We start from the raw sequence: 72,089 nt of genomic DNA, 5'->3' as shown, positions 1-72,089 counted from the left end.
CTCACTAACATGATAAAACAGCAAAATCAGTCACTCAGTCACACAACTATCGCGGATTTATTCATTATCAATTCATATTTATTAATGTTAATCAAACTATTTGTTTGTCTTTTGTTTTGTGTTCTCAGATAACGGAACTTCAGGAAATGTTTCTCTCGTATACCTGGGGACTAACGTCAACTTTAGCGATCCAAACTCCACTGTCCCCATCAATTTACTTTCACCAACCACAAGCCCAACCACTATAGCGACAACAGTGACTACGATAGTGACAAACGCTACCTCCCCTTCGGTGGCTACCACAGCAGCTACCAATGCAACCAGTGCGGCAGCCAATGTTACCTCCCCTACCGTGGCTACCACAGCAGCTACCAATGGCGCCACAGTGGCAGCCAATGTTACCTCCCCTACTGTGGCAACCACAGCAGTAACCAATGCCACCACTGTGGCAGCCAATGTTACCTCCCCTACCGTGGCTACCACAGCAGCTACCAATGCCACCCACCGCGGCAGCCAATGTTACCTCCCCTACCGTGGCTACCACAGCAGCTACCAGTACCACCACTGTGGCAGCCAATGTTACCTCCCCTACTGTGGCTACCACAGCAGCTACCAATGCCACCACTGCGGCAGTCAATGTTACCTCCCCTACAGTGGCTACCACAGCAGTAACCAATGCCACCACTGTGGCAGCCAATGTTACCTCCCCTACCGTGGCTACCACAGCAGCTACCAATGGCACCACAGTGGCAGCCAATGTTACCTCCCCTACTGTGGCAACCACAGCAGTAACCAATGCCACCACTGTGGCAGCCAATGTTACCTCCCCTACCGTGGCTACCACAGCAGCTACCAATGCCACCACCGTGGCAGCCAATGTTACCTCCCCTACCGTGGCTACCACAGCAGCTACCAATACCACCACTGTGGCAGCCAATGTTACCTCCCCTACTGTGGCTACCACAGCAGCTACCAATGCCACCACTGCGGCAGCCAATGTTACCTCCCCTACAGTGGCTACCACAGCAGTAACCAATGCCACCACTGTGGCAGCCAATGTTACCTCCCCTACCGTGGCTACCACAGCAGTAACCAATGCCACTGCGGTGGCAGCCAATGTTACCTCCCCTACTGTATCGACCACAGCAGTAACCAATGCCACTACGGTGGCAGCCAATGTTACCTCCAGTACTGTATTGACCACAGCAGTAACCAATGCCACTGCGGTGGCAGCCAATGTTACCTCCAGTACTGTATTGACCACAGCAGTAACCAATGCCACTACGGTGGCAGCCAATGTTACCTCCAGTACTGTATTGACCACAGCAGTAACCAATGCCACCACGGTGCCAGCCAATGTTACCTCCCCTACCGTGTCTACCACAGCAGCTACCAATGCCACCAACAAAGTGTTGATAACACAAAGGACAACAGCAGTGGCAACTCCAGCTCCTGAGCTTTTCATCATAGGAGGACCGCTCTCTGTGAGTGACAGCAGAACAAAAAAGAAAATACACAGTAAATTTTGCTGAGTAAACATTTAACATTTGGTCCCGGTTTAAATAGAGTAAAATAAACTCTATTATAGAGTGAAATCACCTCTACCGTTGTCCCCGACTGAACGTTCCCCCCTAAAAATTTGGCCACCCTGCCTTCACTGCGTATGCGTCATTTCTGAGCTCAGCAGCTCTTGTGGGATGAACTGTCTTCACCCAAAGCGATCAAATGGATTAATGGGATTATTAGTAATGAGTGAGTGAATTTATTCAGCACAGAAAGGTCCAGAACAACAAAAACTTACAATGAAAGAGAGAAATAGTTCAACAATGCACCCATGTACCTGAAAGGGTGTCGGCAGAAGCAAAAGCTTGTAAACACCTCCCCCTTTAAGCAAAATCAAAAATTATACTCATGTATATAACATTATACATATATCCATCATAAGTACTACAAAGTATACATTGATACATGAATTTGAATTTCAAAAAATACACAAACATGCCAGCAGGAGTGCACAAAAGAATCAGAACACAATCAATCACAACACGACAGAATCAATAAACCGAGTTTAACATGCCATAGCAAGTAATCATATCATTTTTATAGAGCCTTTTAAAACTAGTCAAACTACTGATTGATTTTACATTATCCGGGCAGTTATTCAAAATATTTATACCTTTGGGGGAAATACAGTAGTTACAGTACAACCCCTGGCAAAAATTATGGAATCACCGGCCTCGGAGGATGTTCATTCAGTTGTTTAATTTTGTAGAAAAAAAGCAGATCACAGACATGACACAAAACTAAAGTCATTTCAAATGGCAACTTTCTGGCTTTAAGAAACACTATAAGAAATCAGGAAAAAAAAATTGTGACAGTCAGTAACAGTTACTTTTTTAGAACAAGTAGAGGGGAAAAAAATATGGAATCACTCAATTCTGAGGAAAAAATTATTGAATCATGAAAAACAAAAGAACGCTCCAACACATCACTAGTATTTTGTTGCACCACCTCTGGCTTTTATAACAGCTTGCAGTCTCTGAGGCATGGACTTAATGAGTGACAAACAGTACTCTTCATCAATCTGGCTCCAACTTTCTCTGATTGCTGTTGCCAGATCAGCTTTGCAGGTTGGAGCCTTGTCATGGACCATTTTTTCAACTTCCACCAAAGATTTTAATTGGATTGAGATCCGGACTATTTGCAGGCCATGACATTGACCCTATGTGTCTTTTTGCAAGGAATGTTTTCACAGTTTTTGCTCTATGGCAAGATGCATTATCATCTTGAAAAATGATTTCATCATCCCCAAACATCCTTTCAATTGATGGGATAAGAAAAGTGTCCAAAATATCAACGTAAACTTGTGCATTTATTGATGATGTAATGACAGCCATCTTCCCAGTGCCTTTACCTGACATGCAGCCCCATATCATCAATGACTGTGGAAATTTACATGTTCTCTTCAGGCAGTCATCTTTATAAATCTCATTGAAACGGCACCAAACAAAAGTTCCAGCATCATCACCTTGCCCAATTCGAGATTCATCACTGAATATAACTTTCATCCAGTCATCCACAGTCCACGATTGCTTTTCCTTAGCCCATTGTAACCTTGTTTTTTTTTCTGTTTAGGTGTTAATGATTTTGTTTAGCTTTTCTGTATGTAAATCCCATTTCCTTTAGGCGGTTTCTTACAGTTCGGTCACAGACATTGACTCCAGTTTCCTCCCATTCGTTCCTCATTTGTTTTGTTGTGCATTTTCGATTTTTGAGACATATTGCTTTAAGTTTTCTGTCTTGACGCTTTGATGTCTTCCTTGGTCTACCAGTATGTTTGCCTTTAACAACCTTCCCATGTTTGTATTTGGTCCAGAGTTTAGACACAGCTGACTGTGAACAACCAACATCTTTTGCAACACTGCCTGATGATTTACCCTCTTTTAAGAGTTTGATAATCCTCTCCTTTGTTTCAATTGACATCTCTCGTGTTGGAGCCATGATTCATGTCAGTCCACTTGGTGCAACAGCTCTCCAAGGTGTGATCACGCCTTTTTAGATGCAAACTAACGAGCAGATCTGATTTGATGCAGGTGTTAGTTTTGGGGAGGAAAATTTACAGGGTGATTCCATAATTTATTCCTCAGAATTGAGTGATTCCATATTTTTTTTCCCTCTGCTTGGTCTAAAAAAGTAGCCATTACTGACTGCCACAATTATTTTTCTTGATTTCTTATAGTGTTTCTTAAAGCCAGAAAGTTGCCATTTGAAATGACTTTAGTTTTGTGTCATGTCTGTGATCTGCTTTTTTCCTACAAAATTAAACAACTGAATGAACATTCTCCGAGGCCGGTGATTCCATAATTATTGGCAGGGGTTGTAGCTTGAGTCTTTGGTTTCTTAAATAATAATGTTCCTTGTAAATTGTAACTGAAGTCCCTCATTTCAAACAGGTCCTGGACGTGTTGTGGGAGCAGTCTAGTTTTCACTTTGAACATAATTTGTATTATAATGTAATCAATCAAGTCCAAAAATTTCAAAATATGCAACCAGACAAAGGATTTGTTGGCTCACAATAAGGGTTCTTACAAATAATTCTTATAGCTTTCTTTTAAAGTAAAAATATGGGTTTTGTGTTAGATTTGTAGGTTAACCATCGTAGGACAAGGTAAAACCTCTTAAATCATTCGAAAGTCAGTTTTAAGCAGAAACAAGGCCACTTTAAGCAAAAACGAGGCGATAATCTGTGACGCTCTGAAATGAGGTGAACTCAACAGCTAGCAGCTCGTGTAGCCGTGGCGCTGTGATCACTTCCTCTGTCTTTTATGATGAAATAATGCTGAAATTATGTGGAAATGATTGTTGTACAAAAGCTTCAGATATCTGTCGCTGAGATGGATGATGACTGGAGGCAGTTTGAAACGGAAACGAGGTGATAATCACTGAACCGCGGCTGATGAGGCATGTGCAGTGAAGGCAGGGCGGACCGATTTGAGGGGGGGGGCCGTTCGGTCTGGAACACCATCTTGTCAAATCAAGTGGTTCTACTCCATCAAGAGTTGATTTTACACTGTGTTGAGTTGATTTAGCCCAGTGGTAGAGTATATGTAACTCTGTGTGAACTAGAACTAAATGTTTTCCCAGCAGAGCAAATTTTACTCTGCAAAATTTACTGTGTATGAACTGAAAAGAACATATTCATGTCAGTGAATATATGGTGTCATACTGTGCTGCAAAAATGTTTGTGCCTCTTTGGAATTCATCCATTGTGTTTTGTAAAACATCAAAATTTACTAAACTAATTAATATGTCTTTATATTAATATTTTGAAAACAATGTCCTTTCAAATGACAGTGAAACCATCTCTACAACATTGATCCATTCTCTATACTCGTTCTCACACACACACACACACACACACACACACACACACACACACACACACACACACACACACACACACACACACACACACACACCCCTACGGTCAATTTAAAGTTTCCAATCCACCTAACCTGCATGTCTCTGGATGTGGGAGGAAGCCGGAACACCCGGAGGGAACCCACACAAACATGGAGAGAACATACAAACTCCACACATAAAGGTCACAGGTGGAAAGCGATCACATGACCTACTTGCTGTGAGGAAACAGTGCTAACCACTAATTCACTGTGCTGCCCATCTCTACAACATGAAAAAAACAAACAAACAAAAAACAAAAACAATTTGAGTCAAAACAACACAGTGCATAAGTATGTGCCGCAATCTGTAAAACACAATGATCACTTTTACAGCCAGTTTTCTTTCCATAGATCGGGGGCAGTGTTGCAACAATTACTATGAAAGTTACTTTATACAGTTACTGATTAGTAGCTTTATGCAGTTACTTTATTAACATCTGCCTACAACTTGCAACTAATGAATAATGTAACTAATAAGATAACTAGTCATCTAAGTTGGTTACTCTTAAGACTTAGTAGTCAGCAAAGAAACAAATCAGGAAAGTAATTAATAGTAACTTTTCTGAGTACTCAATCTTAAAATAACCAGATTATGTCTTGGACTGAAAATTACATTTATCTTAATGAAATGTAAACAGTTTGGTGCTGTGTGGTAAATCTGTCCGGCAGTTTACAAAAACGGAGTGACGATGCAAGAATGAGACGAGTGAGGGAAGCCACCAAGAGACCCATAAACAAAAACACCCCAGTCATTTTATTTTTTTTAAATGATGTAAAAACAAAAAAGTTGTTAAATGTGTCTGATGGGGGCACAAACGTTTCACTGCCCTGAACATAATGATGTCATCTTAACTGCCCCCTTTTTTTGTTGTTTTTTTGTTTGCAGACTCCAATTGATCGTACCGGGTGTGGCATCACTGATTTGTGCATATCTGAGGCCCCGAAATGTGATCCATCACAAAGCCCTTGTATCTTCTTGGCTGTTCGCTCAGCAGGCGGTGATCGGTTCAGATTTAAGTTTTCAGGATCCTCAAGTGGCTTCATTGCTATCATCATCAGCTCAGCTGACCCCACACTGGTACAGAAAATCAACTCTCTCACTGACAGTTGATCAACAAATGGACTTTAAGTGTAACTCTGATAGAAATAACAGGTTTTTGTCAAAGTCACCTCTAAAGAGAACCGACTGTTTGTCCACAGGGAGGAAATGACACCATGTACATCTGTAACGACAATAAGAATACATCGGTAAAATTTTTTGCCGCTCTGTTTGACCAGGGCACAGTGACTTTTGTGCCGGTGAGTGCTACCTGCCTCAGTGCAACTGTGCATATATTTATTATGACTTAAACAAACCATGAATCATCATAATATTCATTGAGAACATGTTCTCTTGAAGTTATTGACTTGTTCATCATGTGTTAAATGGTTTTCGCTCTGCAGCCACAAAGTGTGACCTCAGTGACGGGCAACGTCGCAGGAACAAGGATCCAGTGTGTATTTGAGGCACCGTTATCTATCCCAATGGGAAGGACAACAAGTAATGCACTGGGGCTCGCTACTGGAGCTGTGAATGGTCAGTTTACTCACAAACATGATTAAACAGCAAACTAAGTCACACAGTCACAGAACTATCACTGATTATTATTTATTCATTCAATTATATATTATTAATATATTATTAAACTATTTGTCTTTTGTTTTGTGTTCTCAGATAACGGAACTTCAGGAAATGTTTCTCTCGTATACCTGGGGACTAACGTCAACTTTAGCGATCCAAACTCCACTGTCCCCATCAATTTACTTTCACCAACCACAAGCCCAACCACTATAGCGACAACAGTGACTACGATAGTGACAAACGCTACCTCCCCTTTGGTGGCTACCACAGCAGCTACCAATGCAACCAGTGCGGCAGCCAATGTTACCTCCCCTACCGTGGTTACCACAGCAGCTACCAATGCCACCATTGCGGCAGCCAATGTTACCTCCCCTACCGTGGCTACCACAGCAGCTACCAATGGCACCACAGTGGCAGCCAATGTTACCTCCCCTACTGTGGCAACCACAGAAGTAACCAATGCCACCACTGTGGCAGCCAATGTTACCTCCCCTACCGTGGCTACCACAGCAGCTACCAATACCACCACCGTGGCAGCCAATGTTACCTCCCCTACCGTGGCTACCACAGCAGCTACCAATGGCACCACTGCGGCAGCCAATGTTACCTCCCCTACCGTGGCTACAACAGCAGCTACCAATGGCACCACCGTGGCAGCCAATGTTACCTCCCCTACCGTGGCTACCACAGCAGCTACCAATGGCACCACCGTGGCAGGCAATGTTACCTCCCCTACCGTGGCTACCACAGCAGCTACCAATGCCACCACTGCGGCAGCCAATGTTACCACTCCCACCACGACCTCCACCACCACCTCTAGCACCAGTCCCACCACTACCAGTACCACCACAACCTCCACCACCAGTCCCACCACTACCAGTACCACCACAACCTCCACCACCAGTCCCACCACGACATCCACCACAGCCTCCACCACCTCTAACACGAACAAGCTACAGCAAACCCTGTTGCACGGTAAGCACCAGCAACAATTTGTGTTTTGTGGGTCGCTTATGATACTAGTTTTGGTTGTATGTCAGGCAAAAGAAGGATGATGTCTTACAGAGCAGTCTGAAAATAGTTTCATTTGGTTTGGATGACCACTAATCAATGATGATTTTCATCCTCTTTAGTTGCGCTGATCACAGCGGGTGTGATGGGTGTCACCATGGTATAAGAACACTGGGATCCCTGAGTGAAGACAGCAGTACCATCTGTCACATGATCTTATTCCACCTTATCTTGGTTAGGGGGTCACCACATCTGATTGTTCTCCATGAACATCTTGTCACGAACATTAAACAGCATTTGCACAGTGCCTCTCAGGTTATGAAGGACGGGACAACGTCACTCTCACATTCCACCACCACAAGACTCAAGTCAAGAGGGTGAAGCTGAATTGGGACTTTGATTTTGGACATGTGGTGTCTGGATTTGACTATATCTCAAGTGATTTTGTCAGATTTCTTTGAAGGATTACTGGGCACTTGATTGTTTTCTAACCACTTTGCAGAACAAAGTTGTTGATCAGTTTCTCTACTATCTCTTTATTTCGCTACTACCAGTATCTATACTTCCCACTGTGCACTAAATGTTTAACTTATTATTACTTAAAAATATATATATGGCACTGGTAGATTTATATCACACAAGCTTTTTAACTGCACATAACTGCAATCACTTTGTGCCCCACAGTATAATTCAATGAAACACATGATAACACAGTTACAATCAGAACCGTCAGGAGAAAACAAAACTCAAAGTGAAGAGTGAAGCCAAGCTCTTAGTTTGCCAAACCGGTCGCCGTTCCCAGCGGATCGCAGATGGACAACAGCACCTGGCAGATTCAGGTTATAATTCAAATTACTGTCAGATAACAACCCAGTAGAAGAGCAACTCCAAAGTAAATGCTGAAGCCACCAAATATGAAATATTTAGGAACTAAAGCTTAACTTGTAAAAGATTTACATCTCACACTGTCACTTTATGAACATTGTTTAAAGATCATAAGACAAAATTGTGTCACATGAGAAACGTGAGTCAAATGAGTTATGAACAGTTCCTTTCTTATGAACATTTCCTTCTTTCTCATCACTCATGATGTCATCAGGAAATGGCAGATGTGATTTTCCTCTTTGGTGTGAATGTTGAGTGAGTGAATGACTTATATTTACAAACGGTTGTTTATTCATTGTTCCAAAAAATGATGCCTTGGCCAGCTGAGTTTTGAATGTAACTGTGTGAGCGTGCATGTGAAAAGGTAAACGTTTTGCAAATTCATAGTCATATTGACGAATCATGCCAATTATTGGTGAAACTGGCTTTGCAAATTGCATTTGCAGCATTTAATTTTTGTTAAATATTTTTGAAATAAATATTTTACTCATACTTTTTGCCTTGACATTTTCAGTACTTTTTCATTTACCAACAGCAGCACTTCTGAAAGACAAGCAATTAGGGATGTCCTGATGTATTTCTTTTTTCTTTTTTTTTGTCCCTAGTCCCACTCAGAGCCATTTCATATAGCGTATCTACAGATACAAAGTCCTGGTTCAACACTTATGTTTTCCAAGATAACAAGCTTTCACATGGCACAGCATCCCCCACACCGCGGAACTGCCCCAGTCCTGGACAACACCCACCCAGGCAAACAACCGGTTGATCTCCACCCCTCCAAAGTGGCCATCTACCTGCCACAGCCATGTGAAATATGGGCGTGTCCTTGGGCTTCTCTAGCTCATGAGGTTCTCAACACTGAGTGACCCACGTGATACATCATAACCAGATAAAAGCCATACATAGCCAAAATGTCTGAACTGATATTCCCTCACAATGCAAGTGATACTCCTCATCTGCGTCTCCCAAAGCAACCATTTGTTTGAAACAGGGCAAACGCAGTAAAGTCAACCCAGCAGATATACTTGACAACTGAACAGCGCTGCAATGCATTAAGAATAAGAAGCACATAGTCTGCACTAACCTGGGCAAACTTTGATGAGCTGACCAAGTGATTGTTTTCTGCAGAAGGCTTTTCCAAAGTACAGTTCAATTGTTTGTGACCTCTGACCACAAAATCAATAGGTATTTTGGGATCACCATCCCAAAGACACATACCAAGTCTGGTGACAATTAGACATTGCACTCACAATATTTTTTACAAAGTATGCTCCAGAAGACAAAAAAAAACAAAACAAAAAAAAACTACAGGCTTCTTGGGGTCACTATGCGTAATGCATGTAGCATGTTTGGTGACAACCCGGCCAGTATAACCAGGCACTGGATGGTACCACCACCACTCAGTCTGTGCACACACTACCTACCAAGTCGACCCAGCAGCCACCCTGCACTGTCTGTTGCAAGCCTCCTGCGACCAATCATTTTTTGAGTGTGTGCTAATTTCAATTTCATTTGGTCACATATTTGCGAGTGCACGTTTTTGGGAATGTGTTCCCAAAGTGTGGTTTTGTGTGTGGTTTTCCTCTTTAAGAGACATTTTTTTCACAGGTGCCACTTATACTCCGGTATGACTTATACTCTGGAACGATAATCGCGACCCTGTTCTGTGGAATAAACTCCCTGCATCAACAAACCAGCAGATTCTGTAGAGACTTTCAAGTCCAGACTTAAGACACACTTATTTTCCCTATTAACCCTGCTCCAAAGACCTACAACATCATCTTGCTTCAGATAGTGTCTCTGTGCATCGTTCAACTATACAGCGCACTTTGCACAAAGAGATGCTGTAATGCAGAGGAAGCCTTTTCTGCGTACAATCCATAAACAGAGTCGCTTGAGGTATGCCAAAGCACATTTGAACAAGCCAGCTTCGTTTTGGAATAAGGTGCTGTGGACTGATGAAACTAAAATTGAGTTATTTGGATATAACAAGGGGTGGTATGTATGGCTGAAAAAGAACACAACATTCCAAGAAAAACACTTGCTACCTACAGCAAAATTTGGAGGTGGTTCCATCATGCTGTGAGGCTGTGTGGCCAGTGCAGGTACTGGGAATCTTGTTAAAGCTGAGGGTCACATGGATTCCAGTCAATAACAGCAGTTTCTTGAGAAAAATGTTCATGAATCAGTGACAAAGTTGAAGTTGTGCCGGGGCTGGATCTTTCAACAAGACAATGGCCCTAAACACTGCTCAAAATCTACTAAGGCATTCACGCAGAGGAACAAGTACAACGTTCTGGGATGGCCATCTCAGTCCCCAGACCTGAATGTTATTGAAAATCTGTGCTGTGATTTTAAGCAGCCTGACCATGCTCGGAAACCAATAAACCTGAGATGTTTTGTCAAGAAGAAACGTCCAAAATACCTTCAACCAGAATCCAGACTCTCATTGGAAGCTATAGGAAAAGTTTAGAGGCTGTTATTTCTACAAAAGCAGGCTCTACTTAATATTGATGTATTTTTTCTGTTGGGGTGCCCAAATTTATGCACCTGCCTAATTTTGTTTAAAGAATTATTGTACACTTTCTGTACATCCTATAAACTTCATTTCAGTTCTCAATTATCAGTGTGTTTATCTGCTATATGATATATTTAACTGAAATTGCTGATCCAAACAACCAATGATTTATAAAGGAAAATCATGAAAATCATAAGTGGTGCCCAACCTTTTACATACAACTGTATGTGCAGGAGCTTTGGACAAGTCAACATGATGGCAGTTTAATTCTGCACAGACACAAACCTTTGACATGAAGTAGGGAAGGTGATGGGCTAGTGGTTAAAGCATTGGGCTTGAGACCAGAGGATCCTTGGTTCTAAGGGCCCTTGGGCAATCCCCTAGTTGATCCCCTTAATCCCCAAGTTGCTCCCAGTGTGTAGTGAGTACCTTGTATGCAGCACCCTGACATCGGGGTGAATGTGAGGCATTACTGCGAAGTGCTTCGAGCGTCTGATGCAGACGGAAAAGCGCTATATAAATGTAGTCCATTTAAGAACACAAACAGTTTTCAGCATTTTAGAAATGCTGCTGTGACGAAGGTGTGAGTCATCTTGTCTGCTGTGTACAGCAGTATCTTGATGTACAACAGAATCAAGCCTCCTTTGTGTATTTCTCAACTGACGACAACCCTTTCAGTGGTATCTATGACACATCAGCTCTTTTTGGATGTCTTGAGAACACAATGACCTCCAGATCACCGTCCAAACACTGTTCTTGGAATGCAGAAAATCTGCTCCAGTCAGTTTAGGATTGTGTGGAACAGCTCATTTCTTCATGTGACTGGCTCGATGTGGAATACTGCAGTATCAATTGGTTGGTAAGGTTAGACCTTACTTGTGTAAAGTGCCTTGAGGCAACTTTGTTGTGATTTTGTGCAATATAAATGAAAATGAATTGAAAACTGAAATCAATTCTCAAGTACCATCTTTAACATCTTATTCCAAAGCAGGTCCTGAGTTTTTCCCCCATTTATATTGTGTTTGTTGTTGATTTTTTTTTTTTGTACTTCAAGTTGGAGTTTCTAATAAGTTTTTTCTTTCCTTCTCTCAAGTGGAAAGTGGTGGCTAATTTAGTCCTCGTCCAGACGGATATAAAATGATCTTTGCTTTCAAATAGTGTTCTGTAAAACACGGCACGTTTCATCATTTATCCGTGTTCACACTAAAACACTCAAACTGACCAAAAAAAGTTGTAGTCCATACGCCAGGTCAAGCACATATGCCATGTGATGCTGTATATTGTGTGAGTACATGTGCATGTGTTTTACACATGCACGCACATGCACTCACACACTGGATTCATTCTCTGGATTTATGGCATGACAGAGAGAGACAGAGAGAGAAGCTACAAGCTAAATACAAGCTAAGTATTAAATTATTCAATTGCCATACTTCCGTTTGGATCTGTCTTGTGTGTGTGCATCAGAGACCGGCGCACCACATGGAAAAATTTTGGATTATACAAAGACTGGCGCGTCATGTAGAAAAAGTCTGGATTTTACAAATCACGCAAAATAAGAAAACAGATGTCGAGTCCATATAAACTTTGATGTCCCTATTAATGAATCCGACTATTTTATTGATATAGGGAGATCATTCCACAAAATAGGTGCAGGGTAAGAGAAGGCTCTGTGGCCTGCAGACTTTTTATTCACCCTAGGGGCACAAAGTAGCCCTGCGCCCTGAGAACGCAGAACCCCTTCCAGTACGTAGGGTCAACTAAGTAGGGAGGTGCTAGTCCGTGAATAATTTTATAGGTTAACAGCAGAACCTTAAAATCCAACTTCACAGAGACAGAAAGCCAGTGAAGAGACGCCAAAATGGGTGTAATGTGATCAAACTTTCTGCAGCAGTATTTTGAACCAACTGGAGACCCCTAATGCTGGACTGCGTTACACCAGAAAATAGAACATTGCAATAGTCCAATCTAGAAGAGACAAACACATGAATCAGGGTCTCAGCATCAGCCATACACAGGATGGGACGAATCCTCGCTATGTTCGCAGGTGAAAGACAGCAGTCCTTGCAATATCTCTAATGTGTAGGTCAAAAGGACAATGTGGGATCAAAAATCACCCCAAGGTTCCTCACTTTGCCAGTGTGATGTATGATACACGAGCCTAGGTTAAGCGTTAGCTGGTCAAACTGATGCCGATGTCTCGCTGGACCACGAACCATCATTTCAGTCATGTCCGAGTTTAAAAGTAAGAAACTGCTGGACATCCAGCTTTTCACTGACACAAGGCAATCCTCTGATTTTATGTGTATGAGATTACCAGCAGTTATCAGCATGTACAACTGAGCATCATCAGCATAGTAATGACAGGTAATCCCAATATATGCCCAAGGGGTGCTGTATAAAGGAAGAAAAGCAGGGGGCCTGAGACAGACTCCTGTGGAACATCAGAATCACCAAGGTTAGAGGTAGTGTTGTACAAGATACAATGAGGCCTCTAAACAACATTCTGTCAACAAATAAATTCTGCCTTTTTGCAAATTTTCCCCCTTCAAACATTTTCTCCCATTGTGAACTAATCAAGACACTGGGTGTGTGTGTGTGTGTTTTAATAATAAAAAACAAAATACTGCATACTGCTTTGGAACAGACAACACTGCTTTTCTCACAGGCCAGCTTGTTTTATCTACTTCTTCTTGTGTGCATTCCTTGAGTCCATGTAAAGCCAGACTGTCATCGTATCATCGCAGATCCTGTCTGGGGAGTTTAACAGTGTCATATGATATGATCTGCTCAAAATGAAATGCTTTTGTGAAAAAGGAAAAAAAAAAAAAAATCCCACTGTGCATCTCATACATTTGCTGTTGTTTACCCCTGTTTTAGTATTGCACCCACTTGTCATGTATGCCCATCCTTATCTGTGGTTCTTTGGGGAGCTTGAACTCACTAAAGTACCTGTGAGCAAGGTCCTGAGGTGTGTAGTTCTTGGTGTGCATTTGGGTGCATTGCATGGCGTGCAGTGTGTGTGAAGCATTATTGTTTAGCATCTACATCAAGTAAAAAAAAAAAAAAAAAAAATCATAGAAATAAAGCCCATTTATTATTTGTACATGTAATAACAGTCTTTCCTTTTCACCTGCTTTAAGACTCTTATTTTTCAGCACCTAACACTTCAGAAATTACGTGTGTGATGTCAGAAGGCTGGCGAGGCTTAAAAAAAAAAAAAAATTACGACACCTTAAGTCACAGTCTTTTTAAGACACACCTTCAATCAGAACAGTCTTCTTGTGTGAGCATCACTCATCCCTCCTCCTTTGGTTAAATAGCGATAAGGCTGACCAGGTGTCACATCTTTACCTGGGCATCAGTTCAAAGTATCAGGAAATCTACATGGATAGCAGTCTCTGCTGCACAGAACTGCAGTGTTGTCATCCTCATTCTCTTTTTAAAAACAAATTTTGACTTCTGACATTCAAGACAAGACATCTACAGGTAGGCAACAACACCAGCTTGGAAACAATCTGATGTTGGTGTACATATCGTGGAACTGTGTTAATTGGATTGATAGAGTTCTGTCGCAAACTGACTGAAGGTGATAGTAGAAGTACTGTGATTCATTATAATAAATTTGTTATTTTTTGCTTGGTTTTTGACAAAAAGCTGAGTAAATACTGTTGTGATGTGTGATAACACTGTTATCACACATCAGGAGAATCACACTTTCTGAATATAAATGAAACACCTTAAGTGTGGCAAACTGCACATAAAAGTAGCAAATAAAGTGTAAGATTAAATGAATAAATAAATGAATAAAATCACTATTTATAATTCTGCTCATAAGCCACTGTCATCGTAAAATAAAATTGGAGTAAAATGTCCCTGAAAATGTCAAAGAACAGATATCAGCCTATTTTCCAAGGCACTGTGAGCCTAATTTACAAAGATCCCACATGATGTAATAACTGTAATGTACTGCAGTGAGCTTTAAAACTTTTGAGTGCTGTGTTGGAGAAGGTCAAATCACCAGAATTCAGAAAATGTTCCAGACTGACCATCTCCAATTTGTTATTATTCCAGGTCAACAGCATTCAAAACTTCAGCCTTTTTGAGGTACTGGGGCTTTAAAAAGGAGCATGCCACTAATTTTAATGCAAAAATGATTGGTACAGAAAAAGATACTCAGTTCAATAAGTCATTAGTTTTGAAGTATTACCGTTATAACTACTAACTAATCATACAAAATGCTTAAAACTTTCAGGAATTAGCTCCTTTGATATATTTGTGTGATTGATTGATTTATGTACAGTGGTTCTGCAATTTACATTTATGTTTATGGTGAAACATTACAAATTTGATACCTGAAAAAATATAGTTTGGTTCAAGATACAAACTTCATTCATACCTTATCAATACATGAGCAATTTGGATTTGAAATATAGGTCAGAATTTTTATTTTTTAAATTTCATGCCTCATAAAACAGAAAAATTTCATTTTGAAAATACTTAGTGATAATAGTAGCATAATATGACAAAAATACCAAAAGTTGAAAGACCTGATGTGCTTCAATGTGGAAATACAGAGGGCCAAAACTGCTCCAAAGCACAAACAAAAAATGTCTTTAAAAAAAAACACAACAAAAAAAAAAAACAACCCTTTTCCAGCAAGCTATAAACTGACATGTATGCAACTGTGGATCTTCTTTTATAGTACTTCAGAGAGAACGACTCCTGTAAATTTCATGCATCCAGCATGAAAAGTTGAAAAGCTGTGATTAACTGAACTTGGCATCTTTTTCTGTACCAGTCCTTTTTGCAGTAAAAACCAGTGTCATAGCTCATTTTTAAGCCCAAATATCTCAAAAACCAGTGAAGATATACAGTGCATCTGGAAAGTACTCACAGTGCTTCACTTTTTTTTCACAAAATAGAGTAAATTCATTTTTACTCACAACACCCCATAATGACAACATGAAAAAAGATTCAGGCACAGGCAATTTCAGAAAAAGTCTGCTTTTTTAGACGTTTAATTATTGTTTCATCAATGGTACTGAAGCAAACTGGTGGATAGTTATGCTGTGTTCTGCTGGTGGATCTCACAGAGAACAGTTTTCTGCATGTTTTTTCTGCGCACAGAATGAATCATATCAGCCGAGATCATCTAGATGTGCGTGTGGATTTCTCTGTGTGTTGTAGACAAAGAGTGGCAAGGGGTGAGCACAAAATTAATTAACTGGAATTTGATGAATTTCTTTTCATTCCCTGCAACACAAAGAACGCTCAAATGCTGTTTACATTAAAGAAACATATTTACAATAGGGCTGCAACTATTGATTATTTTAGTAAACGAGTATTCTATTGATTATTCTGGCGATTAATCGAGTAATCAGATAAAAAGTACGTTTGAGTTTTTAAATATCAATATTCAAGGACTCTCCCTACTAAGCAATGGCACAATGTCGCTGCGCCAAAGTCTTGACATGCTGCTGAAATGGCAATGGGTTGTGTCTTTCTAGTTTGTTTTATTAACCATTTTTAAGTTGTTTGTGTTTTTAATGTTGGTGGACAAGGTCCCTGTGTGATTTTTTTTTAATTCCTATTTTTCTACGATTCAGCAGATGCATTTCAGCTGGAGGTTGAACATGCAAGCCTCAATATCAGTTTTTTATTTTATTAAAGTTACAGTGTTTGTGAAGCATTGTGTGTTGCCTACAAAAGTTAAAATTAAAAAGCGAAACACTCAGTGCGAGTCTGAGCAAAACACAGATGAAAGAGTGGACTTCTGTTGAGAGGATCATCTTTCAGAAACTGTTTGTCAGTGTGGCCGGGAACAGAGCTGTAGTGGTGTGAGGGGCTCCCCTCACACCGGGCAGAGAGACAGCAGCCAGCCGCAGGGCGAATACTCTCTCCCCATGTAGAGCGGGCCGAATGTTTTTTAAAATAGACAAACACACTGCTTCGCTTTAAATGTGCAGTAGGTCAATTTCAGATGATCAATGTGGACCATTTTTCTCTTAAAAGGCCTTTTTTTTTTTACTGTGTGTCACGTTGGAAAGGTGTAGCGATCATTGCTAATTTGATTAGCTGTTACGCTCTAGTCTTCTTCTGTTTTTTTCTGAGGATGTTGCAGCACCACACACCAGAGCCTGGCATATGCACTACAACATTAAATAAACCTTCGAGGCACAGAACTTGCCTCGAACATTTTTTGTAATCGAATTATTCGAGTTTCTCGAGTAATCGTTTCAGCCCTAATTTGCAAAATTTACTGCAGCCTTCACATGAAAGTGACTTTTTAAGTGTAGCAATGACAGGAATGATCAGGAGTCGCACTAAAATGTACTTTTAAAGTGGGGGACGCCTGTCCAGCTATTAGGGCCCCTTCCCACACAGCACGAATAAGTAGGAATCAGGGTGAATCACAACGAAACAGCCCGAATGAGCGAACACCCAAAACATTGAGTCAATGTCAGGAGGGACACACGGTCGGGCAGGCGTGAACGATCCCGCTGTGAGAGTTTTGTGCGCAAACAGTGTGAGCAGCAGGAGCATGTGGAGCCACATTGTGCTGCTGGTTTAGATCACGGTTTAGGGGAAGGATACAAAAAGCTATCTCAGAGATTTCAGCTGTCAGTTTCCACTGTGAGGAACATAGTGAGGAAAAGGAAGACCGCAGGCACAGTACTAGTTAAGGCCCGAAGTGGCAGGCCAAGAAAAATCTCAGATAAGCCTAAGCGAAGGATGGTGAGAACAGTCAGTCAACCCAGAGACCTGCTCCAAAGAGCTACAACATGATCTTGCTTCAGATAGTGTCTCTGTGCATCGTTCAACTATGCACTGCACTTTGCACAAAGAGATGCTGTAATGCAGAGCAGGTCTTTTCTCCGTACACGCCACAAACAGAGTCGCTTGAGGTATGCTAAAGCACATTTGGACAAGCCAGCTCCATTTTGGAATAAGGTGCTGTGGACTGATGAAACTAAAATTGAGTTATTTGGACATAGCAAGGGGTGGTATGCATGGCTGAAAAAGAACACAGCATTCCAAGAAAAACACTTGCTACCTACAGTAAAATTTGGAGGTGGTTCCATCATACTGTGGGACTGTGTGGCCAGTGCAGATACTGGGAATCTTGTTAAAGCTGAGGGTCACATGGATTCAGTCAATATCAGCAGATTCTTGAGAACAATGTTCATGAATAAGCGACAAAGTTGAAATTGCGCCGGGGCTGGATCTTTCAACAAGACAACGACCCTAGAAACTGCTCAAAATCTACTAAGGCATTTATGCAGAGGAACAAGTACAACGTTCTGGAATGGCCATGTCAGTCCCCAGACCTGAATATTATTGAAAATCTGTGGTGTGATTTTAAGCAGGCTGTCCATACTCGGAAACCAACAAACCTGAGATGTTTTGTAAAGAAGAATGGTCCAAAAATACCTTCAACCAGAATCCAGACTCTCAATGGAAGCTATAGGAAGTGTTTAGAAGCTGTTATTTCTGCAAAAAGGAGGATCTACTTAATATTGATGTATTTTTTCTGTTGGGGTGCCCAAATTTATGCACCTGCCTAATTTTCTTTAAAGAATTATTGCACACTTTCTGTAAATCATATAAACTTCATATCATTTCACTGAGCCAAAATTCCAATGATTTATAAAGGAAAATCATGGAAATCATCAGGGGTGGCAAAACATTTACATACCACTGTACACACACACACACTCACATACATACATACATATATATATATACACACACACAACCCCAATTCCAATGAAGTTGGGATGTTGTGTAAAATGTAAATATAACCAGAATACAATCATTTGCAAATCCTCTTCAACCTATATTCAATCGAATACACCACAAAGACAAGATATTTAATGTTGACACTGATAAACTTTATTGTTTTTGTGAAAATATTTGCTCATTTTGAAATGGATGCCTGCAACACATTTCAAAAAAGTTGGGACAGTGGTATATTTATCACTGTTACATCACCTTTCCTTCTAACAACACTCAATTAGCATTTGGGAACTGAGGACACTAATTGTTAAAGCTTTGTAGGAGGAATTCTTTCCCATTCTTGCTTGATGTATGACTTGGCTTCATAATGCGCCACACATTTTCAATGGTCGACAGGTCTGGACTGCAGGCAGGCCATCTAGTACCCGTACTCTTTTACTACAAAGCCACGCTGTTGTAACACGTGCAGAATGTGGCTTGACACTGTCTTGCTGAAATAAGCAGGGACGTCCCTGAAAAAGACGTTGCTTGGACGGCAGCATGTGTTGCTCCAAAACCTGGATGTACCTTTTAGCATTGATGGTGCCATCACAGATGTGAAAGCTGTCCATGCCATGGGCACTAACACACCCCATACCATCACAGATGCTGGCTTTTGAACTTAGCATTGGTAACAATCTGGATGGTCTTTTTCCTCTTTTATCTGGAGGACACGACGTCCATGATTTCCAAAAACAATCTGAATCAGACCACAGCACACTTTTTCACTGTCCATTTCAAATGAGCTCGAGCCCAGAGAAGGCGGCAGCTTTTCTGGATGTTGTTGATATATGGCTTTCTATTTGCATGCTAGAGTTTTAACTTGCACTTGTAGACGTAGCAACGAACTGTGTAAACTGACAATGGTTTTCTTTAGTGTTCCTGAGCCCACGCGGTAAGATCCTTTATACGAGGGCTGTCAATAAAGTATAGGTCCTTTTTATTTTTTTCAAAAACTATATGGATTTCATTCATATGTTTTTATGTTAGACATGCTTGAACCCTCGTGTGCATGCGTGAGTTTTTCCACGCCTGTCGGTGACGTCATTCGCCTGTGAGCACTCCTTGTGGGAGGAGTCGTCCAGCCCCTTGTCAGAATTCCTTTGTATGAGAAGTTGCTGAGAGACTGGCGCTTTGTTTGATCAAAATTTTCTAAACCTGTGAGACACATCGAAGTGGACACGGTTCGAAAAATTCAGCTGGTTTTCGGTGAAAATTATAACGGCTGATGAGAGATTTTGAGGTGATACTGTCGCTTTAAGGGATGTTGCGCAGCGCTCCCGGGCGCCGTCGTCAGCCTATTTCAAGCTGAAAACCTACACATTTCAGGCTCTATTGATCCAGGACGTCGTGAGAGAACAGAGAAGTTTCAGAAGAAGTCGGTTTCAGCATTTTATCCGGATATTCCACTGTTAAAGGAGATTTTTTTAATGAAAGACGTGCGGACGGGTCCGTGCGTCGGGACGCAGCCGGCGCGGTGCAGCGGCACAGGAAAAACACCTCCGTGTTGATAACCATTTGTAAAATCCAGGCGGCTTCTGATGGCTTTCAGTGGAGTGAGTATATGAGAAATTGTTTAACAGCTGGGCATGTTCCATCTTGTACTTAAGGCTTCCAACAGAGGTGTTTTTCCGGCGGAGCGTCGCGGCGGCTGCGAGCTGACGCTGCAATCCGTCCGCACGTCTTTCATTAAAAAAAATCTCCTTTAACAGTGGAATATCCGGATAAAATGCTGAAACCGACTTCTTCTGAAACTTCTCTGTTCTCTCACGACGTCCAGGATCAATAGAGCCTGAAATGTGGAGGTTTTCAGCTTGAGACAGGCTGACGACGGCGCGTGTGAGCGCTGCGCCACGTCCCGCTCCGTGGGAAGTCCTTAAAGCGACAGTATCACCTCAAATTCTCTCATCAGCCGTTAAAATGTTCACCGAAAACCAGCTGAATTTTTACGAACCGTGTCCACTTCGATGTGCCTCACAGGTTTAGAAAAAATTTTGATCAAACAAAGCGCCAGTCTCTCGGTAACTTCTCAGACAAAGGAATTCCGACGAGGGGCTGCACGACTCCTCCCACAAGGAGTGCTCACAGGCGAATGACGTCACCGACAGGCGTGGAAAAACTCACGCATGCGCACGAGGGTTCAAGCATGTCTGACATAAAAACATATGAATGAAATCCATATAGTTTTTGAAAAAAATAAAAAGGACCTATACTTTATTGACAGAACTCGTACAATGATGTCGGTTTTTCATGCAATGCCGCCTGAGGGATTGAAGGTCACGGGCATTCAATGTTGGTTTTCAGCCTTGCCACAGACATTTAAAAAGTCCTCCAGATTCTCTGAATTTTCTGATTACATGTAAACTGTAGATGATGGAATACGTAAAATTCTTGCAATTGAACGTTGAGAAACATTGTTCTTAAACTGCTGGACTACTTTTTCATGCAGTTGTTCACAAAGTGGTAATCCTGGTCCCATCTTTGCTTGTGAATGACTGAGACTTTTGGGGATGCTCCTTTTATACCCAATCATGAGTGTCCTCAGTTCCCAAACGCTTATTGAGTGTTGTTAGAAGGAAAGGTGAAGTAACACAGTGGTAAACATACCACTGTCCCAGCTTTTTTTGAAACGTGGTGCAGGCATCCATTTCAAAATGAGCAAATATTTGCACAAAAACAAAGTTTATCAGTTTGAACTAGGGATGTCCCGATCAAGTTTTTTTGGCCCCGATCCGATTCCAAGTCATCCTATTTTGAGTATCTGCCGATCCGACTCCCGATCCGATACTTTCAAAAACTGAATGAACAATGAACAAATGTTAAATATATATTTTCACTTTAATCACATTATTTTATTATTTATCACTTGCACTTCTCCTTGAGGTAGCTTGAACAATCAAGTAATAATCTACCAGACTTAAAAAAATTTCCGTTATTTTATTTGTCTAAAAATAAATGTCCAAGGTTCCTTATGTTAAACAAGAAATTATCTAATCTGAAATAACAGGTGGTTTTAATTTACAGATGAAAGGTTTCTAAAGAACCATTTATTGATTTAGCTATTTTAATTACAAGTGTTCTAAACTTTTTTTAAACAGTGGGATTATGTGGGTTCTTCTTGTCCATAACTTGGCTTCACATAGATGCCTTCTAATTGTTACAGTACTCACAGGTACATTTAGACCTTCTCTGTCACCCTGGAGCTGATCATTGTCCGAGTCTTTGCCCATCTTGTTATTCTTCGATCCATTTGAATGGTGTTTTTCCAAGTCTTTCTGGATTTGTTGCCATTTTAAATCATTGAGATCATCAATTTTTAATCAACGTATGCTGTTCTCCTGAACAATGTCTGGAATGATCCATTTTACTCAGACTTTCAGAGAGACATGCACGGCAATAAGGTAATAAGGGTCACAGAAAGAAAAATGTAGACACTGCTATTTTTGAACAGCTTAATATTCCTTATCTTAATCCAACCATTTTAAGAAATCTAAGTTTTTAACATGACTTAGATCAGACAAAATCAGTTCATCAGTGAAATCACCTGCTGGAGTGGCAGGATGCAAAGAGAACTTGCACCCTCTCAGCCCTTTCTGGAATCGGTTTGAGATCTCTGGTGTATGGAAATAAAAGCTATTTTAAGAATTTTGAGCTGAAGTGATTTTTAAACACACTGTTATTATTTTGAACACAACTGTGTGTGTAGATAATGTTAAGATGTAAAGTTCCTTCAGCTGTTTGCATTCGGGGTCGCCACAGCAAATCCAAGGTGGATCTGCATGTTGAACTGGCACAGGTTTCACCCCAGATGTCCTCCCTGACGCAGGTCCACATTACATGGAAAAATGTGGCAGGGAACCTTCTGCACTGAAACAGAGTGCTATTTGGCAAACACCCCTGCCCGTGTGTGTGTGTGTGTATACAGATATATACAGTTGTCTGTAACAGTTTGGGCACCCCTGATGATTTCCAAGATATTCCTTTATAAATCATTGGTTGTTTGGATCAGAGATTTCATTTAAATATATCATATAGCAAACAGTAACTTAAGTCCCTTCGGCTGCTCCCTTGTTTGCACTTGGGGTCGCCACAGCAAATCCAAGGTGGATCTGCATGTTGAATTGGCACAAGTTTTACGCCGGATGCCCTTCCCGACGCAACTCCACATTACATGGAGAAATGTGGCAGGGGTGGGATTTGAACCCGGAACCTTCTGAACTGAAACCAAGCGCATTAACCACTTGGCCACCACCCCTGCATCATATAGCAAACAAACACAGTGATATTTTAGAAGTTAAAATGAAGTTTATAGGATTTACAGAAAGTGTGAAATAATTCTTTAAGCAAGATTAGGCAGGTACATAAATTCGGGGACCCCAACAGAAAAAACATATCAATATTTAGTAGAGCCACCTTTTACAGAAATAACAGCCTTTAAACGCTTCCAACAGCTTCCATTAAGAATCTGGATTCTGGTTGAAGGTAAATTGGACCATTCCAATAATTAGTGCTAAATGGTGCTCAAATTTATGCACCTGCCCAATTTTATTTAAATAATTATTGCACACTTTCTGTAAATACTATAAACTGTCACCTTGGGACTCTGACGAGGGCGGTCGCATCTCCTCCACTCTCCCTTATCTCTGTTCTCTGCCTTTAATCTTCAAGTCCGTACTTCACCAGACTGTGAATTCCTCAAATTATATTGGATTCTGGATCTACTGGACTACTATTAGATTAACTATGGAATTGATCAGCTGGTCTCTGAACGCTATTGACACCATTTTTTCTACAAGAAGGTCAGGACCGGGGGATCCTACCTGCCCAGATGGAACATATCCTGCAGGCTATGTTCTCGACTCATAGAGGTCTTGGTGTGTTGCATGCTTGGTGCCTTTCTCCGTTGAGGACGTCGAGGATTTATTCATTTTAGGTCTCATGGTAGCAGGGCTGGGACTTTTTTGGCTTATGTGCTGCCCTGATCTACCGGAAAATTGGCAAGACGGCGGCATCAAGAACCACGGCCCCTCGCTTGTCCGTCATGATTAACGAGGCTGGCAAGGCAGTGCATTCTCAGACTGCGATGACTCGAACTCAGGCGCAAATTGGATGACATCTTGGAGCAGGTGCGTGCCTTGCTGTTGAAGCTGAAGATTTCAAGAGGCCAGTGAATAATCTTAATTCATAATTGGGATTTGGTTGTGCAAGTGGAACTGTTAAAAAGTGATTTCACTGCTGAAACCATAACATTACAGGCTCATCAAGCCTGAAGGTCAAATTGCCCGACTGTCTCCTCCAAAGGGATTTGTTTCGGCCTGGGGAACATTGCCTGTTTCTTATCTCATCTCACAAAGACAATAAACTGTTTTTCACAGGACTGAAGCATGTTCCATTCCCTTCCCCCACCCCTCCCTCCTCATCAACACCTCCCCTTTCCGGCACCCGCCAACATCATTCCTTCCCCTGCAGGGGCTGCGTGGTTTTTAGCTGCGGCAGGTCCCGTTCCCCCCAAGCTGCCAGCGGTGCGACTCCAGTTGCAGCGGCTACCACACACTAACATCGCCTCAATTTGGAAAACGGACTGTTTCAAGTTTAGTGCGCATAAACAATGTCAAATGTATATGTGTTGTCTTAATTCTGATGTGTGCCATTATTACGGTAAACAAGTAATAATTGTGGATTAATTGCTGTTTGTCTGTGGAATGTGAGTGTGGAAACCTCGTTGTTGTAATGACAATGATAATAAAGCTATCCATTGATCCATCCATCTATCCATCCATCCAAACCTTGTTTCACTTCTCAAATATCACTGTGTTTGCTATATGATATATTTAACTGAAATTTCTGATCCATACAACCAATGATTTATAAAGGAAAATCATGAAAATTATCAGGGGTGCCCAAACCTTTGCATAGAACTATATATATATATATATATATATATATATATATATATATATACACTCAACAAAAATATAAATGCAACACTTTTGGTTTTGCTCCCATTTTGTATGAGATGAACTCAAAGATCTAAAACTTTTTCCACATACACAATATCACCATTTCTCTCAAATATTGTTCACAACCCAGTCTAAATCTGTGATAGTGAGCACTTCTCCTTTGCTGAGATAATCCATCCCACCTCACAGGTGTGCCATACCAAGATGCTGATTAGACACCATGATTAGTGCACAGGTGTGCCTTAGACTGCCCACAATAAAAGGCCACTCTGAAAGGTGCAGTTTTATCACACAGCACAATGCCACAGATGTCGCAAGATTTGAGGGAGCGTGCAATTGGCATGCTGACAGCAGGAATGTCAACCAGAGCTGTTGCTTGTGTACTGAATGTTCATGTCTCTACCATAAGCCGTCTCCAAAGTCGTTTCAGAGAATTTGGCAGTACATCCAACCAGCCTCACAACTGCAGACCACGTGTAACCACACCAGCCCAGGACCTCCACATCCAGCATGTTCACCTCCAAGATCGTCTGAGACCAGCCACTCAGACAGCTGCTGGAACAATCGGTTTGCATAACCAAAGAATTTCTGCAAAAACTGTCAGAAACCATCTCAGGGAAGCTCATCTGCATGCTCGTCGTCCTCATCGGGGTCTTGACCTGACTCCAGTTCGTCGTCGTAACCGACTTGAGTGGGAAAATGCTCACATTCGCTGGCCCAATAAAACAAAACTGCACCTTTCAGAGTGGCTTTTTATTGTGGACAGTCTAAGGCACACCTGTGCACTAATCATGGTGTCTAATCAGCATCTTGATATGGCACACCTGTGAGGTGGGATGGATTATCTCAGCAAAGGAGAAGTGCTCACTATCACAGATTTAGACTGGTTTGTGAACAATATTTGAGGGAAATGGTGATATTGTGTATGTGGAAAAGTTTTAGATCTTTGAGTTCATCTCATACAAAATGGGAGCAAAACCAAAAGTGTTGCGTTTATATTTTTGTTGAGTATATATATATATATATATATATATATATATGTGTGTGTGTGTGAACCTAACTAGCCTGTAGCATTGGCTGTGAGGCACACACTGATTAGAGGGAGGGACCATTTTAAAGCTGACAGATTCTAGTTTCAGGAAGAATGAAGTTTCTCTGATGTTCTGTTGCTGATTAATTAATAGAAATATGAATAGAAATATGACAATGGATTAGTCAGCACATTCATTATCCTCAGAGCGTCAATGATACACTGGGACTACATGAAATAATCACACTGACATGTCAGCATGTAGGTGCTGAAGGAACCATCACATAATTAACCAAAATGCTCTTAATCTACTGCAGGCATGGACCACAGACTGATCCTCAGTGTCCTGTTGGTGACTCTCTCCTGGATGTCCAAGAGCACCAATGCTGAAACTACAACAACAGCAACTGTGGAAATAACATCAGAAAACGTCACAGCATCATCAGTGGCAGACACCACCTTTACCACTGCAGCGGTCAATGCTACCACCCCCACTGTGGCTGCTACTCCAGTCAACAATGCAACCACCACAGCGACTAATGCAACCTCCCAAACAGCAGCTGCCACAGCACCTACCAACATCACCACTGCAGCTGTCAATGCTACCACCGTGACCATGGCTGTCACAGCACCTACCAACATGACCACTGCAGCTGACAATGCTACGACTGTGACCATGGCTGTCACAGCACCTACCAACACGACCACTGCAGTTGTCAATGCTACCACCCCCACTGTGGCTGCTACTCCAGTCAACAATGCAACAACCACAGCGACTAATGCAACCTCCCAAACAGCAGCTGCCACAGCCGTGACCAGCTTCACCACTGCAGGTGTCAATGCTACCACCGTGACCATGTATGTCACGGCACCTACCAACATGACCACTGCAGCTGTCAATGCTACCACCATGACCATGGCTGTCACGGCACCTACCATCATGACCACTGCAGCTGTCAATGCTACCACCCCCACTGTGGCTGCTACTCCAGTCAACAATGCAACCACCACAGCGACTAATGCAACTTCACAAACAGCAGATGCCACAGCCGTGACCAACATCACCACTGCAGCTGTCAATGCTACCACCATGACCATGGCTATCACAGCACCTATCAACGTCACCACTGCAGCTGTCAATGCTACCACACCCACTGTGGCTGCTACTCCAGTCAACAAAGCAACCACCACAGCGACTAATGCAACCTACCAAACAGCAGCTGCCACAGCTGTGACCAACTTCACTACTGCAGGTGTCAATGCTACTACCGTGACCATGGCTGTCACGGCACCTACCAACGTCACCACTGCAGTTGTCAATGCTACCACCATGACCATGGAAGTCACGGCATCTACCAACATCACCACTGCAGCTGTTAATGCTAGCACTGTGACCACGGATGTCACGGCACCTAACAACATCACCACTGCAGCTGTTAATGCTACCACCATGACCACGGCTGTCACAGCACCTACCAACATCACCACTGCAGCTGTTAATGCTACCACTGTGATCACAGCTGTCATGGCACCTACCAACGTCACCACTGCAGCTGTCAATGCTACCACCCCCACTGTGGCTGCTACTCCAGTCAACAATGCAACCACCACAGAGACTAATGCAACCTCCCAAACAGCAGCTGCCACAGCTGTGACCAACTTCACTACTGCAGCTGTCAATGCTACTACCGAGACCATGGCTGTCACTGCACCTACCAACATCACCACTGCAGTTGTCAATGCTACCACTGTGACCATGGCTGTCACAGCACCTACCAACATCACCACTGCAGCTGTTAATGCTACCACTGTGAGCACTGATGTCACAGCACCTACCAACATGACCACTGCAGCTGTCAATGCTACCACCGTGACCATGGCTATCACAGCACCTACCAACGTCACCACTGCAGCTGTCAATGCTACCACACCCACTGAGGCTGCTACTCCAGTCAACAAAGCAACCACCACAGCGACTAATGCAACCTCCCAAACAGCAGCTGCCACAGCTGTGACCAACTTCACTACTGCAGGTGTCAATGCTACTACCGTGACCATGGCTGTCACGGCACCTACCAACGTCACCAATGCAGTTGTCAATGCTACCACCGTGACCATGGCTGTCACGGCACCTAACAACATCACCACTGCAGCTGTTAATGCTACCACCATGACCACGGCTGTCACGGCACCTACCAACATCACCACTGCAGCTGTCAATGCTACCACCCCCACTGTGGCTGCTACTCCAGTCAACAATGCAACCACCACAGAGACTAATGCAACCTCCCAAACAGCAGCTGCAATAGCTGTGACCAACTTCACTACTGCAGCTGTCAATGCTACTACCGAGACCATGGCTGTCACTGCACCTACCAACATCACCACTGCAGTTGTCAATGCTACCACTGTGACCATGGCTGTCACAGCACCTACCAACATCACCACTGCAGCTGTCAATGCTACTACCAAGACCATGGCTGTCACTGCACCTATCAACGTCACCACTGCAGCTGTCAATGCTACCACCGTGACCATGGCTGTCACTGCACCTACCAACATCACCACTGCAGCTGTCAATGCAAGCACCTCCACAGTGACAACATCACAAGTGACAACAGCAGCGGCAACTTCATCTCCTGTGCTTTTCATCACAGCAGCACCTCTCAATGTGAGTGACAGCAGAAAATAAATATGAACTTAAAAGAATATATTCAAAGAATTAAATTCATGGTGTAATAAAGTGCTGTAAAATATAAATACATAAAAATAAAGTTTGTGCCTGTTGACCATTTGCGCGTTTTCCTATAAAAAATAAATTTAATAATAATTTTAATAAAATAATTCAGATTTCTTTATGTTAAAATTTCTAAAATAATGGCCTTTAAAATAACAGTGAAAACATCTCTGCAACATGAAAATTGATTGACATTATTAAAGTCAAAACAATGAAATGCATAAGTAGAGGAAACCAGGGCACAGTGGATCAGAAATGTTTTGGGGCAGCATAAACACATTATGCATAGGTGTCATTCTATTGTCATTCTACAAACTATAATCCAGCAAACCAGCTATGTGATGTGTGAGTATCTTATGTGGTGATATATGTCCTTTAGAAACTATTATAAATACAAGTGTCATAATTTCTGTTCAAATGTGAAAACTGTTGTTTATATACACAAATTATAGAAATAACTCATGGAAAAAATAAAAGTAAAAGCTTCAACAAGTAATATTTGTCATCCGCTTGATACTGGGGCTTAGTAAATCACTTTCTAGACTGATTCACTGTGCCCTGGGTGCATGTGACACGAGTCATGTTATCAAATAGCTGATAGTCTGGAGAAGACATAACACATGCTCATCAGTTGGATGGGGTAGTCTTCTAACTAAGAACAATTTTTTGGGCCACCTTTCCTCTGTTTTGAGAAATAAATAAAAACACTGACATCCATAAAATTTAGTTTTGATAGGCAAAAACTGATTTCACTTGCCACTTAGTTTTACCCTTAATGTATCCAAAAACAAAACACTAATTTATAAGGGGGATGTATTCATGCATAAAATATGGCATAACTGCTGCAAGTATATATGTAGTTTTGCAGATATAGCTACTGATCCACCGTGCCCCAGTTTCTCCTAGGAACCTGAATTAGGAAAACACAAGCTAATGATCACTTTTACAACTAGGTTTGTTTTTTTTTTTTGGATGAGTCAGGGCATGAATACTTATACATTTCCAAGTCACTGAATATGTGTTAGACTTCATTTCCATCTATCATTAAGAAATCAAAAGAGCATGGGACAGTGTAGTAAATCTGTCTGGCACATTTAGCACATCAAATCCAAGCATCCTACGGTTACAAGTCTGTGGCTATAACAATTCAGGCCATCACCTCACCAGTTGTGTTAATCAAGTTACTGCAAACTAACAGGGGTTGCATACTTGCACACATTATTGTGGCATTGATATTGTAAGATCACTTAGTTCATGTTCTACATATTTGTATTGGCTGTTAACTAAAAAGGCACAATTTAGAATTTTTTTTTAAAAAAGACACCTGAATTCTATTTTTTTAAAATTCATTGGTAAAATGTTTTCAAATGTGTCAAAGCTCAAGGGGACAATGCTTTTCACCGCCCTGCACATCATGTTATCTTAACTAAATCATTTTTGTTTGTGTTTTACAGACTCTGATTGATCGTTCAGGGTGTGGCAGAACTGATTTGTGCATATCTGTGGTCCCAAACTGTGATCTATCAGCAATTACATGCCTGTTTCTGGTTGTACAGCCACTAGGCGGTGATCGGTTCAGATTTAAATTTTCAGGATTCTCAAGTGGCTACATTGCTATTATCATCTCACCTGACCTCACACCGGTACGGAAAATTAACTCTCATTTACAGTTGATCAACAAATGGACTTTAAGTGTAACTGATAGAAATAACAGCTTTTTGGACTGTTTGTCCACAGGGAGAAGATGACACCATGTACATCTGTAACAACAATGACAACAACAAGAAAGGATCTGTCATATTTTTCTCCGCTCTGTTTGACCCGGGAGAGGTGACTTTGGTGCCGGTGAGTTCTACCTGCCTCAGTGTCGCTGTTAACATATTTATTATGACAGAAACAAATCATCATAATATTCGATGGAAACATGTTGTCTTGAAGTTATTGGCTTATTCGTCATGTGTTAAATGGTTTTCGCTCTGCAGCCACAAAGTGTGACCTCAGTGACGGGCAGCGTCACAGGAAGAAGAATCCAGTGTGTATTTGAGGCACCGTTATTTATCTCAATGGGAAGAAGCCTAACAAACAGCCTGTCACTCGGCGAAGGAAAACAGGGTAGTCTGTTAACTCACTAACATGATTAAACAGCAAACTAACACAGTCATGCAACTAATCACTGATTATTACTCATTAATCATTCATATTTGCTTCTCCTTTTTTTTAGCGATCTCAGACAACGGAACTATAGAAACTCCAGAAATCACATACCGAGGGGTTGGAATAGACTTTAACAATACAAACTCCACTGTACCCGAAAATTTGATTTCCATAAATGCAAGCACAACCACTGTAGCTGCCAGCACTGCCACCAGTGCAGTGACTAGTGCAACCACACCTACTGCAGGTGCCACTGCAGCTACCAACATCACCACTGCAGCAGCTACTGTAAACACCAATGCAACAGCAACAACCGCAGCTGCCACTGCAGCTACCAACATCACCACTACAGCTGCCGTTGCTACCACCCCCACAACGACAACATCTCAACTGACAACAGCAGTAGCAACTCCAGTTCCTGAGCTTTTCATCATAGCAGCACCTCTCGCTGTGAGTGACAGCTGGAAAAAAAAACACACGAACTGAAAGAAATACTCAAGTCATTGGATTTATGGTGAAATACTTTGCTGAAAAAAGGTTTCCTGCCTGTTGACCTTTTTGTGCATTTTAAACATAACATTTTAATAAAATATTTCAGACTAATGCAGCTTAAACTGACAGTGAGAACATCTCAAAACAAAACATTAACACACACACATATACATATAAATAAAACGTCAAAACAAAGGAATGCATAAATATGTGCCCTGATTAGTTTATGAGCCGTCTATGAGAAAATCGGGCAGGTGGCCATGTAGGTGTCTGGATGGCCCGACTCGGATTTTGATGACATTTTGACCAGTTACCCTTCAAATAGATTGATCAGGCATGGTAAAGTTAATTTTTTCATCAGATCAAATTTGACCCCATTTTTGGTCAATTCAACATTTGATGTCAAAACACCTAGAGAATCCGTTACATTAAAAATATATAGTAAAAATGGGCAACTTTGACAAAGCAATTTTAAAACCTTAGTACGTGGGTCGAAAAATTGAGCATGAGGCATCATCAGGGATGCCCTGAGCATCTGTAAACCATTGTCCATTCGGTGGAACTTTTCCTGATATTTCTATAATCAATACTTTTTGAATTTTATAGGCGGATGCTTTTAGGGCCAAATCCTGGTGAGCGGGAAATTTGAAATTCCTCATATAGTCATCAATATTTTGCCTATTTCAGTAAATAAGGTTAACTTTTCCAATATGGGGAGTTCATTTATGTAATCAGTTTTATGATCAGAGGTCAAGGTCAAGATTCTGCAGTTTTTTTTGCCATTTTTTCCATAATCAGCAGTATGTATTACCACCAGAATTGTTCATACTGAGCCTTTAATGAATCAAAGTGATAGACGAGATTATTGCCTTTTTTTGACATGCAGTATGACTGGTGTTTAACAGATTTCAGGTCTTTAAGGTCGGCAAAGTAAGGTTCTTAGAAATCCTGTTCTGTTTCATCAAATTTGAATCTCCTCATTATTTTAGTCAATATGTTACCTATTTTAGCAACCAAAGTATCAATTGATATGTTTTCAGATATAGGGAGTAGAACTATGGGGTTAGATTTATGATGAGGGGTCAAAGTCATTGCGTAATTTCAAGGTCAAGCTCCAAAATGAAAGACTTTTTTTGCTTTATGTACAGAAAACAAAGTGTCAGAATACCAGTATTGTATCACATGATCCTATGTCTTACTTTTATTTAGCTAAGCTAAACCCCATTATGAAAATAACAAACTAGACCATCTTTCTGCAAACATGTCAGGACCAGATAATGTACGAGTACAATATCATATTTTCTCAGTTAAAGCAATGTTATGCTTATGACACCACATGAAGCAACATACACTATTACACATAGAAACATAAAACAATTATTCAAGTCAAAAGAACAGTGCACAAGTAAGTGCCACAATCTGTAAAACACAATGATCATTTTTACAGCCAGTTTTCATTCCATGAGTCAGGAGTAGAATACATGAACAATTCCAATTTATTGAATATGTCTTGGACTGAAATGACATTTATCTTAAAGAAAACTAAACAGTTTGGTGCTGTTTGGCAAATCTGTTTTGTGGTTTGCAAACATGGAGGGACAGTGCAAGAATGAGATGAGTGAGGGAAGCCACCAAGTGACCCATAACATCCTTTCAAGAATTAAATCACATTTCACTTGGCTGAGATGATTTAATTTCTGTCATGCTGGACAGAATTTGTTGTGTGTACAAATTTAAAAAAGACACCTGAATTCATTTGGGTTTTTTTTAAATTGATCTAAAAAAATGTTTTAAAATGTGTCAAAGCTTAAGAGGGAACAAACCTTTTCACTGCCCTGAACATCATGATGTCATCTTAACTCCCCCTTTTTTGTTTTTTGTGTTTGTAGACTCCGATTGATCGTACGGGGTGTGGCACCACTGATTTGTGCATATCTGAGGCCCCGAATTGTGATCCATCACAAAGCCCTTGTATCTTCTTGGCTGTTCGCTCAGTCGGCGGTGAAAGGGTCAGATTTAAGTTTTCAGGATTCTCAAGTGGCTACATTGCTATCATCATCTCACCTGACCTCACACCGGTATGGAAAATTAACTCTCTCATTTACAGTTGATCAACAAATGGACTTTAAGTGTAACTGATAGAAATAACAGCTTTTTGTCAAAGTCACATCTAAAGAAAATCGACTGTTTGTCCACAGGGAGAAGATGACACTATGTACATCTGTAACAACAATGACAACAACAAGAAAGGATCTGTCATATTTTTCTCCGCTCTGTTTGACCCGGGAGAGGTGACTTTGGTGCCGGTGAGTTCTACCTGCCTCAGTGTCGCTGTTAACATATTTATTATGACTGAAACAAATCATCATAATATTCGATGGAAACATGTTCTCTTGAAGTTATTGGCTTATTCGTCATGTGTTAAATGGTTTTCGCTCTGCAGCCACAAAGTGTGACCTCAGTAACGGGCAGCGTCACAGGAAGAAGAATCCAGTGTGTATTTGAGGCACCATTATTTATCTCAATGGGAAGAAGCCTAACAAATAGCCTGTCACTCGGCGAAGGAAAACAGGGTAGTCTGTTAACTCACTAACATGATTAAACAGCAAACTAACTAACACAGTCATGCAATTAATCACTGATTATTACTCATTAATCATTCATATTTGCTTCTCCTGTTTTTTAGCGATCTCAGACAACGGAACTATAGAAACTCCAGAAATCACATACCGAGGGGTTGGAATAGACTTTAACAATACAAACTCCACTGTACCCGAAAATCTGATTTCCATAAATGCAAGCACAACCACTGTAGCTGCCAGCACTGCCACCAGTGCAGTGACTAGTGCAACCACACCTACTGCAGGTGCCACTGCAGCTACCAACATCACCACTGCAGCAGCTACTGTAAACAACAATGCAACAGCAACAACCGCAGCTGCCACTGCAGCTACCAACACCACCGCAGCTCCTACTGTAAACAACAATGCAACAGCAAGTACCGCAGCTGCCACAGCAGCTACCAACATCACCACCACAGCTAACACTGTAAACAACAATGCAACAGCAACAACCGCAGCTGCCACTGCAGCTACCAACATCACCGCCGCAGCTTCTACTGTAAACAACAATGCAACAGCAACTACCGCAGCTGCCACTGCAACTATCAACATCAACACCACAGCTGCTACTGTAAACAACAATGCAACAAAAACTACCGCAGCTGCCACTGCAGCTATCAACATCACCACCACAGCTGCTACTGTAAACAACAATGCAACAGCAACTACCGCAGCTGCCACTGCAGCTACCAACATCACCACCGCAGCTGCTACTGTAAACAACAATGCAACAGCAACAACCGCAACTGCCACTGCAGCTACCAACATCACCACCGCAGCTTCTACTGTAAACAACAATGCAACAGCAACAACCGCAGCTGCCACTGCAGCTACCAACATCACCACCGGAGCTGCTACTGTAAACAACAATGCAACAGCAACAACCGCAGCTGCCACTGCAGCTACCAACATCACCACCGCAGCCGCCACTGTAAACAACAATGCAACAGCAACTACCGCAGCTGCCACTGCAGCTACCAACATCACCACTACAGCTGCCGTTGCTACCACCCCAACAACAACAACACCTCAACTGACAACAGCAGTAGCAACTCCAGCTCCTGAGCTTTTCATCATAGCAGCACGTCTCACTGTGAGTGACAGCTGGAAAAAAAAAAAACACACGAACTGAAAGAAATATTCACGTCATTGGATTTATGGTGAAATACACTCAACAAAAATATAAACACAACACTTTTGGTTTTGCTCCCGTTTTGTATGAGATGAACTCAAAGATCTAAAACTTTTTCCACATACACAATATCACCATTTCCCTCAAATATTGTTCATAAACCAGTCTAAATCTGTGATAGTGATCACTTCTCCTTTGCTGTGATAATCCATCCCACCTCACAGGTGTGCCATATCAAGATGCTGATTAGACACCATGATTAGTGCATAGGTGTGCCTTAGACTGCCCACAATAAAAGGCCACTCTGAAAGGTGCAGTTTTGTTTTATTGGGGGGAGGGATACCAGTCAGTATCTGGTGTGATCACCATTTGCCTCATGCAGTGCAACACATCTCCTTCGCATAGAGTTGATCAGGTTGTCAATTGTGGCCTGTGGAATGTTGGTTCACTCCTCTTCAATGGCTGTGCGAAGTTGCTGGATATTGGCAGGAACTGGTACATGCTGTCGTATACGCCGGTCCAGAGCATCCCAAACATGCTCAATGGGTGACATGTCCGGTGAGTATGCCGGCCATGCAAGAACTGGGATATTTCAGCTTCCAAGAATTGTGCACAGATCCTTGCAACATGTGGCCATGCATTATCCTGCTGCAACATGAGGTGATGTTCTTGGATGTATGGCACAACAATGGGCCTCAGGATCTCATCACGGTATCTCTGTGCATTCAAAATGCCATCAATAAAATGCACCTGTGTTCTTCGTCCATAACAGACGCCTGCCCATACCATAACCCCACCGCCACCATGGGCCACTCGATCCACAACATTGACATCAGAAAACCGCTCACCCACACGACGCCACACACGCTGTCTGCCATCTGCCCTGGACAGTGTGAACGGGAATTCATCCGTGAAGAGAACACCTCTCCAACGTGCCAAACACCAGCGAATGTGAACATTTGCCCACTCAAGTCGGTTACGACGACGAACTGGAGTCAGGTTGAGACCCCGATGAGGACGACGAGCATGCAGATGAGCTTCCCTGAGACGGTTTCTGACAGTGTGTGCAGAAATTCTTTGGTTATGCAAACAGATTGTTTCAGCAGCTGTCCGAGTGGCTGGTCTCAGACGATCTTGGAGGTGAACATGCTGGATGTGGAGGTCCTGGGCTGGTGTGGTTACACGTGGTCTGCGGTTGTGAGGCTGGTTGGATGTACTGCCAAATTCTCTGAAACACCTTTGGAGACAGCTTATGGTAGAGAAATGAACATTCAATACACGAGCAACAGCTCTGGTTGACATTCCTGCTGTCAGCATGCCAATTACACGCTCCCTCAAATCTTGCGACATCTGTGGCATTGTGCTGTGTGATAAAACTGCACCTTTCAGAGTGGCCTTTTATTGTGGACAGTCTAAGGCACACCTGTGCACTAATCATGGTGTCTAATCAGCATCTTGATATGGCACACCTGTGAGGTGGGATGGATTATCTCAGCAAAGGAGAAGTGCTCATTATCACAGATTTAGACTGGTTTGTGAAAAATATTTGAGGGAAATGGTGATATTGTGTATGTGGAAAAGTTTTAGATCTTTGAGTTCATCTCATACAAAATGGGAGCAAAACCAAAAGTGTTGCGTTTATATTTTTGTTGAGTGTACTTTGCTGAAAAAAGGTTTCCTGCCTGTTGACCTTTTTGTGCATTTTAAACGTAACATTTTAATAAAATATTTCAGACTAATGCAGTTTAAACTGACAGTGAGAACATCTCAAAACAAAACATTGACACACACACACACACACACACACACACACACACACACACACACACACACACACACACACACACACACACACACACACACACACACACATATAAATAAAACATCAAAACAAAGGAATGCATAAATATGTGCCCTGATTAGTTTATGAGCCGTCTATGAGAAAATCGGGCAGGTGGCCATGTAGGTGTCTGGATGGCCCGACTCGGATTTTGATGACATTTTGACCAGTTACCCTTCAAATAGATTGATCAGGCATGGTAAAGTTAATTTTTTCCATCAGATCAAATTTGACCCCATTTTTGGTCAATTCAACATTTGATGTCAAAACACCTAGAGAATCCGTTACATTAAAATATATAGTAAAAATGGGCAACTTTGACAAAGCAATTTTAAAACCTGAGTACGTGGGTTGAAAATTGAGCATGAGGCATCATCAGGGATGCCCTGAACATCTGTAAACCATTGTCCATTCGGTGGAACTTTTCCTTATATTTCTATAATCAATACTTTTTGAATTTTATAGGCGGATGCTTTTAGGGCTAAATCCTGGTGAGCGGGAAATTTGAAATTCCTCATATAGTCATCAATATTTTGCCTATTTCAGTAAATAAGGTTAACTTTCCAATATGGGGAGCTCATTTACGTAATCAGTTTTATGATCAGAGGTCAAAGTCAAGATTCTGCAGTTTTTTTTGCCATTTTTCCATAATCAGCAGTATGTATTACCACCAGAATTGTTCATACTGAGCTTTTAATGAATCAAAGTGATAGACGACATTATTGCCTTTTTTTGACATGCAGTATGACTGGTGTTTAACAGATTTCAGGTCTTTAAGGTCGGCAAAGTAAGGTTCTTAGAAATCCCGTTCTGTTTCATCAAATTTGAATCTCCTCATTATTCTAGTCAATATGTTACCGATTTTAGCAACCAAAGTATCAATTGATATGTTTTCAGATATAGGGAGTAGAACTATGGGGTTAGTTTTATGATGAGGGGTCAAAGTCATTGCGTAATATCAAGGTCAAGCTCCAAAATGACTTTTTTTTGCTTTATGTACAGAAAACAAAGTGTCAGAATACCAGTATTGTATCACATGATCATATGTCTTACTTTTATTTAGCTAAGCTAAACCCCATTATGAAAATAACAAACTAGACCATCTTTCTGCAAACATGTCAGGACCAGATAATGTACGAGTACAATATCATATTTTCTCAGTTAAAGCAATGTTATGCTTATGACACCACATGAAGCTACATACACTATTACACATAGAAACATAAAACAATTATTCAAGTCAAAAGAACAGTGCACAAGTAAGTGCCACAATCTGTAAAACACAATGATCACTTTTACAGCCAGTTTTCATTCCATGAGTCAGGAGATGAATACATGAACATTTCCAATTCAATGAATATGTCTTGGACTGAAATGACATTTATCTTAAAGAAAACTAAACAGTTTGGTGCTGTTTGGCAAATCTGTTTTGTGGTTTGCAAACATGGAGGGACAGTGCAAGAATGAGATGAGTGAGGGAAGCCACCAAGCGACCCATAACATCCTTTCAAGAATTAAATCACATTTCACTTGGCTGAGATAATTTAATTTCTGTCATGTTGGACATAATTTGTTGTGTGTACAAATTAAAAAAATAAACCTGAATTCGTTTTTTTTTTTTTTTTTTTTAAATTGATCTAAAAAATGTTTAAAATGTGTCAAAGCTTAAGAGGGAACAAACCTTTTCACTGCCCTGAACATTATGATGTCATCTTAACTCCCCCTTTTTTGTTGTTTGTGTTTTGCAGACTCCGATTGATCGTACCGGGTGTGGCACCACTGATTTGTGCATATCTGAGGCCCCGAATTGTGATCCATCACAAAGCCCTTGTATCTTCTTGGCTGTTCGCTCAGTCGGTGGTGATCGGTTCAGATTTAAGTTTTCAGGATTTTCAAGTGGCTACATTGCTATCATCATCTCACCTGACACCACACTGGTACAGAAAATCAACTCTCTCATTTACAGTTGATCAACAAATGGACTTTAAGTGTAACTCTGATAGAAACAACAGCTTTGTGTCAAAGTCACCTCTAAAGAGAACCAACTGTTTGTCCACAGGGAGGAAATGACACCATGTACATCTGTAACGACAATAAGAATACATCGGTAAAATTTTTCAGTGCTCTGTTTGACCAGGGCACAGTGACTTTGGTGTCGGTGAGTTCTACCTGCCTCAGTGCAACTGTGCACATATTTATTATGACTGAAACAAACCACGAATCATCATAATATTCATTGTAAACATATTCTCGTGAGGTTATTGGCTTAATCGTCATGTTTTTAATGGTTTTTGCTCTGCAGCCACAAAGTGTGACCTCAGTGACGGGTAACGTCGCAGGAACAAGGATCCAGTGTGTATTTGAGGCACTGTTATTTATCCCAATGGGACGAACCCTAAACAACTTACTGTCGATGGGCACTGGAACTGTTATTGGTCAGTTTACTCACTAACATGATAAAAGAGCAAAACTCAGGCACACAGTCACACAACCATCACTGATTTATTCACTATCAATTCATATTTTATTAATGTAAATCAAACTATTTGTTTGTCCTTTGTTTTGACCTCAGAAAATGGAACTGCAAAACCTCCAGAACTCACATACCAAGGGATGGGAGTTGATTTTAACACTCCAAACTCCACTGTCCCCATGAATTTAATTTCTTCAACCACAAGCCCGACGACTGTAGCAACAACTGTGACTACCATAGTGACAAACGCTACCTCCCCTACCGTGGCTACCACAGCAGTAACCAATGCCACCACTGCGGCAGCCAATGTTACCTCCCCTACAGTGTCTACCACAGCAGCTACCAATGCCACCACTGCGGCAGCCAATGTTACCTCCCCTACAGTGTCTACCACAGCAGTAACCAATGCCACCACTGCGGCAGCCAATGTTACCTCCCCTACCGTTGCAACGACAGCAGCTACCAATGCCACCACTGCGGCAGCCAATGTTACCTCCCCTACAGTGTCTACCACAGCAGTAACCAATGCCACCACTGCGGCAGTCAATGTTACCTCCCCTACCGTTGCAACGACAGCAGCTACCAATGCCACCACTGCGGCAGCCAATGTTACCTCCCCTACAGTGTCTACCACAGCAGTAACCAATGCCACCACTGCGACAGCCAATGTTACCTCCCCTACAGTGTCTACCACAGCAATAACCAATGCCAACACTGCGGCAGCCAATGTTACCTCCCCTACAGTGTCTACCACAGCAGTAACCAATGCCACCACTGCAGCAGCCACTGCAGCTACCAACATCACCACCGCAGCTCCTACTGTAAACAACAATGCAACAGCAACTACCGCAGCTGCCACTGCAGCTACCAACATCACCACTACAGCTGCTGTTGCTACCACCCCCACAACGACAACATCTCAACTGACAACAGCAGTAGCAACTCCAGCTCCTGAGCTTTTCATCATAGCAGCACCTCTCGCTGTGAGTGACAGATAGAAAAAAAAAAAAACCACACAAACTGAAAGAAATATTCACGTCATTGGATTTATGGTGAAATACTTTGCTGAAAAAAGGTTTCCTGCCTGTTGACCTTTCTGTGCATTTTAAACAACATTTTAATAAAATATTTCAGTCTAATGCAGTTTAAACTGAGTGAGAACATCTCAAAACAAAACATTGACACACACACACACACACACACACACACACACACACACACACACACACACACACACACACACACACACACACACACACACACACACACACACACACACACACACACACATATACATATAAATAAAACATCAAAACAAAGGAATGCATAAATATGTGCCCTGATTAGTTTATGAGCCGTCTATGAGAAAATCGGGCAGGTGGCCATGTAGGTGTCTGGATGGCCCAACTCGGATTTTGATGACATTTTGACCAGTTACCCTTCAAATAGATTGATCAGGCATGGTAAAGTTAATTTTTTCATCAGATCACATTTGACCCCATTTTTGGTCAATTCAACATTTGATGTCAAAACACCTAGAGAATCTGTTACATTAAAAATATAGTAAAAATGGGCAACTTTGACAAAGCAATTTTAAAACCTGAGTACGTGGGTTGAAAAATTGAGCATGAGGCATCATCAGGGATGCCCTGAGCATCTGTAAACCATTGTCCATTCGGTGGAACTTTTCCTTATATTTCTATAATCAATACTTTTTGAATTTTATAGGCGGATGCTTTTAGGGCCAAATCCTGGTGAGCGGGAAATTTGAAATTCCTCATATAGTCATCAATATTTTGCCTATTTCAGTAAATAAGGTTAACTTTTCCAATATGGGGAGCTCATTTATGTAATCAGTTTTATGATCAGAGGTCAAGGTCAAGATTCTGCAGTTTTTTTTTGCCATTTTTTCCATAATCAGCAGTATGTATCACCACCAGAATTGTTCATACTGAGCTTTTAATGAATCAAAGTGATAGACGAGATTATTGCCTTTTTTGACATGCAGTATGACTGGTGTTTAACAGATTTCAGGTCTTTAAGGTCGGCAAAGTAAGGTTCTTAGAAATCCCGTTCTGTTTCATCAAATTTGAATCTCCGCATTATTCTAGTCAATATGTTACCTATTTTAGCAACCAAAGTATCAATTGATGTGTTTTCAGATATAGGGAGTAGAACTATGGGGTTAGTTTTATGATGAGGGGTCAAAGTCATTGTGTAATTTCAAGGTCAAGCTCCAAAATGAAAGACTTTTTTTTGCTTTATGTACAGAAAACAAAGTGTCAGAATACCAGTATTGTATCACATGATCCTATGTCTTACTTTTATTTAGCTAAGCTAAACCCCATTATGAAAATAACAAACTAGACCATCTTTCTGCAAACATGTCAGGACCAGATAATGTACGAGTACAATATCATATTTTCTCAGTTAAAGCAATGTTATGCTTATGACACCACATGAAGCTACATACACTATTACACATAGAAACATAAAACAATTATTCAAGTCAAAAGAACAGTGCACAAGTAAGTGCCACAATCTGTAAAACACAATGATCACTTTTACAGCCAGTTTTCATTCCATGAGTCAGGAGATGAATACATGAACATTTCCAATTCAATGAATATGTCTTGGACTGAAATGACATTTATCTTAAAGAAAACTAAACAGTTTGGTGCTGTTTGGCAAATCTGTTTTGTGGTTTGCAAACACGGAGGGACAGTGCAAGAATGAGATGAGTGAGGGAAGCCACCAAGCGACCCATAACATCCTTTCAAGAATTAAATCACATTTCACTTGGCTGAGATTATTTAATTTCTGTCATGTTGGACATAATTTGTTGTGTGTACAAATTTAAAAAAGACACCTGAATTCATTTTTTTTTTTTTTTATTGATCTAAAAAATGTTTTAAAATGTGTCAAAGCTTAAGAGGGAACAAACCTTTTCACTGCCCTGAACATTATGATGTCATCGTAACTCCCCGTTTTTTGTTGTTTGTATTTTGCAGACTCCGACTGATCGTACGGGGTGTGGCACCACTGATTTGTGCATATCTGAGGCCCCGAATTGTGATCCATCACAAAGCCCTTGTATCTTCTTGGCTGTTCGCTCAGTCGGCGGTGATCGGTTCAGATTTAAGTTTTCAGGATTCTCAAGTGGCTACATTGCTATCATCATCTCACCTGACCTCACGCCGGTACGGAAAATTAACTCTCTCATTTACAGTTGATCAACAAATGGACTTTAAGTGTAACTGATAGAAATAACAGCTTTTTGTCAAAGTCACATCTAAAGAAAATCGACTGTTTGTCCACAGGGAGAAGATGACACCATGTACATCTGTAACAACAATGACAACAACAAGAAAGGATCTGTCATATTTTTCTCCGGTCTGTTTGACCCGGGAGAGGTGACTTTGGTGCCGGTGAGTTCTACCTGCCTCAGTGTCGCTGTTAACATATTTATTATGACTGAAACAAATCATCATAATATTCGATGGAAACATGTTCTCTTGAAGTTATTGGCTTATTCATTATGTGTTAAATGGTTTTCGCTCTGCAGCCACAAAGTGTGACCTCAGTAACGGGCAGCGTCACAGGAAGAAGAATCCAGTGTGTATTTGAGGCACCGTTATTTATCTCAATGGGAAGAAGCCTAACAAACAGCCTGTCACTCGGCGAAGGAAAACAGGGTAGTCTGTTAACTCACTAACATGATTAAACAGCAAACTAACTAACACAGTCATGCAACTAATCACTGATTATTACTCAATCATTCATATTTGCTTCTCCTTTTTTTTTAGCAATCTCAGACAACGGAACTATAGAAACTCCAGAAATCACATACCGAGGGGTTGGAATAGACTTTAACAATACAAACTCCACTGTACCCGAAAATTTGATTTCCATAAATGCAAGCACAACCACTGTAGCTGCCAGCACTGCCACCAGTGCGGTGACTAGTGCAACCACACCTACTGCAGGTGCCACTGCAGCTACCAACATCACCACTGCAGCTGCTACTGTAAACAACAATGCAACAGCAACAACCTCAGCTGCCACAGCAGCTACCAACATCACCGCCGCAGCTTCTACTGTAAACAACAATGCAACAGCAACTACCGCAGCTGCCACTGAAGCTATCAACATCACCACCACAGCTGCTACTGTAACAACAATGCAACAGCAACAACCGCAGCTGCCACTGCAGCTACCAACATCACCGCCGCAGCTTCTACTGTAAACAACAATGCAACAGCAACAACCGCAGCTGCCACTGCAGCTACCAACATCACCGCCGCAGCTTCTACTGTAAACAACAATGCAACAGCAACAACCGCAGCTGCCACTGCAGCTACCAACATCACCGCCGCAGCTTCTACTGTAAACAACAATGCAACAGCAACTACCGCAGCTGCCACTGCAACTATCAACATCAACACCACAGCTGCTACTGTAAACAACAATGCAACAGCAACTACCGCAGCTGCCACTGCAGCTATCAACATCACCACCACAGCTGCTACTGTAAACAACAATGCAACAGCAACTACCGCAGCTTCCACTGCAGCTACCAACATCACCACCGCAGCTGCTACTGTAAACAACAATGCAACAGCAACAACCGCAGCTGCCACTGCAGCTACCAACATCACCACCACAGCTTCTACTGTAAACAACAATGCAACAGCAACAACCGCAGCTGCCACTGCAGCTACCAACATCACCACCGCAGCTGCCACTGTAAACAACAATGCAACAGCAACTACCACAGCTGCCACTAAAGCTACCAACACCACCGCAGCTTCTACTGTAAACAACAATGCAACAGCAACTACCGCAGCTGCCACTGCAGCTACCAACATCATCACCGCAGCTGCCACTGTAAACAACAATGCAACAGCAACTACCGCAGCTGCCACTGCAGCTACCAACATCACCACTACAGCTGCCGTTGCTACCACCCCAACTACGACAACATCTCAACTGACAACAGCAGTAGCAACTCCAGCTCCTGAGCTTTTCATCATAGCAGCACGTCTCACTGTGAGTGACAGCTGGAAAAAAAAAACACACGAACTGAAAGAAATATTCACGTCATTGGATTTATGGTGAAATACACTCAACAAAAATATAAACACAACACTTTTGGTTTTGCTCCCGTTTTGTATGAGATGAACTCAAAGATCTAAAACTTTTTCCACATACACAATATCACCATTTCCCTCAAATATTGTTCATAAACCAGTCTAAATCTGTGATAGTGATCACTTCTCCTTTACTGTGATAATCCATCCCACCTCACAGGTGTGCCATATCAAGATGCTGATTAGACACCATGATTAGTGCATAGGTGTGCCTTAGACTGCCCACAATAAAAGGCCACTCTGAAAGGTGCAGTTTTGTTTTATTGGGGGGAGGGATACCAGTCAGTATCTGGTGTGATCACCATTTGCCTCATGCAGTGCAACACATCTCCTTCGCATAGAGTTGATCAGGTTGTCAATTGTGGCCTGTGGAATGTTGGTTCACTCCTCTTCAATGGCTGTGCGAAGTTGCTGGATATTGGCAGGAACTGGTACACGCTGTCGTATACGCCGGTCCAGAGCATCCCAAACATGCTCAATGGGTGACATGTCCGGTGAGTATGCCGGCCATGCAAGAACTGGGATATTTCAGCTTCCAAGAATTGTGCACAGATCCTTGCAACATGTGGCCGTGCATTATCCTGCTGCAACATGAGGTGATGTTCTTGGATGTATGGCACAACAATGGGCCTCAGGCTCTCATCACGGTATCTCTGTGCATTCAAAATGCCATCAATAAAATGCACCTGTGTTCTTCGTCCATAACAGACGCCTGCCCATACCATAACCCCACCGCCACCATGGGCCACTCGATCCACAACATTGACATCAGAAAGCCGCTCACCCACACGACGCCACACACACTGTCTGCCATCTGCCCTGGACAGTGTGAACGGGAATTCATCCGTGAAGAGAACACCTCTCCAACGTGCCAAACACCAGCGAATGTGAACATTTGCCCACTCAAGTCGGTTACGACGACGAACTGGAGTCAGGTTGAGACCCCGATGAGGACGACGAGCATGCAGATGAGCTTCCCTGAGACGGTTTCTGACAGTGTGTGCAGAAATTCTTTGGTTATGCAAACAGATTGTTTCAGCAGCTGTCCGAGTGGCTGGTCTCAGACGATCTTGGAGGTGAACATGCTGGATGTGGAGGTCCTGGGCTGGTGTGGTTACACGTGGTCTGCGGTTGTGAGGCTGGTTGGATGTACTGCCAAATTCTCTGAAACACCTTTGGAGACAGCTTATGGTAGAGAAATGAACATTCAATACACGAGCAACAGCTCTGGTTGACATTCCTGCTGTCAGCATGCCAATTGCACGCTCCCTCAAATCTTGTGACATCTGTGGCATTGTGCTGTGTGATAAAACTGCACCTTTCAGAGTGGCCTTTTATTGTGGACAGTCTAAGGCACACCTGTGCACTAATCATGGTGTCTAATCAGCATCTTGATATGGCACACCTGTGAGGTGGGATGGATTATCTCAGCAAAGGAGAAGTGCTCATTATCACAGATTTAGACTGGTTTGTGAAAAATATTTGAGGGAAATGGCGATATTGTGTATGTGGAAAAGTTTTAGATCTTTGAGTTCATCTCATACAAAATGGGAGCAAAACCAAAAGTGTTGCGTTTATATTTTTGTTGAGTGTACTTTGCTGAAAAAAGGTTTCCTGCCTGTTGACCTTTTTGTGCATTTTAAACGTAACATTTTAATAAAATATTTCAGACTAATGCAGTTTAAACTGACAGTGAGAACATCTCAAAACAAAACATTGACACACACACACACACACACACACACACACACACACACACACACACACACACACACATATAAATAAAACATCAAAACAAAGGAATGCATAAATATGTGCCCTGATTAGTTTATGAGCCGTCTATGAGAAAATCGGGCAGGTGGCCATGTAGGTGTCTGGATGGCCCGACTCGGATTTTGATGACATTTTGACCAGTTACCCTTCAAATAGATTGATCAGGCATGGTAAAGTTAATTTTTTCCATCAGATCAAATTTGACCCCATTTTTGGTCAATTCAACATTTGATGTCAAAACACCTAGAGAATCCGTTACATTAAAAATATATAGTAAAAATGGGCAACTTTGACAAAGCAATTTTAAAACCTGAGTACGTGGGTTGAAAAATTGAGCATGAGGCATCATCAGGGATGCCCTGAACATCTGTAAACCATTGTCCATTCGGTGGAACTTTTCCTTATATTTCTATAATCAATACTTTTTGAATTTTATAGGCGGATGCTTTTAGGGCTAAATCCTGGTGAGCGGGAAATTTGAAATTCCTCATATAGTCATCAATATTTTGCCTATTTCAGTAAATAAGGTTAACTTTCCAATATGGGGAGCTCATTTACGTAATCAGTTTTATGATCAGAGGTCAAAGTCAAGATTCTGCAGTTTTTTTGCCATTTTTTCCATAATCAGCAGTATGTATTACCACCAGAATTGTTCATACTGAGCTTTTAATGAATCAAAGTGATAGACGACATTATTGCCTTTTTTTGACATGCAGTATGACTGGTGTTTAACAGATTTCAGGTCTTTAAGGTCGGCAAAGTAAGGTTCTTAGAAATCCCGTTCTGTTTCATCAAATTTGAATCTCCTCATTATTCTAGTCAATATGTTACCGATTTTAGCAACCAAAGTATCAATTGATATGTTTTCAGATATAGGGAGTAGAACTATGGGGTTAGTTTTATGATGAGGGGTCAAAGTCATTGCGTAATATCAAGGTCAAGCTCCAAAATGAATTTTTTTTGCTTTATGTACAGAAAACAAAGTGTCAGAATACCAGTATTGTATCACATGATCATATGTCTTACTTTTATTTAGCTAAGCTAAACCCCATTATGAAAATAACAAACTAGACCATCTTTCTGCAAACATGTCAGGACCAGATAATGTACGAGTACAATATCATATTTTCTCAGTTAAAGCAATGTTATGCTTATGACACCACATGAAGCTACATACACTATTACACATAGAAACATAAAACAATTATTCAAGTCAAAAGAACAGTGCACAAGTAAGTGCCACAATCTGTAAAACACAATGATCACTTTTACAGCCAGTTTTCATTCCATGAGTCAGGAGATGAATACATGAACATTTCCAATTCAATGAATATGTCTTGGACTGAAATGACATTTATCTTAAAGAAAACTAAACAGTTTGGTGCTGTTTGGCAAATCTGTTTTGTGGTTTGCAAACATGGAGGGACAGTGCAAGAATGAGATGAGTGAGGGAAGCCACCAAGCGACCCATAACATCCTTTCAAGAATTAAATCACATTTCACTTGGCTGAGATAATTTAATTTCTGTCATGTTGGACATAATTTGTTGTGTGTACAAATTAAAAAAATAAACCTGAATTCGTTTTTTTTTTTTTTTTTTTAAATTGATCTAAAAAATGTTTTAAAATGTGTCAAAGCTTAAGAGGGAACAAACCTTTTCACTGCCCTGAACATTATGATGTCATCTTAACTCCCCCTTTTTTGTTGTTTGTGTTTTGCAGACTCCGATTGATCGTACCGGGTGTGGCACCACTGATTTGTGCATATCTGAGGCCCCGAATTGTGATCCATCACAAAGCCCTTGTATCTTCTTGGCTGTTCGCTCAGTCGGTGGTGATCGGTTCAGATTTAAGTTTTCAGGATTTTCAAGTGGCTACATTGCTATCATCATCTCACCTGACACCACACTGGTACAGAAAATCAACTCTCTCATTTACAGTTGATCAACAAATGGACTTTAAGTGTAACTCTGATAGAAACAACAGCTTTGTGTCAAAGTCACCTCTAAAGAGAACCAACTGTTTGTCCACAGGGAGGAAATGACACCATGTACATCTGTAACGACAATAAGAATACATCGGTAAAATTTTTCAGTGCTCTGTTTGACCAGGGCACAGTGACTTTGGTGTCGGTGAGTTCTACCTGCCTCAGTGCAACTGTGCACATATTTATTATGACTGAAACAAACCACGAATCATCATAATATTCATTGTAAACATATTCTCGTGAGGTTATTGGCTTAATCGTCATGTTTTTAATGGTTTTTGCTCTGCAGCCACAAAGTGTGACCTCAGTGACGGGTAACGTCGCAGGAACAAGGATCCAGTGTGTATTTGAGGCACTGTTATTTATCCCAATGGGACGAACCCTAAACAACTTACTGTCGATGGGCACTGGAACTGTTATTGGTCAGTTTACTCACTAACATGATAAAAGAGCAAAACTCAGGCACACAGTCACACAACCATCACTGATTTATTCACTATCAATTCATATTTTATTAATGTAAATCAAACTATTTGTTTGTCCTTTGTTTTGACCTCAGAAAATGGAACTGCAAAACCTCCAGAACTCACATACCAAGGGATGGGAGTTGATTTTAACACTCCAAACTCCACTGTCCCCATGAATTTAATTTCTTCAACCACAAGCCCGACGACTGTAGCAACAACTGTGACTACCATAGTGACAAACGCTACCTCCCCTACCGTGGCTACCACAGCAGTAACCAATGCCACCACTGCGGCAGCCAATGTTACCTCCCCTACAGTGTCTACCACAGCAGCTACCAATGCCACCACTGCGGCAGCCAATGTTACCTCCCCTACAGTGTCTACCACAGCAGTAACCAATGCCACCACTGCGGCAGCCAATGTTACCTCCCCTACCGTTGCAACGACAGCAGCTACCAATGCCACCACTGCGGCAGCCAATGTTACCTCCCCTACAGTGTCTACCACAGCAGTAACCAATGCCACCACTGCGGCAGTCAATGTTACCTCCCCTACCGTTGCAACGACAGCAGCTACCAATGCCACCACTGCGGCAGCCAATGTTACCTCCCCTACAGTGTCTACCACAGCAGTAACCAATGCCACCACTGCGGCAGCCAATGTTACCTCCCCTACAGTGTCTACCACAGCAGTAACCAATGCCACCACTGCGGCAGCCAATGTTACCTCCCCTACAGTGTCTACCACAGCAGTAACCAATGCCACCACTGCAGCAGCCACTGCAGCTACCAACATCACCACCGCAGCTCCTACTGTAAACAACAATGCAACAGCAACTACCGCAGCTGCCACTGCAGCTACCAACATCACCACTACAGCTGCTGTTGCTACCACCCCCACAACGACAACATCTCAACTGACAACAGCAGTAGCAACTCCAGCTCCTGAGCTTTTCATCATAGCAGCACCTCTCGCTGTGAGTGACAGATAGAAAAAAAAAAAAACCACACAAACTGAAAGAAATATTCACGTCATTGGATTTATGGTGAAATACTTTGCTGAAAAAAGGTTTCCTGCCTGTTGACCTTTCTGTGCATTTTAAACAACATTTTAATAAAATATTTCAGTCTAATGCAGTTTAAACTGAGTGAGAACATCTCAAAACAAAACATTGACACACACACACACACACACACACACACACACACACACACACACACACACACACATATACATATAAATAAAACATCAAAACAAAGGAATGCATAAATATGTGCCCTGATTAGTTTATGAGCCGTCTATGAGAAAATCGGGCAGGTGGCCATGTAGGTGTCTGGATGGCCCAACTCGGATTTTGATGACATTTTGACCAGTTACCCTTCAAATAGATTGATCAGGCATGGTAAAGTTAATTTTTTCATCAGATCACATTTGACCCCATTTTTGGTCAATTCAACATTTGATGTCAAAACACCTAGAGAATCTGTTACATTAAAAAATATAGTAAAAATGGGCAACTTTGACAAAGCAATTTTAAAACCTGAGTACGTGGGTTGAAAAATTGAGCATGAGGCATCATCAGGGATGCCCTGAGCATCTGTAAACCATTGTCCATTCGGTGGAACTTTTCCTTATATTTCTATAATCAATACTTTTTGAATTTTATAGGCGGATGCTTTTAGGGCCAAATCCTGGTGAGCGGGAAATTTGAAATTCCTCATATAGTCATCAATATTTTGCCTATTTCAGTAAATAAGGTTAACTTTTCCAATATGGGGAGCTCATTTATGTAATCAGTTTTATGATCAGAGGTCAAGGTCAAGATTCTGCAGTTTTTTTTGCCATTTTTTCCATAATCAGCAGTATGTATCACCACCAGAATTGTTCATACTGAGCTTTTAATGAATCAAAGTGATAGACGAGATTATTGCCTTTTTTGACATGCAGTATGACTGGTGTTTAACAGATTTCAGGTCTTTAAGGTCGGCAAAGTAAGGTTCTTAGAAATCCCGTTCTGTTTCATCAAATTTGAATCTCCGCATTATTCTAGTCAATATGTTACCTATTTTAGCAACCAAAGTATCAATTGATGTGTTTTCAGATATAGGGAGTAGAACTATGGGGTTAGTTTTATGATGAGGGGTCAAAGTCATTGTGTAATTTCAAGGTCAAGCTCCAAAATGAAAGACTTTTTTTTGCTTTATGTACAGAAAACAAAGTGTCAGAATACCAGTATTGTATCACATGATCCTATGTCTTACTTTTATTTAGCTAAGCTAAACCCCATTATGAAAATAACAAACTAGACCATCTTTCTGCAAACATGTCAGGACCAGATAATGTACGAGTACAATATCATATTTTCTCAGTTAAAGCAATGTTATGCTTATGACACCACATGAAGCTACATACACTATTACACATAGAAACATAAAACAATTATTCAAGTCAAAAGAACAGTGCACAAGTAAGTGCCACAATCTGTAAAACACAATGATCACTTTTACAGCCAGTTTTCATTCCATGAGTCAGGAGATGAATACATGAACATTTCCAATTCAATGAATATGTCTTGGACTGAAATGACATTTATCTTAAAGAAAACTAAACAGTTTGGTGCTGTTTGGCAAATCTGTTTTGTGGTTTGCAAACACGGAGGGACAGTGCAAGAATGAGATGAGTGAGGGAAGCCACCAAGCGACCCATAACATCCTTTCAAGAATTAAATCACATTTCACTTGGCTGAGATGATTTAATTTCTGTCATGTTGGACATAATTTGTTGTGTGTACAAATTTAAAAAAGACACCTGAATTCATTTTTTTTTTTTTTTATTGATCTAAAAAATGTTTTAAAATGTGTCAAAGCTTAAGAGGGAACAAACCTTTTCACTGCCCTGAACATTATGATGTCATCGTAACTCCCCGTTTTTTGTTGTTTGTATTTTGCAGACTCCGACTGATCGTACGGGGTGTGGCACCACTGATTTGTGCATATCTGAGGCCCCGAATTGTGATCCATCACAAAGCCCTTGTATCTTCTTGGCTGTTCGCTCAGTCGGCGGTGATCGGTTCAGATTTAAGTTTTCAGGATTCTCAAGTGGCTACATTGCTATCATCATCTCACCTGACCTCACGCCGGTACGGAAAATTAACTCTCTCATTTACAGTTGATCAACAAATGGACTTTAAGTGTAACTGATAGAAATAACAGCTTTTTGTCAAAGTCACATCTAAAGAAAATCGACTGTTTGTCCACAGGGAGAAGATGACACCATGTACATCTGTAACAACAATGACAACAACAAGAAAGGATCTGTCATATTTTTCTCCGGTCTGTTTGACCCGGGAGAGGTGACTTTGGTGCCGGTGAGTTCTACCTGCCTCAGTGTCGCTGTTAACATATTTATTATGACTGAAACAAATCATCATAATATTCGATGGAAACATGTTCTCTTGAAGTTATTGGCTTATTCATTATGTGTTAAATGGTTTTCGCTCTGCAGCCACAAAGTGTGACCTCAGTAACGGGCAGCGTCACAGGAAGAAGAATCCAGTGTGTATTTGAGGCACCGTTATTTATCTCAATGGGAAGAAGCCTAACAAACAGCCTGTCACTCGGCGAAGGAAAACAGGGTAGTCTGTTAACTCACTAACATGATTAAACAGCAAACTAACTAACACAGTCATGCAACTAATCACTGATTATTACTCAATCATTCATATTTGCTTCTCCTTTTTTTTTAGCAATCTCAGACAACGGAACTATAGAAACTCCAGAAATCACATACCGAGGGGTTGGAATAGACTTTAACAATACAAACTCCACTGTACCCGAAAATTTGATTTCCATAAATGCAAGCACAACCACTGTAGCTGCCAGCACTGCCACCAGTGCGGTGACTAGTGCAACCACACCTACTGCAGGTGCCACTGCAGCTACCAACATCACCACTGCAGCTGCTACTGTAAACAACAATGCAACAGCAACAACCTCAGCTGCCACAGCAGCTACCAACATCACCGCCGCAGCTTCTACTGTAAACAACAATGCAACAGCAACTACCGCAGCTGCCACTGAAGCTATCAACATCACCACCACAGCTGCTACTGTAAACAACAATGCAACAGCAACTACCGCAGCTGCCACTGCAGCTACCAACATCACCACCGCAGCTGCTACTGTAAACAACAATGCAACAGCAACAACCGCAGCTGCCACTGCAGCTACCAACATCAACACCGCAGCTTCTACTGTAAACAACAATGCAACAGCAACAACCGCAGCTGCCACTGCAGCTACCAACATCACCGCCGCAGCTTCTACTGTAAACAACAATGCAACAGCAACAACCGCAGCTGCCACTGCAGCTACCAACATCACCGCCGCAGCTTCTACTGTAAACAACAATGCAACAGCAACTACCGCAGCTGCCACTGCAACTATCAACATCAACACCACAGCTGCTACTGTAAACAACAATGCAACAGCAACTACCGCAGCTGCCACTGCAGCTATCAACATCACCACCACAGCTGCTACTGTAAACAACAATGCAACAGCAACTACCGCAGCTTCCACTGCAGCTACCAACATCACCACCGCAGCTGCTACTGTAAACAACAATGCAACAGCAACAACCGCAGCTGCCACTGCAGCTACCAACATCACCACCACAGCTTCTACTGTAAACAACAATGCAACAGCAACAACCGCAGCTGCCACTGCAGCTACCAACATCACCACCGCAGCTGCCACTGTAAACAACAATGCAACAGCAACTACCACAGCTACCACTAAAGCTACCAACACCACCGCAGCTTCTACTGTAAACAACAATGCAACAGCAACTACCGCAGCTGCCACTGCAGCTACCAACATCATCACCGCAGCTGCCACTGTAAACAACAATGCAACAGCAACTACCGCAGCTGCCACTGCAGCTACCAACATCACCACTACAGCTGCCGTTGCTACCACCCCAACTACGACAACATCTCAACTGACAACAGCAGTAGCAACTCCAGCTCCTGAGCTTTTCATCATAGCAGCACGTCTCACTGTGAGTGACAGCTGGAAAAAAAAAACACACGAACTGAAAGAAATATTCACGTCATTGGATTTATGGTGAAATACACTCAACAAAAATATAAACACAACACTTTTGGTTTTGCTCCCGTTTTGTATGAGATGAACTCAAAGATCTAAAACTTTTTCCACATACACAATATCACCATTTCCCTCAAATATTGTTCATAAACCAGTCTAAATCTGTGATAGTGATCACTTCTCCTTTGCTGTGATAATCCATCCCACCTCACAGGTGTGCCATATCAAGATGCTGATTAGACACCATGATTAGTGCATAGGTGTGCCTTAGACTGCCCACAATAAAAGGCCACTCTGAAAGGTGCAGTTTTGTTTTATTGGGGGGAGGGATACCAGTCAGTATCTGGTGTGATCACCATTTGCCTCATGCAGTGCAACACATCTCCTTCGCATAGAGTTGATCAGGTTGTCAATTGTGGCCTGTGGAATGTTGGTTCACTCCTCTTCAATGGCTGTGCGAAGTTGCTGGATATTGGCAGGAACTGGTACACGCTGTCGTATACGCCGGTCCAGAGCATCCCAAACATGCTCAATGGGTGACATGTCCGGTGAGTATGCCGGCCATGCAAGAACTGGGATATTTCAGCTTCCAAGAATTGTGCACAGATCCTTGCAACATGTGGCCGTGCATTATCCTGCTGCAACATGAGGTGATGTTCTTGGATGTATGCACAACAATGGGCCTCAGGCTCTCATCACGGTATCTCTGTGCATTCAAAATGCCATCAATAAAATGCACCTGTGTTCTTCGTCCATAACAGACGCCTGCCCATACCATAACCCCACCGCCACCATGGGCCACTCGATCCACAACATTGACATCAGAAAGCCGCTCACCCACACGACGCCACACACACTGTCTGCCATCTGCCCTGGACAGTGTGAACGGGAATTCATCCGTGAAGAGAACACCTCTCCAACGTGCCAAACACCAGCGAATGTGAACATTTGCCCACTCAAGTCGGTTACGACGACGAACTGGAGTCAGGTTGAGACCCCGATGAGGACGATGAGCATGCAGATGAGCTTCCCTGAGACGGTTTCTGACAGTGTGTGCAGAAATTCTTTGGTTATGCAAACAGATTGTTTCAGCAGCTGTCCGAGTGGCTGGTCTCAGACGATCTTGGAGGTGAACATGCTGGATGTGGAGGTCCTGGGCTGGTGTGGTTACACGTGGTCTGCGGTTGTGAGGCTGGTTGGATGTACTGCCAAATTCTCTGAAACACCTTTGGAGACAGCTTATGGTAGAGAAATGAACATCAATACACGAGCAACAGCTCTGGTTGACATTCCTGCTGTCAGCATGCCAATTGCACGCTCCCTCAAATCTTGTGACATCTGTGGCTTGTGCTGTGTGATAAAACTGCACCTTTCAGAGTGGCCTTTTATTGTGGACAGTCTAAGGCACACCTGTGCACTAATCATGGTGTCTAATCAGCATCTTGATATGGCACACCTGTGAGGTGGGATGGATTATCTCAGCAAAGGAGAAGTGCTCATTATCACAGATTTAGACTGGTTTGTGAAAAATATTTGAGGGAAATGGTGATATTGTGTATGTGGAAAAGTTTTAGATCTTTGAGTTCATCTCATACAAAATGGGAGCAAAACCAAAAGTGTTGCGTTTATATTTTTGTTGAGTGTACTTTGCTGAAAAAAGGTTTCCTGCCTGTTGACCTTTTTGTGCATTTTAAACGTAACATTTTAATAAAATATTTCAGACTAATGCAGTTTAAACTGACAGTGAGAACATCTCAAAACAAAACATTGACACACACACACACACACATATACATATAAATAAAACATCAAAACAAAGGAATGCATAAATATGTGCCCTGATTAGTTTATGAGCCGTCTATGAGAAAATCGGGCAGGTGGCCATGTAGGTGTCTGGATGGCCCGACTCGGATTTTGATGACATTTTGACCAGTTACCCTTCAAATAGATTGATCAGGCATGGTAAAGTTAATTTTTTCCATCAGATCAAATTTGACCCCATTTTTGGTCAATTCAACATTTGATGTCAAAACACCTAGAGAATCCGTTACATTAAAAATATATAGTAAAAATGGGCAACTTTGACAAAGCAATTTTAAAACCTGAGTACGTGGGTTGAAAAATTGAGCATGAGGCATCATCAGGGATGCCCTGAACATCTGTAAACCATTGTCCATTCGGTGGAACCTTTCCTTATATTTCTATAATCAATACTTTTTGAATTTTATAGGCGGATGCTTTTAGGGCTAAATCCTGGTGAGCGGGAAATTTGAAATTCCTCATATAGTCATCAATATTTTGCCTATTTCAGTAAATAAGGTTAACTTTCCAATATGGGGAGCTCATTTACGTAATCAGTTTTATGATCAGAGGTCAAAGTCAAGATTCTGCAGTTTTTTTGCCATTTTTTCCATAATCAGCAGTATGTATTACCACCAGAATTGTTCATACTGAGCTTTAATGAATCAAAGTGATAGACGACATTATTGCCTTTTTTGACATGCAGTATGACTGGTGTTTAACAGATTTCAGGTCTTTAAGGTCGGCAAAGTAAGGTTCTTAGAAATCCCGTTCTGTTTCATCAAATTTGAATCTCCTCATTATTCTAGTCAATATGTTACCGATTTTAGCAACCAAAGTATCAATTGATATGTTTTCAGATATAGGGAGTAGAACTATGGGGTTAGTTTTATGATGAGGGGTCAAAGTCATTGCGTAATATCAAGGTCAAGCTCCAAAATGACTTTTTTTGCTTTATGTACAGAAAACAAAGTGTCAGAATACCAGTATTGTATCACATGATCATATGTCTTACTTTTATTTAGCTAAGCTAAACCCCATTATGAAAATAACAACTAGACCATCTTTCTGCAAACATGTCAGGACCAGATAATGTACGAGTACAATATCATATTTTCTCAGTTAAAGCAATGTTATGCTTATGACACCACATGAAGCTACATACACTATTACACATAGAAACATAAAACAATTATTCAAGTCAAAAGAACAGTGCACAAGTAAGTGCCACAATCTGTAAAACACAATGATCACTTTTACAGCCAGTTTTCATTCCATGAGTCAGGAGATGAATACATGAACATTTCCAATTCAATGAATATGTCTTGGACTGAAATGACATTTATCTTAAAGAAAACTAAACAGTTTGGTGCTGTTTGGCAAATCTGTTTTGTGGTTTGCAAACATGGAGGGACAGTGCAAGAATGAGATGAGTGAGGGAAGCCACCAAGCGACCCATAACATCCTTTCAAGAATTAAATCACATTTCACTTGGCTGAGATGATTTAATTTCTGTCATGTTGGACATAATTTGTTGTGTGTACAAATTAAAAAAATAAACCTGAATTCGTTTTTTTTTTTTTTTTAAATTGATCTAAAAAATGTTTTAAAATGTGTCAAAGCTTAAGAGGGAACAAACCTTTTCACTGCCCTGAACATTATGATGTCATCTTAACTCCCCCTTTTTTGTTGTTTTTTTGTTTGCAGACTCCGATTGATCGTACCGGGTGTGGCACCACTGATTTGTGCATATCTGAGGCCCCGAATTGTGATCCATCACAAAGCCCTTGTATCTTCTTGGCTGTTCGCTCAGTCGGTGGTGATCGGTTCAGATTTAAGTTTTCAGGATTTTCAAGTGGCTACATTGCTATCATCATCTCACCTGACACCACACTGGTACAGAAAATCAACTCTCTCATTTACAGTTGATCAACAAATGGACTTTAAGTGTAACTCTGATAGAAACAACAGCTTTGTGTCAAAGTCACCTCTAAAGAGAACCAACTGTTTGTCCACAGGGAGGAAATGACACCATGTACATCTGTAACGACAATAAGAATACATCGGTAAAATTTTTCAGTGCTCTGTTTGACCAGGGCACAGTGACTTTGGTGTCGGTGAGTTCTACCTGCCTCAGTGCAACTGTGCACATATTTATTATGACTGAAACAAACCATGAATCATCATAATATTCATTGTAAACATATTCTCGTGAGGTTATTGGCTTAATCGTCATGTTTTTAATGGTTTTTGCTCTGCAGCCACAAAGTGTGACCTCAGTGACGGGTAACGTCGCAGGAACAAGGATCCAGTGTGTATTTGAGGCACTGTTATTTATCCCAATGGGACGAACCCTAACAACTTACTGTCGATGGGCACTGGAACTGTTATTGGTCAGTTTACTCACTAACATGATAAAAGAGCAAAACTCAGGCACACAGTCACACAGCCATCACTGATTTATTCATTATCAATTCATATTTTATTAATGTAAATCAAACTATTTGTTTGTCCTTTGTTTTGACCTCAGAAAATGGAACTGCAAAACCTCCAGAACTCACATACCAAGGGATGGGAGTTGATTTTAACACTCCAAACTCCACTGTCCCCATGAATTTAATTTCTTCAACCACAAGCCCGACGACTGTAGCAACAACTGTGACTACCATAGTGACAAACGCTACCCTCCCCTACCGTGGCTACCACAGCAGTAACCAATGCCACCACTGCGGCAGCCAATGTACCTCCCCTACAGTGTCTACCACAGCAGCTACCAATGCCACCACTGCGGCAGCCAATGTTACCTCCCCTACAGTGTCTACCACAGCAGTAACCAATGCCACCACTGCGGCAGTCAATGTTACCTCCCCTACCGTTGCAACGACAGCAGCTACCAATGCCACCACTGCGGCAGCCAATGTTACCTCCCCTACAGTGTCTACCACAGCAGTAACCAATGCCACCACTGCGGCAGTCAATGTTACCTCCCCTACCGTTGCAACGACAGCAGCTACCAATGCCACCACTGCGGCAGCCAATGTTACCTCCCCTACAGTGTCTACCACAGCAGTAACCAATGCCACCACTGCGGCAGCCAATGTTACCTCCCCTACAGTGTCTACCACAGCAGTAACCAATGCCAACACTGCGGCAGCCAATGTTACCTCCCCTACAGTGTCTACCACAGCAGTAACCAATGCCACCACTGCAGCAGCCACTGCAGCTACCAACATCACCACCGCAGCTCCTACTGTAAACAACAATGCAACAGCAACTACCGCAGCTGCCACTGCAGCTACCAACATCACCACTACAGCTGCTGTTGCTACCACCCCCACAACGACAACATCTCAACTGACAACAGCAGTAGCAACGCCAGCTCCTGAGCTTTTCATCATAGCAGCACCTCTCGCTGTGAGTGACAGATAGAAAAAAAAAAAAACCACACAAACTGAAAGAAATATTCACGTCATTGGATTTATGGTGAAATACTTTGCTGAAAAAAGGTTTCCTGCCTGTTGACCTTTCTGTGCATTTTAAACAACATTTTAATAAAATATTTCAGTCTAATGCAGTTTAAACTGACAGTGAGAACATCTCAAAACAAAACATTAACACACACACACACACACATACATATAAATAAAACATCAAAACAAAGGAATGCATAAATATGTGCCCTGATTAGTTTATGAGCCGTCTATGAGAAAATCGGGCAGGTGGCCATGTAGGTGTCTGGATGGCCCGACTCGGATTTTGATGACATTTTCACCAGTTACCCTTCAAATAGATTGATCAGGCATGGTAAAGTTAATTTTTTCATCAGATCACATTTGACCCCATTTTTGGTCAATTCAACATTTGATGTCAAAACACCTAGAGAATCTGTTACATTAAAAAATATAGTAAAAATGGGCAACTTTGACAAAGCAATTTTAAAACCTGAGTACGTGGGTTGAAAAATTGAGCATGAGGCATCATCAGGGATGCCCTGAACATCTGTAAACCATTGTCCATTTGGTGGAACTTTTCCTTATATTTCTATAATCAATACTTTTTGAATTTTATAGGCGGATGCTTTTAGGGCCAAATCCTGGTGAGCGGGAATTTTGAAATTCCTCATATAGTCATCAATATTTTGCCTATTTCAGTAAATAAGGTTAACTTTTCCAATATGGGGAGTTCATTTATGTAATCAGTTTTATGATCAGAGGTCAAGGTCAAGATTCTGCAGTTTTTTTTTGCCATTTTTTCCATAATCAGCAGTATGTATCACCACCAGAATTGTTCATACTGAGCTTTTAATGAATCAAAGTGATAGACGAGATTATTGCCTTTTTTTGACATGCAGTATGACTGGTGTTTAACAGATTTCAGGTCTTTAAGGTCGGCAAAGTAAGGTTCTTAGAAATCCCGTTCTGTTTCATCAAATTTGAATCTCCGCATTATTCTAGTCAATATGTTACCTATTTTAGCAACCAAAGTATCAATTGATATGTTTTCAGATATAGGGAGTAGAACTATGGGGTTAGTTTTATGATGAGGGGTCAAAGTCATTGCGTAATTTCAAGGTCAAGCTCCAAAATGAAAGACTTTTTTTTGCTTTATGTACAGAAAACAAAGTGTCAGAATACCAGTATTGTATCACATGATCATATGTCTTACTTTTATTTAGCTAAGCTAAACCCCATTATGAAAATAACAAACTAGACCATCTTTCTGCAAACATGTCAGGACCAGATAATGTACGAGTACAATATCATATTTTCTCAGTTAAAGCAATGTTATGCTTATGACACCACATGAAGCTACATACACTATTACACATAGAAACATAAAACAATTATTCAAGTCAAAAGAACAGTGCACAAGTAAGTGCCACAATCTGTAAAACACAATGATCACTTTTACAGCCAGTTTTCATTCCATGAGTCAGGAGATGAATACATGAACATTTCCAATTCAATGAATATGTCTTGGACTGAAATGACATTATCTTAAAGAAAACTAAACAGTTTGGTGCTGTTTGGCAAATCTGTTTTGTGGTTTGCAAACACGGAGGGACAGTGCAAGAATGAGATGAGTGAGGGAAGCCACCAAGCGACCCATAACATCCTTTCAAGAATTAAATCACATTTCACTTGGCTGAGATGATTTAATTTCTGTCATGTTGGACATAATTTGTTGTGTGTACAAATTAAATAAATAAACCTGAATTCGTTTTTTTTTTTTTTTTTTTTAAATTGATCTAAAAAATGTTTTAAAATGTGTCAAAGCTTAGAGGGAACAAACCTTTCACTGCCCTGAACATTATGATGTCATCTTAACTCCCCCTTTTTTGTCGTTTGTGTTTTGCAGACTCCGATTGATCGTACCGGGTGTGGCACCACTGATTTGTGCATATCTGAGGCCCCGAATTGTGATCCATCACAAAGCCCTTGTATCTTCTTGGCTGTTCGCTCAGTCGGTGGTGATCGGTTCAGATTTAAGTTTTCAGGATTTTCAAGTGGCTACATTGCTATCATCATCTCACCTGACACCACACTGGTACAGAAAATCAACTCTCTCATTTACAGTTGATCAACAAATGGACTTTAAGTGTAACTCTGATAGAAACAACAGCTTTGTGTCAAAGTCACCTCTAAAGAGAACCAACTGTTTGTCCACAGGGAGGAAATGACACCATGTACATCTGTAACGACAATAAGAATACATCGGTAAACTTTTTTCAGTGCTCTGTTTGACCAGGGCACAGTGACTTTGGTTGTCGGTGAGTTCTACCTGCCTCAGTGCAACTGTGCACATATTTATTATGACTGAAACAAACCATGAATCATCATAATATCATTGTAAACATATTCTCGTGGGGTATTGGCTTAATCGTCATGTTTTTAATGGGTTTTGCTCTGCAGCCACAAAGTGTGACCTCAGTGACGGGTAACGTCGCAGGAACAAGGATCCAGTGTGTATTTGAGGCACTGTTATTTATCCCAATGGGACGAACCCTAAACAACTTACTGTCGATGGGCACTGGAACTGTTATTGGTCAGTTTACTCACTAACATGATAAAAGAGCAAAACTCAGGCACACAGTCACACAACCATCACTGATTTATTCATTATCAATTCATATTTTATTAATGTAAATCAAACTATTTGTTTGTCCTTTGTTTTGACCTCAGAAAATGGAACTGCAAAACCTCCAGAACTCACATACCAAGGGATGGGAGTTGATTTTAACACTCCAAACTCCACTGTCCCCATGAATTTAATTTCTTCAACCACAAGCCCGACGACTGTAGCAACAACTGTGACTACCATAGTGACAAACGCTACCTCCCCTACCGTGGCTACCACAGCAGCTACGAATGCCACCACTGCAGCAGCCAATGTTACCTCCGCTACCGTGGCTACCACAGCAGCTACCAATGCCACCACTGCGGCAGCCAATGTTACCTCCCCTACCGTAGCAACCGCAGCAGGTACCAATGCCACCACTGCTGCAGCCAATGTTACCTCCCCTACCGTGGCTACAACAGCAGCTACCAATGCCACCACGGTGGCAGCCAATGGTACCACTCCCACCACAACCTCCACCACCAGTCCCACCACGACCTCTACCACCAGTCCCACCACCACCAGTCCCACCACGACCTCCACCACCAGTCCCACCACGACCTCCACCACCAGTCCCACCACAACCTCCACCACCAGTCCCACCACAACCTCCACCACCAGTCCCACCACAACCTCCACCACAGCCTTCACCACCTCTAACACCAACAAGCTACAGCAAACCCTGTTGCACGGTAAGCACCAGCAACAATTTGTGTTTTGTGGGTCGCTTATGATAATAGTTTTGGTTGTATGTCAGGCAAAAGAAGGATGATGTCTTACAGAGCAGTCTGAAAATAGTTTCATTTGATTTGGTTGACCACTAATCAATGATGATTTTCATCCTCTTTAGTTGTGCTGATCACAGCGGGTGTGATGGGTGTCACCATGGTATAAGAACACTGGGATCCCTGAGTGAAGACAGCAGTACCATCTGTCACATGATCTTATTCCACCTTATCTTGGTTAGGGGGTCACCACATCTGATTGTTCTCCATGAACATCTTGTCACGAACATTAAACAGCATTTGCACAGTGCCTCTCAGATTATGAAGGACGGGACGTCACTCTCAAATTCCACCACCACAAGACTCAAGTCAAGAAGGTGAAGCTGAATTGGGACTTTGATTTTCGACATGTGGTGTCTGGATTTGACTATAACTCAAGTGATTTTGTCAGATTTCTTTGAAGGATTACTGGGCACTGATTTGTTTTTCTAACCTCTTGCAGAACAAAGTTGTTTATCACTTTCTCCACTATCTCTCTATTTCTCTACTACCAGTATCTATACTTCCACTGTGCACTAAATGTTTAACTTATTATTACTTAAAATATATATATGGCACTGGTAGATTTATATCACACAAGCTTTTTAACTGCACATAACTGCAATCACTTTGTGCCCCACAGTATAATTCAATGGAACACATGATAATACAGTTACAATCAGAACCATCAGGAGAAAACAAAAAGAGTGAAGCTGAGCTCTTAGTGTGCCAAACCGGTCGCCGTTCTCGGTGTATCACATATGGACAACAGCACCTGGCAGATTCAGGTTATAATTCAAATTACTGTCAGATAACAACCCAGTAGAGGAGCAACTCCAAAGTAAATGCTGAAGCCACCAAATACGAAATGTTTAGCAACTAAAACTTAACTCATAAAAGATTTACAGCGTGAGTCAAATAAGTTATGAACAATTCCTTCTTCTCATCACTCAATGATGTCATCAGGAAACGGCAGATGTGATTTTCCTCTCTGGTGTGAATGTTGACTGAGTGAGTGACTTGTATTTACAAACGGTTGTTTATTCATTGTTCCAAAAATGATGCCTTGGCCGGCTGAGTTTTGAACAGATCTGCGTGAGCGTGCATCAGAATAGGTGAATTGGAAACAGGTGAATATTTTGTGATTTCAAATATTGAATTCTCATATTGAAGGATAAAGGCAAACATTGACAAAACTGATTTTGCACACTGCAATTGCAGCATTTAATTTTTGTTAAATATTTTTGAAATAAATATTTTGCTCAAACTCCTTGCCTTGTTATTATCAGTACTTTTCCTATTTTTTTTTTGTTGTTTTTTTAACCAACAGCAGCACTGACATCTTCTGAAATACAAACACAAGTGCTGTAAGAGCATAATATCCCCCTCTGGTAAGTGTTGCTACATTCTGATGACATTTCAAGGTACATGACATTTGACTTCAGAATCCAGACACCAAGTCATGACACTGGCAGTGTCTAGGTTTTTAATCAAGGTCCAGAACTCGTGTACAATATGCATATTACCAACCTATAAAGGGGACTTGTACCAAGTTTCACAAAATTCCTGCTAAAAATGTGAGAGGAGTTGATTTCAGAATGCTTATATCCTATTTGGGAGGGACGGATGGACAGGCAGACAGGCAGGCAGGCAGGCAGAATCCCCTTTCGGGCCAGTGGGGGAAATGCTATAGGCGTTTGGAAAGCTGGGGGGGAGGACATTCTTTGGACTAAATTTGGACCTGAATCAGCTGTTAAATTTCTCTTGTGATCTCATGCAGTATGGCACAACATGTGGCTTTTGAATGCATGTTGTGCATCCTATAGGAGCATGTACACAATATAACAACACAACAGTTTACAAATATAGCTAAATCTTCATGAAAACTTTATTAAGGGCCCTGTCCCACTGGCGTTTAGGAGGATTTGCGTATGGATTGCGCACAAAATTGGCCCATATTCGCCAAACATCTGCAATTTCCGTGTAACATGCCTGAATGAGTCGGCCGTCATCTGAACACGCCCGTGATCATCCGAAGAGGCATGCATGTCCGCAACCAGGATTTTTGAGCTGTTCAAAAATCTGAATGCGGATAACATCGGCCTTACATACTCCATACATACACAATACATACTGGGACAGCGTGTAAAACAGATATATATATATACTCAACAAAAATATAAACGCAGCACTTTTGGTTTTGCTCCCATTTTGTCTGAGATGAACTCAAAGATCTAAAACTTTTTCCATATACACAATATCACCATTTCCCTCAAATATTGTTCACAAACCAGTCGAAATCTGTGATAGTGAGCACTTCTCCTTTGCTCAGATAATCCATCCCACCTCACAGGTGTGCCATATCAAGATGCTGATTAGACACCATGATTAGTGCACAGGTGTGCCTTAGACTGCCCACAATAAAAGGCCACTCTGAAAGGTGCAGTTTTGTTTTATTGGGGGGGATACCAGTCAGTATCTGGTGTGACCACCATTTGCCTCATGCAGTGCAACACATCTCCTTCGCATCATCCGTGAAGAGATCACCTCTCCAACGTGCCAAACGCCAGCGAATGTGAGCATTTGCCCACTCAAGTTGGTTACGACGACGAACTGGAGTCAGGTCAAGACCCCGATGAGGAAGACGAGCATGCAGATGAGCTTCCCAGAGACGGCTTCTGACAGTTTGTGCAGAAATTCTTTGGTTATGCAAACCGATTGTTTCAGCAGCTGTCCGAGTGGCTGGTCTCAGACGATCTTTGAGGTGAACATGCTGGATGTGGAGGTCCTGGGCTGGTGCGGTTACACGTGGTCTGCGGTTGTGAGGCTGGTTGGATGTACTGCCAAATTCTCTGAAACAACTTTGGAGATGGCTTATGGTAGAGACATGAACATTCAATACACAAGCAACAGCTCTGGTTGACATTCCTGCTGTCAGCATGCCAATTGCACGCTCCCTCAAATCTTGCGACATCTGTGGCATTGTGCTGTGTGATAAAACTGCACCTTTCAGAGTGGCCTTTATTGTGGGCAGTCTAAGGCACACCTGTGCACTAATTATGGTGTCTAATCAGCATCTTGGTATGGCACACCTGTGAGGTGGGATGGATTATCTCAGCAGAGAAGTGCTCACTATCACAGATTTAGACTGGTTTGTGAACAATATTTGAGAGAAATGGTGATATTGTGTATGTGGAAAAAGTTTTAGATCTTTGAGTTCATCTCATACAAAATGGGAGCAAAACCAAAAGTGTTGCGTTTATATTTTTGTTGAGTGTATATATATATAGTGCCCATCATGTCCACATCACAAACTAAAATATGTTGTAGCGACTGCATACAAACTGACCACAAATAAAGCGTTTTTATTCCATCTGCTCTGCAGCTGATTTGCAGTCAATCTGAATGCATAACAAACACATCACGTAAACCCAAAGTACTATATGTGGCAGAAAGCGACATACCTGTCAGTCAGTGTCAGTCCGGCTGTGTAGATCCACAAAGACGTAATAGCTGCTGCAATCCAGGACTTTTATTTAACACTAACAAAAGGAAGAGGTGCTGTTTAGCGACAACTCTAAAAAAAAAAAAAAAAAAAAAAAAACACCGTCTCACACCCCGAGCAGCTTCCCCCCTCCTGCTCCCCAAACTCATGAACAGTTAACCCTCGCATGACAACACTCTGTGATCAACTTGTCCAAGTCCAGCAAATGCTCCAGAGGCTGTATTGTTGGTGTGAATAGTGATGCCGACGGCCCGAGTGCACTTCTTTTATGACCGCAATGCAGATGCCGTGCACGCGCAACACGTGTGTGATGCATTCATAATACATCCGTAATACTGCCGTGATAATCTCAATGTGTCGGATCAGTTTCCTCACTACATGCGTTATATAACCGTGACTGTTCATCATATATTCGCTATATATTATTAATATATCCATAATTCATACTGGGACATTTGTCATTTTTGGCCATTTTTGTTGCGGACGACAACAAATGCCCGCAATTTGTATACTCAATTCATGCGCAATTAATCCTCTCCCCAGTGGGAAAGGGCCCTTAGTTTGTTTGTGATTGGGCTCAAAGACTAGGCAATTAAAAATCATAACTCTCAACTAAAATGTTATAAATAACTTCATAACTGCTTTCAGACTAGGTAAAGAGATATATCATAATATCATACCATAATACTGAAGCCACTCGATTACTATTATTCATTTAATAATGCACAACAATAAAATGTTAAATTTGTTTAAATTATCCATCTCAATCTGAGCCCAAACACCTCTAAGAAACTGAACATGAATTTATTTATTTTTCATTTTCTACAGAAATGTATTTGATTGACATACCTTGATTAACATACCTTATAGTAAAAAAGCCACATATTCTTGTGTAAATTCCTGTAAATCCACTCAAAGCCAATGTGTCTTTTTCCCATGAAAAATGTCTACATTAATAACAACTCATTTACATTCTTGTGTAAATTCATGCAGCCTAAATCCATTCAAAGCCAGTCTTTTTTTTCCTAATGAAAGAAAGTCTAGATTAATGAAAAAAGTCACATAATCTTTTCTAAAATCCTGTTTGAACAGCACAATGTTTATTTTCCAAGGAGAGAAAAATTCTTACTGTGTTGCTTATCATACTTTTTCAAACCGTCTTTCTCACCATCTTCTCTCTGGCTGATGTCGGTCTGTGACAGAGACATGCTGCACAAGTCTTCTTTTAAAAACTTTAGCGCTCTAAAGGTTTGCGATGTCCGCATGCTACCTTTAGCTAAAACTTTGTGCAGGAGACACACGGCATCGCTGCATCAACCAACCAGTCTCACTTTACGACAACTGTCGCAACAGCCAGGCTTTTGTTTTTTTCAAATCAGTGTCCACAGACCGCTGCGGTCTTATAAAACTTGCATGATGTCGTTAAAAAAAGAACACTTTGCAACAGACATTTTAAAAACTCAGTGACAATCATGATTACAGAGTAAAACACTAACACCTCCCCCAATGATGAAATCCACAGAATTTCGCGGATCCACGGATTTTTCACAGCCCTGCATTTCTTTTAGACGGCAAGAATTTTAAAAAGATGGAAAACCGTCCAAAGACGGCAAATAAGCATCCCTGTAGGTTTGTTCTTGCCTCAATTCTGATAAGAGCTATTTAGTAGAGTATCTGCCAATATACAGTCCTGATCCAGCACTTGACACCATCCACAAGGAGGGTAAGCCACAGACAATCATTCCTGTGACAAAGAGTATTCACACAAAGATAGAGGGATGTGGACAAGATCATCTGTATTAGGCCTGAGCCAAGACTAAAGCCCAGGTTACACATAGACGGTTTTGTCGGCGGGTAGTACGTAGACTGAAGTTCGCGGTAGTTCCGGCTGTTTTCACGGTGGAAAGGGGCGGAGCATTTCGTTGGCATTTTGAGCGCCGTACTAGCCGCAAATACGCGGATAAAACGCCGCAAAATCCACTGAATAAAGCAGAGTTTTGACGCCGTAGCATCCGGCACATGTCAGGCAACGGGGGTTAATACCCAGTTCTGTCCTTTACAATCGCAGGTTAAGACGCGCGTGAGAACGGCGGTGTTCTGCTGCCGCCAATAATGCCCTGTGTACTGCTGGATTTATCCAGGCAAATCCTGCATTCCTCCAGTAACTTTTGCATATAGGCACCGCCCCCAGAGTATAACAGGCTGAAGCAGCTGTCACTGCAGGGGGAAGGAGGGAGCTCATCTCAGAAAGTTGCCATTTGAAATGACTTTAGTTTTGTGTCATGTCTGTGATCTGCTTTTTTTCTACAAAATTAAACAACTGAATGAACATCCTCCGAGGCCGGTGAGTCCATAATTATTGCCATTATTGTACAATAGTTAAAGTCAATAAGTTAAAAGATGCAAAGATGTGCAGTGGTGCAAAAAGGCGCTCTGTTACCGGTCGGCACAGAGAGACGTCCTAGAGAGAGAGGGAGAGAACCAAACAAATTAGTTGGGCCCACTTAAAAAAAGAGACAGGGACACTGGACCCAGGTGCCCCTGATAATGGGCCCACCCCGCTAAAGGACGGCGGGGACCGTCACCCACCCCCCCCCTTTCAAAAGGGAAGTCCACCTAAGGACTTTCCAAACCAATTGCAAAACAGCACAATTTCTTTTTTTTTTTTTGTTTTAGTAGTACTACATTATTTTTTTTTTTGTTGTTGTACCAAAATTACAATATTATTTACAGCTTACCTATATTCAGCCATATTTTTTTTTCCTTTACAAACTACTTTAAAATCTGATAGGACTAAGTATTTTTTTCCCCTATTTTCCATTGTCAAACAAGAGAAGTTCTACCATTTACAAGGAATCAAATTAGACTTAGCTACACAAGGCTAAAGATGACACCAATTGGTAAGGTCACAAGCTTAGCACACATGTCCTCTGCTGCACCTCCAGAGTTCCGGCGCCTGAAACTGGGGAGAGGCAGAAGAGAGACAGGCACAACAGTTAAGGCAATAGCCAACCAACCCTAAGAAACGCATTAACTCCTTTTGAGTAGTCGGAGGCGGAAAATCCAAGATTGCTTGTACTTTTGCATCAACTGGTCGCACTTCCCCCTGCCCCACTACACGCCCCAAATAAGTAACAGTTGCATGAGCGAACTCACACTTCGCCAGATTGACTGTGAGGCGCGCAGAGGAAAGGCGATCAAATAAGGCACAGATACGCTGGACGTGGTCATTCCAAGTGTCACTAAACACTACTACGTTGTCAAGATAGACAGCACAACCTTCCAGACCAGATGTTATCATGTTCATTAAACTGAAAGGTTGCTGATGCATTTCGCAGGTCAAAACTCATCACAGCGAATTCAAATAAGTCCAAATAAATCCAAAAGTTCTAAATGACATTAGGCCTATAGCTTATCATGAAAACCTTTGAGAAATTGGTGAGAACTGAAATTATTAATAAAGTAGATGCCAACTTGGACCCTATGCAATTTGCCTATAGGCCCAAATAGAGGGGTCGAGGATGCCACAGTCACTTTAATGAACTTACTTTTCAGACACCTTGAAGGGAAAGGTGCACATGCCAATTCAATGACTTTTCTTCTGCTTTTAACACAATTCAGCCCCACATTTTAGCCTTAAGACTTTTAGAACATTTTAATCTAAGTTGCAATCTTGTGGGTTGGATTCTGAGCTTCCTCACTAACAGGACACAAAAAGTGAGAGTAAATGGGGTCTTGTCTGATCAGACCCAGTCCTCCACCGGGTCACCACAAGGCACTGCTATCTCTCCACTTTTGTACATTTTATACACTGATCTCTGCAGAAGTTGGAGGGATGGGAGGACTATTCTTAAGTATGCAGATGACACTGTTATTGTCAGCTGCTATAGGACAATGAGGTTGGCCATGGTCCTGTTGTAGATGATTTCTTGGACTGGTGTGAGAAGTCTTTCCTACAGATGAATGTATTGAAGACTAAAGATATGGTCATTGACTTTAGGAAGGGTGCCCACAAACATGGAGCAACTCTCCTAAAAGGTCAGGCTGTAGAAACTGTGAGCACCTATAAATATCTGGGTACTGTCATTGATGACAAACTCACCTTTGAGACTAATTGTGAAGTGGTGTGTAAAAGAGGACATCAGCGCTTGTTCTGTCTTAGAAAACTGGCATCCTTTCACATTGACAAATCACTGTTAGCTATGTTTTATCGTTGTTATATTGAATCTGTTTTATCTTTCTGTGTGGTGTCATGGATTGGAAATTTGTCAGTTAAAAACAACAGTCTGAATCAGATTGTAAAATGGGCGAGCAAAATCATTGGAGGAGAGTCTCAGCTGTATCCAGCCTCTCTGTACATGAGGCAGGCTGAGGCAGTTCTAAAGGACGACTCACATCCTCTTTTTGATCAGTTTGAACTGTTCCCTTCAGGACGGAGGTATAAAGCTCCTTCCTGCGGTGTAGTATATACTGTGACATAAGACAGAAATGACATCTCATCAGAACACCGGTCAGGGGGCGGAGTAATATATCCAAATGTTAAATAGTCGAATACATGTGCGACTGTGTATCAACATGGTTTGAAGTCATAAATGGTCAAGCCAATATTTTTTGTTTAACCCCTTGAATTAAAGGTAACATTTCATTTCAGCTCCAATGCAGAAGTGTACAGAAACAAAATTACAAAAATTACATCAATGCCCAATTACTTATGGACCTGATGGTACCAAAACTGGTTATTACTGGAATTAAACTAGCTAAATAATTAATTAGATTAATCTGGTTTTGAATGAGTGGCAGAATTGTTTAAACTGGCTGGAATGATTCTTAAAAACAAAGAGTACATTGGATTATGCACACACAAAATACAAAAGTGCCTTTGGGCTCTGGGATCTGACGCATTACAGAGAAAGTGATTCTTTGAGGGTGGAAAAGTAAACATTTATTGAGAGACAATGCACTTCAAACATCAGCCAATCACTGTTCTTGGAATGCAGAAAATCTGCAAACCGCCGTAACTCTTACGGTACAGGCAGTTTCCTCATGTGACTCACGTCAGATGGAATACAACCCCTGGCAAAAATTATGCAATCGCAGGCCTCGGAGGATGTCATTCAGTTGTTTAATTTTGTAGAAAAAAAGCAGATCACAGACATGACACAAAACTAAAGTCATTTCAAATGGCAACTTTCTGGCTTTAAGAAACACTATAAGAAATCAGGAAAAAAAATTGTGGCAGTCAGTAACGGTTACTTTTTTAGACCCAAGCAGAGGGAAAAAAATATGGAATCACCTCAATTCTGAGGAAAAAAATATGGAATCACCCTGTAAATTTTCATCCCCAAAACTAACAACCTGGATCAAATCAGATCTGCTCGTTAGTCGTATCTAAAAGGAGTGATCACACCTTGGAGAGCTGTTTGCACCAAGTGGACTGACATGAATCATGGCTCCAACACAAGAAATGTCAATTGAAACAAAGGAGAGGATTATCAAACTCTTAAAAGAGGGTAAATCATCACGCACTGTTGCAAAAGATGTTGGTTGTTCACAGTCAGCTGTGTCTAAACTCTGGATAAAATACAAACAACATGGGAAGGTTGTGAAAGGCAAACATACTGGTAGACCAAGGAAGACATCAAAGCGTCAAGACAGAAAACTTAAAGCAATATGTCTCAAAATCGAAAATGCACAACAAAAACAAATGAACGAAATGGGGAGGAAACTGGAGTCAACGTCTGTGACCGAACTGTAAGAAACCGCCTAAGGAAATGGGATTTACATACAGAAAAGCTAAACGAAAACCATCATTAACACCTAAACAGAAAAAAAACAAGGTTACCATGGGCTAAGGAAAAGCAATCATGGACTGTGGATGACTGGATGAAAGTCATATTCAGTGATGAATCTCGAATCTGCATTGGGCAAGTTGATGATGCTGGAACTTTTTGTTTGGTGCTGTTCCAATGAGATTATAAAGATGACTGCCTGAAGAGAACATGTAAATGTCCACGTCATTGATGATATGGGGCTGCATGTCAGGTAAAGGCACTGGGGAGATGGCTGTCATTACATCATCAATAAATGCACAAGTTTACGTTGGTATTTTGGACACTTTTCATATCCCATCAATTGAAAGGATGTTTGGGGATGATGAAATCATTTTTCAAGATGATAATGCATCTTGCCATAGAGCAAAAACTGT

At 41.4% G+C, this 72,089-nt stretch overlaps 4 protein-coding genes across 13 annotated transcripts in view; all 4 read left to right on the top strand.

The window, feature by feature from the left end:
* The window catches only part of LOC117504806 (mucin-17-like), a 39,520-nt gene extending 30,550 nt beyond the window's left edge, over positions 1-8,970 (top strand). For all 9 annotated transcript variants that reach the window (XM_034164315.1, XM_034164319.1, XM_034164322.1 and 6 more), the window contains 4 exons: positions 6,162-6,260; positions 6,405-6,537; positions 6,676-7,557; positions 7,716-8,970. In XM_034164315.1, the coding sequence (XP_034020206.1) occupies positions 6,162-6,260; positions 6,405-6,537; positions 6,676-7,557; positions 7,716-7,759 (1,158 nt within the window). In that variant the 3' untranslated portion in view covers positions 7,760-8,970. The remainder of the gene's footprint in view (positions 1-6,161; positions 6,261-6,404; positions 6,538-6,675; positions 7,558-7,715) is intronic.
* A 5,302-nt stretch (positions 8,971-14,272) lies between these two features.
* On the top strand, positions 14,273-43,889 carry LOC117504807 (putative GPI-anchored protein pfl2). 2 transcript variants are annotated; one of them, XM_034164324.1, is made up of 18 exons: positions 14,273-14,485; positions 26,083-28,436; positions 29,957-30,145; positions 30,240-30,347; positions 30,485-30,614; positions 30,724-31,106; positions 33,038-33,226; positions 33,347-33,454; positions 33,592-33,721; positions 33,835-34,862; positions 38,490-38,678; positions 38,801-38,899; positions 39,044-39,176; positions 39,314-40,197; positions 42,226-42,414; positions 42,535-42,642; positions 42,780-42,909; positions 43,021-43,889. In XM_034164324.1, the coding sequence occupies exons 2-18, from the start codon at positions 26,085-26,087 to the stop codon at positions 43,458-43,460; spliced, it is 6,789 nt and encodes a 2,262-aa protein (XP_034020215.1). In that variant the 5' UTR covers positions 14,273-14,485; positions 26,083-26,084; the 3' UTR covers positions 43,461-43,889. The 2 variants fall into 2 exon arrangements, with proteins under 2 accessions (XP_034020215.1, XP_034020216.1); XM_034164325.1 differs by lacking the exons at positions 33,038-33,226; positions 33,347-33,454; positions 33,592-33,721; positions 33,835-34,862 and having other exon boundaries at positions 14,275-14,485.
* Positions 43,461-58,183, top strand: LOC117504808 (ice-structuring glycoprotein-like). Its single transcript, XM_034164326.1, has 13 exons — positions 43,461-44,263; positions 47,859-48,047; positions 48,170-48,268; positions 48,413-48,545; positions 48,683-49,566; positions 51,541-51,729; positions 51,850-51,957; positions 52,095-52,224; positions 52,336-53,651; positions 57,206-57,394; positions 57,517-57,615; positions 57,760-57,891; positions 58,029-58,183. Exons 3-13 carry the CDS (start codon positions 48,185-48,187, stop codon positions 58,110-58,112), a joined length of 3,348 nt encoding a protein of 1,115 aa, XP_034020217.1. The 5' UTR covers positions 43,461-44,263; positions 47,859-48,047; positions 48,170-48,184; the 3' UTR covers positions 58,113-58,183.
* Positions 58,184-61,402: 3,219 nt separating this feature from the next.
* LOC117504811 (salivary glue protein Sgs-3-like) lies at positions 61,403-63,646 on the top strand. Its single transcript, XM_034164332.1, has 3 exons — positions 61,403-61,543; positions 61,681-62,307; positions 62,466-63,646. Exons 1-3 carry the CDS (start codon positions 61,492-61,494, stop codon positions 62,507-62,509), a joined length of 723 nt encoding a protein of 240 aa, XP_034020223.1. The 5' UTR covers positions 61,403-61,491; the 3' UTR covers positions 62,510-63,646.
* Positions 63,647-72,089: the final 8,443 nt, after the last annotated feature.

Source organism: Thalassophryne amazonica, chromosome 23, assembly GCF_902500255.1.
Source record: "Thalassophryne amazonica chromosome 23, fThaAma1.1, whole genome shotgun sequence".
In the NCBI taxonomy this organism is placed as follows: Eukaryota; Metazoa; Chordata; class Actinopteri; order Batrachoidiformes; family Batrachoididae; genus Thalassophryne; species Thalassophryne amazonica.
Note: the sequence above shows the minus strand (reverse complement) of the source record. Positions and strands in the feature narration are given on the sequence as shown.

Excerpts from the sequence above, each read along its gene's own strand:
- LOC117504807 (XM_034164324.1), top strand. The coding sequence starts at position 26,085 with ATGGACCACAGACTGATCCTCAGTGTCCTGTTGGTGACTCTCTCCTGG. Across the intron at positions 30,146-30,239 it reads TCTCACCTGACCTCACACCG|GGAGAAGATGACACCATGTA; the intron begins GTACGGAAAATT and ends GTTTGTCCACAG. Across the intron at positions 33,227-33,346 it reads TCTCACCTGACCTCACACCG|GGAGAAGATGACACTATGTA; the intron begins GTATGGAAAATT and ends GTTTGTCCACAG.
- LOC117504808 (XM_034164326.1), top strand. The coding sequence starts at position 48,185 with ATGTACATCTGTAACGACAATAAGAATACATCGGTAAAATTTTTCAGT. Across the intron at positions 48,269-48,412 it reads GCACAGTGACTTTGGTGTCG|CCACAAAGTGTGACCTCAGT; the intron begins GTGAGTTCTACC and ends TTTGCTCTGCAG. Across the intron at positions 57,395-57,516 it reads TCTCACCTGACACCACACTG|GGAGGAAATGACACCATGTA; the intron begins GTACAGAAAATC and ends GTTTGTCCACAG.
- LOC117504811 (XM_034164332.1), top strand. The coding sequence starts at position 61,492 with ATGGGACGAACCCTAAACAACTTACTGTCGATGGGCACTGGAACTGTT. Across the intron at positions 61,544-61,680 it reads GGGCACTGGAACTGTTATTG|AAAATGGAACTGCAAAACCT; the intron begins GTCAGTTTACTC and ends TTTTGACCTCAG. Across the intron at positions 62,308-62,465 it reads ACAGCAAACCCTGTTGCACG|TTGTGCTGATCACAGCGGGT; the intron begins GTAAGCACCAGC and ends CATCCTCTTTAG.